We start from the raw sequence: 71,722 nt of genomic DNA, 5'->3' as shown, positions 1-71,722 counted from the left end.
TATCTCAGTAGTTTAGTTCTATATCTCAGTAGTTTGGTTCTATATTTCAGTAGTTTAGTCTATATCTCAGTAGTTTAGTTCTATATCTCAGTAGTTTAGTTCTATATCTCAGTAGTTTAGTCTATATCTCAGTAGTTTAGTTCTATATCTCAGTAGTTTAGTCTATATCTCAGTAGTTTAGTTCTATATCTCAGTAGTTTGGTTCTATATCTCAGTAGTTTAGTCTATATCTCAGTAGTTTAGTTCTATATCTCAGTAGTTTAGTTCTATATCTCAGTAGTTTAGTCTATATCTCAGTAGTTCAGTTCTATATCTCAGTAGTTTGGTTCATATCTCAGTAGTTTAGTTCTATATCTCAGTAGTTCAGTTCTATATCTCAGTAGTTTAGTCCTATATCTCATTTGTTTGGTTCTATATCTCAGTCGTTAAGTTCTATATCTCAGTCGTTAAGTTCTATATCTTAGTCGTTTAGTTCTATATCTGCTTGTTGTGGATCCTGGGGAGGTCATTTGAGGTCAGGGCTTCCTGTCTTTGTTCAAATCTCCTCGAGTGTGAAAACGGGGGCACACCAACCCCCCCCCCCACGCACACACGTACACACACACACACACACACACACACACACACACACACACACACACACACACACATATAATCTCACGTGTCAGTAAACAAACTGCAGACTCTAACCTTTTGGATGATTGATTGTGATGGAGGCTGGTAGAACTGACGGACAGAAAGTGTTTCCAGACGGTCAGTTGGACTCTTTAACGTCTACTGACCACAAGCAGCCTCTCGTCCTGCTGGTCTGCTCCGGGCGAGGAGCGTCTGTGGGCGTCTGTGAACCCAACCTCCCCAACAGACGCTCACAGTGGGAAGAGACCACTGAGCTGCAGGAAGCCACGCGCACACAGCACGGACCGTACGGACTAATTGTTCCCATATCTACGCCCTGTACGACCAGCGCTCCTCCGCCATGTTGAATCACCTTGACCAGAAGGATCGCTCAAAGGGCTCGAACCACAGACGGGTCAGTAGCGTCTGGCGGTAAGACGCAGCGCTGACGGACGTCCAAAGTGGAGGAAAACATCTGAGAGCGGGGCCATCGACCAGCGACAGACAGAGCAGGTTCGGGTTTCACTAGTTAGAGGAAGAGAGATCTGAATGAGACTGAGACTGAATATTGAGTTTGGATTCGGACTCATTTATCAATATTCATATCAACAACCATAAGCCACGACAGCTGCTCAGGGATTCCAAACTCTGTTTTCTCACATTTGGTTTAAAACTAAAACTTTTAGCGTCTGATGTTTGACGCCATGAGAAAAGTTTCCTAAAAAACTGATTTCACAGGTTCCCCGGGAAAGACAGACAGATAGACAGACAGACAGGTGGGATGAGAGTGAGCTTGAGCTGCCATGTGCCTGGCTCTCCACACAAAGAGGTGGAGGATCCTCAATCCTGCAGGCCTGAGGGTGGAGGCTTGAGAGAGCGTGAGTGAGAGAGAGAGAGTGTGTGCGTGTGTGTGTGTGTGTGTGCGTGTGTGTGAGAGAGAGAGAGAGAGAGAGAGAAAGGGAGACATCCGGATCGTGCACGGTCAGTACTTCCAGCCGCGCCCCTCCGCCGCCGCTCAGAGCGCCTCGTCCCCGGGCAGGAGCCGCAGCAGAGAGCCCTGCAGCCGGAGCCGGACCCACCCGGACCGACATGACGCTCCTGTGTCTGGTGTTTCACGCTGTTATAATGTCTCTGTGGTTTTTATTGTACTGTCGCTTTTGGTGGAAAAGAGATGAAATCCCAACCTTACCCGGGTAAATATACAGGTGAGATTAAAAAAAAAATAATAATAATAATAATAAAAAAATACAAATCCCATCCCGTCAGTCCAGCTGAGCGTGCGGCCATTAAAGCAGCTCTTTGTACGTTGGAGTGGAGGTGTGCGGTGGCGGGGTCCGCCAGCGCCGCAGCTGATCAACAATTTACAGGATCAATAACTCTGCACATCCAGGACGTTAATACACAAACATACACATTATACATTACATCCACGTTCACGCTCAACCCACGAGGATGCCGTGCGTGCGTGCGTGCGTGTGCGTGTGTCCATCTGCCCGCATCCTCTACGCACCGCTACCGCTGCCAACGCCGAGAGAGAGAAGCGAGGAAGGTGGAGGAACGGATGGAGGGATGGAGGGATGGAGGGATGGAGGGATGGAGGGATGGAGGGATGGAGGCGCAAACTGACCAGTTGGAGTCGGACGCCTCGTCGATCACCTCCTGGTATCCGGTGAGGAGAACCAGTCTGTTCTTAGCCAGATCCACAGCCATGATCCTGCAAGATCCAGAGAGGAGTGAGGGAGCGAGGGGGGAGGGAGAGAGAGGGGGGGAGAGGGGGGGGAGAGGGGGGGCGAGGGGGAGGACGCTGTCGGTCAACAATGGACGCACGAGTCATTTGGAACGAAACCTTTCGAACGAATCATTCGCGAAGCCGAAACGCATAAGTGCAAAGCCGATAAGTGCAAAAATGAACTTAAAATAATAAAACACGTCGCACGGTTCAAGAGTTAAGGCGGTTTTCCAAGTGATTAAATGGTCAATTCAATCATAGAGGCGCTACATTCGCCACCTTTATTTAGGTCTAAGAACCCCCATCGCTCCGGGAAAGTCGACGCGTTTGGATTTACTGACTCGTAACGGCCGGATCACGCGGGGAGTCGCTCTGCCCACGATGCCCACGACGCACGGGCCTTGACGGCGCAGACAAAGAGGCGCAGCGGCCCCCGGGTCCTAGCGCCGCCGCCCGCCCGGTCCCCCGCAGCGGCCCCCGGGTCCTAGCGCCGCCCTCCGCCCGGTCCCCCGCAGCGGCCCCAGGGTCCTAGCGCCGCCCTCCGCCCGGTCCCCCGCAGCGGCCCCCGGGTCCTAGCGCCGCCGCTCGCCCGGTCCCCCGCAGCGGCCCCCGGGTCCTAGCGCCGCCGCCCGCCCGGTCCCCCGCAGCGGCCCCCGGGTCCTAGCGCCGCCGCCCGCCCGGTCCCCCGCAGCGGCCCCCGGGTCCTAGCGCCGCCGCCCGCCCGGTCCCCCGCAGCGGCCCCCGGGTCCTCGCGCCGCCCGGTGAAAGCACCGGAAATGCAACATTTCATTCGCTTTTTTTAAATCAACGGAACTTTATTGAGTGTAAACACAAGTCGCTGCGGGTCGTTCCTAAAACAACACAGGGATATTCACTGCACAATACAGAAATATCGTTTTCATAATGTTTTAATATAGTGCTTCTCACACTGAAATAGAAAGTGAAATACAACGTAACATATAAATACCTTAGTTGTAAAAAAAGAAGATATGATTAAAAACATATATAATAATGAAGTGTTAAATAAAATGGCTTCTCACTTCAGGGGGAGTCAATATATTATTTACAATTGCCCAAAAATTATTAATTATTTTGTTTTTAGGCTAAATTTGTTCAGAACGGCGAGGGGGGCCGGCGACAAAGGACCGGTGTTTGTTGTGATGTAATTTCCGGTTTCCAGTTGCTTCCATCTGCCCAGCAGCGAAAACTAAAAGATGCTCCGTCCAGAAGAAGCACAAAGGCCCAGTCAGAAGTCTAAGGCTGGTTCTGATCGATCAGAAGTTGTCGAGGTAATTTCTGTAATAAAGGATCGTGAACACATTCTTTGTTGCGAGTATATTTATTTCAGAGGAACAGAGTTTGTCTTTGCAAAGAGAGGAGAGGGAGAGAGCGAATGTCAGGACGCAGCCTGTAGTCGAAATCACCCGTCCTGCTGGTTACAGGATGTACGCATGTATTCATGTGGTGAGACCTGTGCGACCGTTAGGGTGGAGTGATCAGGTTGGATGTGGCGTGATAGGGTCAGCATGCTGCCCTGGAGAGGTGGAAAGGAGGTTTGGGTGGGGTCATGTCTGTTGATGTCCTTGATGTCTTTATAAGGATTTGTCTTCGACTATGTGTTTGGGTGCGTTCTGCTAACGGTTCACAGGTGTTCCCTGTTGTGTAAGTCACGCGTCCTTGCCTAAAGTACATGATGTTCAGACAGTGTTTTGCACGTATGTTATTGTAGAAGCGGACAAGGAGGATTTTGCCTATACAAAGTACAGGGCTGTTTCAGCCTGGTACATACGTCCTGCCTTTCCACCGCCCAAAGAACTTGACCGAGTACTTTGTGGGATTCAACTCCCCACCTGACACCCAGCCAAAATCTTGGAAGATCTCTAGGGATCGGAGCAGGCAAGCATAACTGTCCAGCAGCAGCGTAGAATCATCCGCGTACTGTGACAGCTGCCTCTGCCTGGTACCAGCAAACCCTTCACACCTGTGTTAGCCTGAATGGCTCCCGCCAGGGGCCCCATTTAAAGGAAGTAGAGCGAGGGTGAGAGCGGACACCCCTGTCTTACCCCTGGGTGCAACCCAAAAAGCTCCCCCAGGTGACCGTTAACACAAACCGTGCTCCCCGCATACAACGTAGACAAACCCATTCCCTAGGCCTACTCTCTCCAAGACCTTAAACATAAACCCCCAGTGAACCCTATCAAAGGCTTTGGCCAACAACCATGAGGGGTTGACTTCTATCCTCAACCCAAGCAATAGCGTCCCGGATGAGCGGGAGGTTCCACCTCCCCGAGCGCCCAGGCACACCGCACGTCTGGTCCACATCGACCGCATCTGGGACTGCGCACGGGCAGTCAGCAAGGACCTGTCTGGCTGCCCAGCCTGGACAATGGGCTCAAGGACCTTAACTTGGCGTGCCTCCACAAAGCCATGCCGGTAGAAGATATCATGCACAGCTGTGCAAGATCTCCTGGGTAACGTCGAGTCACCGAGTCGAGGAGACCATCCGTCATGTCATGTGTGACTGTCCATTCCCGGGGGTTGTGTGGATGAGAGACGGAGTCCTGCTTAGAAAAGTAAGTGAGGATTTTGCACTGATCTGGGAAAGGGTAGAGAGGGGGGTTGGTAGCGTGGGCTGTAGGAGGGAGCGTTTCCTGCTCTGGCTGAATGCAAACCTCTTCAAAAAGACCTTGTGGGTGGCCAGGATGGACCTCATAGGGCATGGAAGGGAGTGGGGGGTGGGGGTGGGGGTAGTGAGGAAGGTGGAGGAGGATCTGAGAGGGAGGATCAGGTTGGATGTGGCGTGATAGGGTCAGCATGCTGCCCTGGAGAGGTGGAAAGGAGGTTTGGGGTTGATGTAGGTGTTCAGATTTTTCGACGGGTGGGCAGTTTATGGTTTGTCTGTGTTATGTAACCACCTGTAGGTTTTGACCCGATGTATGGGTTTGTGATGATACGCCCCACGATGTTGTGTATTAACTTGTGTTTGAAATAAAAACCATTAACAATCAAAATAATGTGTTACCATAATAGACAATAAACTTTTTCGCATCAGATTTTGTTTGGTTCCTTTGTTTTTTCTTCCAAGTTTTTTTTAAACCAGAATAACATAGAAACGTCGTCCAGAGATCCAGACTCCTTACTGGCCCGAGGTCTGAACCTTCTTTAACCACGACATTCTGATTGTTGAAAATTACAGGTCTGGTTCTGGGACGGGGAGCACTTTGATCACTAGAGGGAGCTGTTGATTGGATCTAATGGTTCTCTAGATGAAGATCCCCCCTATTGGATGGAGCGGCTGTCTGGTGCTCTAGAGGACCCAGTCCACCTTTGATAGCGGTAGGAGGCTAGAAGACAGTCTCTGAGCTAGGGGACAGACTAGGAGACAGGAGGCAGTCTATGAGCTAGGAGACAGACGAGGGGACAGTAGACAGTCTACTGTAGAAGACAGATCGTTCCTTAATATAGAGATATTCAATTCTATTGTATTCTGAATGGAGCTGGTTTGTCTGGCACAAAAGAGGAACACTGTGCAACGGATCCTTCTGCTTCTAAACTAGTCTACCATCACAGCATGATGGAGCCAGGAGGCTAGGAATAAGGACAGGCTAGGAGCTACCTATCAAGGCTAGGAGCTACCTATACATGCTAGGAGCTACCTATTCAGGCTTGAAGCTACCTGTAGGACATAGGTTAGGGCCTAGGAGACAGGCTAGGGGCTAGGAGACCGCCTAGGAACTAAGTTCGGTCCTAGGAGAAGGGCTAGGAGACAGGCAAGGAGCTACAGTAGGCCATCACAGCATGATGGTGTCCGCATGTCCAGGCCTGCAATCCACTATAAATGTGTTTGAGGAGAGAGAGAGGGGGGGGGGCGTGCAACCCTCTCGAAGCACTGTGTGCGGGGAAGAGGACAGCCAGAGCAACGCTAACCGGACCCTCTCACCAGAAGACATTTTATCGTTTGTGATAAAACTCACTTAACGACTTACCTGTTTAATGACTGTTTGGACTTATGACTAGCTCTCTGACCAGTCTGTAGTATACGTTGCGTACCATACTGTGGCGTCTCAGCATCAAGCACCTTATTTCGCATCACCCTTTATATACTATATATACTATATATACTATATACACTACAGTATATAAACTATATATACTATATACACCACATATACTGTATACACTATATATACTATATATACTATATACACTGTATACATTACAGTATATAAACTATATATACTATATACACTATATACACAGTATACATCTCATCTCATCACCGTTCTCAATTTCAGTCTCATTCCCACAGTCTGTCAGTGTTCACTACAATAGCGTTCACAGTGGCCTTACGACCTGGTTGTAGGAACGGAACTCGGTTATTAAGTGAGGAGTGACTGTATATATATTAAAAAAAAATTCTAGACATGTTCAAGTGCTATGACCATGTGATTTGTGTTACTTGACACCAGGCTATACTGTACGTATCCTTGTTTTGATTGATGTTGACTAGTTTCAAGATGTTGTACTGACACAACGCACATATAAACCTTACCAGGGATCCCAACTACCTCAGAAATCTTCTCCTGTGCATTATTTATTTTAAATTACGTCTCTATAAATGAATAGTGTTACCTCATGAAGTACAAGCGGGAAACTGGCTACCGCAACAATAAAAATATTTTTTCTCCATTTTGGGAACAAAAGTTTTGTAGGAACCAAAATCAAGGTTTTGTTCAGGCTTTATTAGTAGGTGGAGCAGCAAAAATGCATTATTGCGGCATTTTTGCTGTGACGCAGGTCAGAGCTGATTGTCTGGGACTGTTGTCCATCTCAGAGCTCAGCAGTGATGTAACTACACCTTCATTAGTCTGAGGAGGAGTTCTGTGTATGTTGTGTTGAAGCCTAGAGCAGCAGGACAGTCCAGGGGGTCCTCCACCCAGCCGGATATCCGTCAAGTCTCTGAAAAGATGTGATGAGTTTAAAGATGGAGATGAGTCTCCTAAGCAGAGGTGATGATTCATCACATAGATGATGAAATACAACAGACTGCATACATACAACATCCTTAAATCCTATTGTTGTTCTGGTGCATTCAATCAAGAGGGCAGAGGGCCCTCCACCCAGCAGGGTCTCCATCAAGAGTGAACGCGCTATGGAATGTCCGCCTGACCCCGAAGATGGCCGCCTCTCAAGAGAGAAGAGGTAGGAGCATCAAATAGATGATGAAACAGAGATAGTAATCAGACTGAGTACGAACTGTATTCGTTCTTGGCAGTCACCTCAAACTGCGTGTGTTCTCCACAGAGACCAGCAGAGGTCAGAGGTCACCAGTGGTCAGTATGGACGGCAGCATCAGGCAGACATGGACTCAATATTCAAAGTTCTCACTGATGTTCTTCTGTTTCAGCTGCTGGAGGACAACGTGGGTACTTTTGTCAAGGAGGAGGAGCTGAAGAGGCCCAGAAAGGTTCTGAGTCCAGATTACCCACAATGTTTAGAGAGGCAGAGAGAGGAAGAGGATGGTGAGGAAGAGGAGCAGAGAAGAGATGTCCGAGGTGGAGTTGTGAAGATCACACTGCACCTCCTGAGGAGGATGAAGCAGGAGGAGTTGGCTGACTCTGCAGAGCCGTAAGAGCCTGAGCTACAGGGGGTTAGGAGCTAGGAGACAGGCTAGGAGAGAGTCCAGGAGGTAGGATACAGGCTAGGCGCTAGGAGATGACAGGCTAAGATCTAGGAGACAGGGTAGGAGCTTGGAGACAGGCTAGGAGCTAGGAGACAACAGGCTATGATCTAGGAGACAAGCTCGGAGCTAGGAGACAGGGTAGGAGCTTGAGACAGGGTAGGAGCTAGGATACAACAGGCTATGATCTAGGAGACAAGCTAGGAGCTAGGAGACAGGGTAGGAGCTAGGAGACCGATTGTCAGTGTGCTGCTTCAGCAGTGATGAGTGAAATATGAAGTGAAAACCTGGAGTAGGAGCTCTACACATTTAGCAGGACATATTGACATTACTCTCATTGACCTTAACGTCCACTCAGTGATGTCCTCTGTTGTTTCTTCTTTCAGTGTGTGCCCACATAAACTGAAGTCTCATCTGAAGGAGAAGTTCTAATGTTTGTTTGAGGGAATCGCCAAAGCGGAAGTGTGGCAGTTCCACATGCCACACGCCAACCAAGTGGCATATTCAGGGCCCTCCAGCACAGAGACACAGACAATGGGGTTGAGAAAACACAGGTTTATTGTGGAGAAGGGGGTTGATAGAACAAGCCCCGGAGCAGATAGACATGTGTCATGACAAGGGCTCCTCTCCTGAGAGAGTGTGGGGATGGGGGTTTTACCTGTTGCTCGTTAGACCAACCAATGAGCAACAGGCGTACAGCCACACTGATCCTGGGCCCCAATTACCTAGACCCAGGACAGGTGTGGCTGCTCAAACCACACCACAGGGAGTGAAGCTGCTCTGTGCTGGACTGGGGAGTCCACACTGTGCTCTAGATACTCTCAGGTCAGTCTGGCTCCACCTCCCCAACCAACCGGGATCATGAATGGACGGAAAATTGTGACGCATCTGCATGAAACTCATTGCGTCATTAGGATTATGTGTATTGCTCAGCTACTTAAATGAATCATGTTCAGCAACACTAATACCAAGTGAGGTATCTATTTTGTCAATATGTCAATACCGCAAATTCATAAAAAAATAGTAGACCCTTTTAGCAAGTATGGACAGAACATTCTGCTCCAACTCTGTTCTTCGCAGGGCGGAGCACGGTGGAGTGTGGAGACAGAAACCAGGTCTGAGGAAGTGTAACTGTCCATTTCGTTTGATCCATCACAACACACATGTATTCAGATGGAAAGTCCATCCATTGAGATCCTACTGGGGATGAAGATGGACAGTCTAGGAGAAAGGGGACAGGCAGGTTGGAAGCTAGGAGACAGGTTAGGAGATGGTCTAGGATCTAGGAGACAGGATAGGAGATAGGGGACAGGCATGCTAGAAGCTAGGAGACAGGTTAGGAGACGGTCTAGGACCTAGGAGACAGGATAGGAGATAGGGGACAGGCATGCTAGAAGCTAGGAGACAGGTTAGGAGACAGTCTAGGAGCTAGAAGAGAGTGTAGAAGATAGGGGACAGGCAGGCTAGAAGCTAGGAGACAGGTTAGGAGATGGTCTAGGAGCTAGGAGACAGGATAGGAGATAGGGGACAGGGATGCTAGAAGCTAGGAGACAGGTTAGGAGACAGTCTAGGAGCTGGGGGGCAGTCTAGTAGCAAGTAGACAGGCACGGAGACAGTTTAGACGCTTTCGGAAAAAGGCTAGGAGCTAGGGGACAGGCTAGGAGCAAGGGGACAGGCTAGGAGCGAGGAGAAACATTTCAAAGAACATTCCACTCTGGCTGAGTCTGGGCGGTTCAGCTGCCACGGCGATGTTTCCTCGTCTCACCCTGGACCCAAACACAGCAGACGGGAAAGCTCCGTCCGTCTGAGAACAACAGGAAGGTGATGGTGGTTGAAGGAGCGTCCACATCCTGGTCACTCAGAGTGATTCGACCTCCTTCCACAGATGTTTAGTGGAGAAGGTGAGACTGGGCGCTGCTACCGGGAGGTGGAGAGGTTGATAAAGGAGTGACTTCCAGAGGAATCAGACGGAGAGGGTGGGGTGATGACTGCCGGCTTGGAAGGTCCTGGAGTCTGGAACGTCGTGGTGATGGTGACGTTGCCTGGTACAACAACAGTAAAACATTCCCACCTCCACCTCCTGTCATCACAGTGGGGGTGCACTTGGACTGGCTCAGGGAGACTCCTCCACCCCTACCACACCACAGTCACTGAACCGCTTCACCCTGGATTTTGGGTTGTGAATTGCGTTTTCGTTGCCTTAGAATGAACCTTTTATATCGACATAGGGAGCGGGTGCGCTTCACGGAGGCCGCCATGTTCCACCGCCATGTTTCTTCTACAGTAGCCCAGAAGGGACAAACCGAACACTGGTTCTAGAGCAGGACTTTGGCGTTCTTCGCAGCCACCGTCTCTTCCGGAGGCCGCCGTGTTCAGCTGGTTGCGACTGAGCTTCAATCTCGGAAGCCTAAAATTACTACAACCAAAGTTTAAATAACAAACAAAGGGGGAAACATTTTTAAGAAAATCAAACAAAATAAACTTGTATTTTAATACGCTCTACCTCCCTCATAAAACACACCATCTCTAATTCACCATCAGCAGACTCCCAGTGTGTGACCTGCGGGTCCAGGAGACTCCTCCCTGTGCGGGGACACATTTAGGAATCCAGACGTGCTTCATATTAGAGCATTAATAATGAGAATCACTGAGCAGAAACAGGCTTTAAACCGGTTCCACCGGCGGCGCCGCCCCCTCCCAGTTCAACCAGCCGCGGCAGAACATCTCCAATACCCGAACGACAAGGTCCACAGCAAACATTCAGCTGCGATAGAAAAGCCTCCTGACGCAGCAGGTTAGGATCTGGATCGGAGGGAAAAAAATGATTCAATCTCAACAAACCTGTCTTGATGAACCAAACCGGCGGATTGACTCCAGTATCTGCAGATACACTGAAGGGATTTGATCCAGAATTTTGGGGAAATGACCTTCCTGTCCATCTTACCCAGATTCACAGCAGAAGGTTGAACCCGGTTCCATCCCAGGGGGTGCAGTACAGAGGTAGCAGCGCGGGGGCGGGGGCACGCTGGCCGTTCCTATGGAGCGAAGGAGATACACCCTCCCAAGACCGGCTGCGGTGCAGTTGGTCCCTCGCCGCTCGCCGTACAACACACGGCGGTTTAACTCACGACAACAGAGAAAACAAAACCGCCCGGAAGAAAACTCAAGAGAAAACACGTCCGGCTTCATCGTCCATTTAATTATTCATTTGGCCAGATCGCAGGTCCACCTGAAGTCGAATGAGGAACCAACCAAACCGTTCATATTGAGATTACATTTTGTTTGTTTCAAGTCTTGAAAGACGCCAAAGCGCGTTGGAAATCAGAGAAATCATCGCACATCTCGGACATTTCTGAATGGACGACTCAAGATTTAAATATATATATATATATATATATATATATATATATCGCAGGTATATATATTTATATATAACAATAGAAATGACATTATTTCAACAGCTAGATGAACAGCACCAGGTTGATTTGGCCGAGGCGTTAATAAAGTTTAACTAAGTAAAATAGAAAAATAAAATAAAGTGATGATACAACACTACAGTACGTAACGGGGTTGGTGGACGTTTCCGTGGATATAAATATGAAGAGAAATGAGAGGCATTTTGAGGAGCGACAGCTCCATCTTCTGGAGAGAATACAAACTGTGTTGGAGTGAATTCTGGATTATGGAGGAAATGGACATCGTCCTCTGGATAGAAATAATAATAATAATAATAATATTATTAATAATAATATTAATATTAATAATAATAACAATGTTATTCCAAACTCCAGTTGTCCTGTTCGGCAGACATTTCAACGGATGAATAAAACAGCTACAACTTAAAAAATAAAAATAAAAATAAAAACAAAAAACAAACTAATTTTAAAAAGCGTTTAAGGCACGTGTGTGTAAGACAGGATCCGTTTTTAGGTTGTTTTTTTAGGTTCCAACAGCAAACTGCTGCAGTTCATTTCCTGCTCTGATACCGGCTGACGGGGATGAGAGTTCTGGAAAGTCCTGCAGAGACCTGAGCTTCTGAGAATCCAGAGCGTCCCCCTCTACGTTTAGTTCTTTTTTTACAAAAGACAAAAAAAAAAAAAAAAAGCAATCGATTGTCGCGAATACCTTCACTGTCTCGAACACAAACTTTTGAATAGTAATTCAAATTAAAAAACAGCTAAAGTTCAAGTCTATGGTAGGTTCCGGGCGTCAGAGTTCCAGTCCCACCTGGACGCTCCGGCCCTCAGTCCGTCCCCGTCCCGCAGAGCGTCCAGCGGGGACCAAACATCCTTAAGAAACTAGAGTTCAGATGCGGGGGCTCTGCTGCCCCCTGGTGGACACCGCGGCCCATCGCCCAATCAGAGTCCAGGTGGGCTGCCGGGGCTCTGTGGCCCCCTGGTGGAGCGTTGAGGCCCCAGCGGCCCTCAGCTCTGCTGGCTTAGGATGGGGGGGGCCGAGGGAGGAAGGGGGGGGGGGAGGCTTGGACCGACCTGGGCGTTGCACCGCGCTTCCTGTTCGTCCCCAAGCACTTCCTGTCTGTCCGGACTCCCGGGCCGCCCTACCGCCCCCCTCGCATCCAGCTCAGTTTGACCTTCAGCTTTTAGCTCAGGAGCTTTAACCACCTTTGCCGCTGCCTCCTCTTCCCTCATCAGCACTTCCTCCACCACCTCCTCCTTGGTCCTCCTCCCTGACCCCCCCACCCAGGCCATGGGAGCCAGAAGGGGCTGACCCCCCCGGCCGGACTCACTTAGGTCCTCCTGCTCCAGTTTGACCTGGAAGGGGGGCAGGTCCATCAGGAAGGCCCTGATCCGACTGGGGGAGCTGAGGTCTGCCGGCTCCTCCTGGACCTTCTCCTCGTCCTCCTCCATCTCCTCCATCCCCCTCACTCCTCCACCCGAGGTGCTCTGGTCCCCACCCTCCCCCCTGGGCTTCTTGGGTGGGGGCCGGCCCAAGACCCCATTGACCAGTGGGTCTGTGGGCGACGCAGGCCTCTTGGCCACCGGGCGCTGGCTGAGGTTAATGGGTGTGGCCTGCTCTGGTGGGGGGGTGATGGGGGCGCCGGAGGGGAGGGAGGCGGGGCCCTTGGCACCAAGGTCCTGGGTCAGTACCTCAGACAGCCGCCGTGTGAAGGACTGCAGCTGGGCGGAGCCTAAAGGGGTCCTCATCAGCTGGCGGACCTGAACACTGCAGTCCAGGTCCAGGGGGAGGACCCTGAGGGGGGGCAGCGGGGGACGGAGCCTCCCCTCCCTGCCGCTCTCCCGGGGGGCGCCCTCCTCCTCAGCACAGCCCGAGGAGGGCTGCTGCAGCTGGGGGGGCGGGGCCTGGTGGGCACCTGGGCCTGGTGCACTGGGGGGTGGCGGGGGAACAGCCTGTTGCAGCAGCACCAGCTTGGGGGCGGGGCGAGGAGCGGGGCTCTCCAGAACCGGCTGAAGGCCCAGTCGGGTCCGGAAGACATCCAGGGGACAGAGGCCCTTGGTGGGGCTGAAGCCCCCCAGGAGCCCCCCGCCGGTGTGGGGCCGAGGCTGGTCCTGCCCCGGCTTGGAATGGAAGGGGGGGAGGAACAGGGGGGTGGACATGGGGGAGAGGTCCGGGGTGAGGGGCATGTTGGCTGGGGGAGCCAGCTGGGCCTGGAAGACCTGCTGGACCTGGAGGATAGAGGAGCCATAGACTGATCTTTAGACCCAAAAGAAAATAAACACTTTGACCCACGCATGCATCCTAGGGTTAAAAAGAGGAGCTTACTGTGATGGGCCCCCCCACCGTGCACGCTCCTCGGAAGCGGGCCGTCTGCTGCGCCAGCAGCTTGGCCTGAGCAACCAGTGTTGCCTTGTTCCTGCGGCCAGGGGGCCGGCCACGCCGTCGCTTCGCCACCATGCTGCTTGTACCCATCAGCTACACACACACACACACACACACACACACACACACACACACACACACACACACACACACACACACACACACACACACACACACACACACACACACACACACACACAATTGAGTCTGGTTGAGCAGCCTCACCTGACCTGGATCTGGGTGATTGGGTCAGGGTGGCTGCATACCTGTTGCTCATTGGTTGGTCTAACGAGCAGCAGGTAAAACCTCCATCCCCACACTCACTCAGGGTAGAGGAGCCCTGTCATGACATTTGCTATCTACTCCTGTCTAATTCCAGCTGTCCCACTCTCTACAATTAACTGGTGTTTACAACCCCCTGTCTTCTGTCTCTGTGCTGGAGGGCCCTGAAAACACCACTTGGGTTGCAGGCGGCAGGAGAAACTGCCATAATTGCATATTGCCATTTGCCTCTGAATAAATGATCTATCTGTCTTATCTTTCTATCTTGTCCGATCTACCAGGAGGTAAATCGGTACTGCATTGGGATTTCAGATAAGTTCCATTGTGTACCAGTCATAATTTCCTGTTGTTACACTAATGTCTCTGTCGCAATGTACCTTGAATGTTATTCTCCCTTGTAAGTCGCTTTGGATAAAAGCGTCTGATAAATGACTAAATGTAATGTAATGTAATGTTCCTGCTGTTTGTTTCCTAAATATAATACTTTCCATCATCAGTGGTCGTGTATAGACACTTACAGCGGTGGGGGGGGTGAGTGGAGGTATAGAATTTGTCTCCTTCGTCTTGGCACACGGCTTCCTGCCCCGGGCCGGAGGCTTCCTTCCCCGGACGGCCCTGGACCGGGGTGGAGTGGTGCATTCTGGGACCTTGAGGACGGGGCCCCCGGCTCGGACATGTTGCTCATAGGACAACATGAGCCTGAGCAAGAGAGAGAGACAGAGAGAGAGAGAGAGAGAGAGAGATGAAGAAGGGAAAGAGAGATATTGACACATATACCGTTTTCACACCAAAATTAGTGGGTTTTAAACCCAGGTAAATCCCCTAAAAATAGGCGATTGACACCTTTCCCATTGGCGGGAGAAATGCAGTTTTTTTCTGGTGCGTCACGTTCGCCATCAGGACCACGTCGGAAAAGGGGCGTGTCATTGTTCCAGTGTTATTGGGGAGAAAAACAGTAGAGGAGACAGCAACTTCAACAAACAACCACATGAAACCGTAAAACTTGAAAAAAAAGTATTTTGAGCCGTACAAAAAAATCAGATCCTTCATGAGCAACCCAACACTATGGGAGAAGCGGCTTGGAGCGGCTTGGAGCGGCTTGGAGCGGCTTGGAGCGGCTTGGAGCGGCTTGGAGCGGCTTGGAGCGGCTTGGAGCAGGGAGCGGCTTGGAGCAGGGAGCGGCGTGGAGTGGGGAGTGTGGAGTGGCTTGGGGCCGGAGCGGCTTGGAGCAATGCTGGAGTGACTCGGAGCCCGGTGGGGAGCATGGGGGTTCTCCGCCGTGCTCCCCGCGGTGCCTTCCCCCACACTGACAACATTCCCCCCGCAGAAAAATGATTTTGGATTCTAAACGGGATTTGAAATGATGGAATGACACAGGGATATCCCCGTCTATTTATGCGCCAACGTGCGGAACCTCAACATCGCGACTGAGAGCTGGGTTTCTCTTTTCCCGCTGGTGACAAATGTCGGATGTTAGCGGATGTTACCGGGTTTCTGGTGCAGTGGGAAAGGGGTAATACTGACGAGTAGCGGTGGAGTAGATGGAGGTAGAGTAGATGGAGGTAGAGGTAAGATAGAGGTAGAGTAGAGAGGGAGGAACATGTGTGACCTCTGACCTCTCGTAGTGTCTCCTCGTGCAGGTTGCGGCGCTGGTGCTTCCAGGACATCCACCCAACTCGTTATACACCACCTTCCATAGACGCTCCGTGGTGACCTGGAGCGAACAACAGGGAGAGAGCATAGACAGATGGACAGGCAGACAGACAGTTGGAGGGACAAAAGAGAGAAATCATTTGTCATCCTTAGGATTATGACAAGAAAATATATAGATTTTTTCACATCATGTTTTTTTTTCTTTTAACATGTATGTAAAGTGATCTAAACTAAATTAAAAAGAAAAAACGTTAAGGTATAACATTTTGAATTTGTGAATTGAGAATTTCTGGGAATTTAGAGCGATTCACTATTCAGGGCCTTATGACCAACTCCATTTCTGAAGCTTTGCCCGCTGCTTTCAAAAGCAACCTCCCTCCATTTTAAACTGGTGCTTTCTGCCTCCAACCACAGGAACAGTCCATCACTGATCCCAGCTTTCCTTCTGGAAACTAGGCAGAAGAACGATGATGTGGAAATGGATGAGATGAGGTTGAGGAACGCTCACCTTTTCATAGCCTCCGAGCCGCTGGACGACGGAGAACATGAGGAAAAGATCGACTGAAAAGAATGAGAGAAGACTTTTAGAACCTCTGGGTGGTAAGACAGTTTGTCTGGAACCTGTGGATGGTAAGACAGTTTGTCTAGAACAGGGGTCTCAAACTACCGACCCAGGGGCCACATACGGGCGAGACAATTTCATGCGGCCCATTACATGTTTATAATACATTGCAAATTTTTATATCACTATCCTTAATCAATCCAAGCAATCTTACCTCATGTTTTCAGAATATAAAACAGAATAAAATATAAAATAATGATTTATTTTTATTTTTATGATGACATACATGTTATAAGGCCTTAACTATAAAAATAAATAAACTTGTTCAACATGGCCCCCCCATGACAAGACAACCTGGCTTGTGGCCCCCAGGTCATTTCAGTTTGAGACCCCTGGTCTAGAACCTCTGGATGGTAAGACAGTTTGTCTAGACCCTCTGGATGGTAAGACAGTTTGTCTAGAACCTCTGCATGGTAAGACAGTTTGTCTAGAACCTCTGGATGGTAAGACAGTTTGACTTGAACCTCTGAATGGTGAGACAGTTTGTCTAGAACCTCTGCATGGTGAGACAATTTGTCTAGGACCTTTGGATGGTAAGACAGTGGTTCTAGAACCTCTGGATGGTAAGACAGTTTGTCTAGAACCTCTGGATGGTAAGACAGTTTGTCTAGAACCTCTGGATGGTAAGACAGTTTGTCTAGAACCGCTGGATGGTAAGACAGTTTGTCTAGAACCCCTGATTGGTAAGACAGTTTGTCTAGAACATCTGAATGGTAAGACAGTGGCTCTAAAACATCTGGATGGTAAGACAGTTTGTCTAGAACCTCTGGATGGTAAGACAGTGGCTCTAAAACATCTGGATGGTAAGACAGTTTGTCTAGGACCTCTGGATGGTAAGACAGTGGCTCTAAAAAATCTGGATGGTAAGACAGTTTGTCTTGAACCTCTGCATGGTGAGACAGTTTGTCTAGAACCTCTGGATGGTAAGACAGTATGTCTAGAACCTCTGGGTGGTAAGACAGTTTGTCTAGAACCTCTGGGTGGTAAGACAGTTTGTCTAGAACTGCTGGATGGTAAGACAGTTTGTCTAGAACCCCTGATTGGTAAGACAGTTTGTCTAGAACATCTGAATGGTAAGACAGTTTGTCTAGAACCTCTGGATGGTAAGACAGTGGCTCTAAAACATCTGGATGGTAAGACAGTTTGTCTAGGACCTCTGGATGGTAAGACAGTGGCTCTAAAACATCTGGATGGTAAGACAGTTTGTCTTGAACCTTTGCATGGTGAGACAGTTTGTCTAGAACCTCTGGATGGTAAGACAGTTTGTCTTGCACCTCTGCATGGTGAGACAGTTTGTCTAGGACCTTTGGATGGTAAGACAGTGGTTCTAGAACCTCTGGATGGTAAGACAGTTTGTCCAGAACCTCTGGGTGGTAAGACAGTTTGTCTAGAAACGCTGGATGGTAAGACAGTTTGTCTAGAACCTCTGGATGGTAAGACAGTTTGTCTAGAACCTCTGGATGGTAAGACAGTTTGTCTAGAACCTCTGGATGGTATGACAATGGTTCTAAAACCTCTGAATGGTAAGACAGTTTGTCTAGAACCTCTGGATGGTAAGACAGTTTGTCTAGAACCTCTGGATGGTAAGACAGTTTGTCTAGAACCTCTGGATGGTATGACAATGGTTCTAAAACCTCTGAATGGTAAGACAGTTTGTCTAGAACCTCTGGATAGTAAGACAGTTTGTCTAGAACCTCTGGATGGTAAGACAGTTTGTCCAGAACCTCTGGGTGGTAAGACAGTTTGTCTAGAAACGCTGGATGGTAAGACAGTTTGTCTAGAACCTCTGGATGGTAAGACAGTTTGTCTAGAACCTCTGGATGGTAAGACAGTTTGTCTAGAACCTCTGGATGGTATGACAATGGTTCTAAAACCTCTGAATGGTAAGACAGTTTGTCTAGAACCTCTGGATGGTAAGACAGTTTGTCTAGAACCTCTGGATGGTAAGACAGTTTGTCTAGAACCTCTGGATGGTATGACAATGGTTCTAAAACCTCTGAATGGTAAGACAGTTTGTCTAGAACCTCTGGATAGTAAGACAGTTTGTCTAGAACCTCTGGATGGTAAGACAGCTTGTGGCTTCCATAGCTTTATCGCTGCGTCGCCACAGAGGAACCTTCGTCGCTTCTCCTCCATCTGTCGACCTGTCTGCCTGCTGCTTGCCCCTGGGTCCTGGACTCCACTTCCTTCCCCGATAAACCCGGGTGACGCGCAGAGCGACGCGCAGAGCGACGGGCAGAGCGACGGGCAGAGCGACGGGCAGAGCGACGGTCAGAGCGACGGGCAGAGCGACGGGCAGAGCGACGGTCAGAGCGACGCGCAGAGCGACGGGCAGAGCGACGCGCAGAGCGACGCGCAGAGCGGCGCGCAGAGCGGCGCGCAGAGCGACACGCAGAGCGGCCAGGGAGCCGCTGAGCACGGGCGGGGACTCACTCTTCTTGAAGCCCAGGTTGGGCACCTTGTGGATGGGCTGCCCGCGGTGCTCCATGAAGGCCAGCAGCTGGTCCAGGAAGAGCTGCTCCTCGGGGTGAGGGAGCCAGCCGCCGTCAGAGCCCATCTCCACGTAGCCCGTCACGTTCTCCTGCAGGACCACGCCCACACCACCAACAAGCGGCGTTATTATACTACAATGTATTATTTCTTGTTTGTCAATTTGAAGGATTCACAAACTTGACATGATTTGATATTGAAATTGACGCCCGTGCAAATTCCGCGACAAAAACTGCAAAAATAAATACTTAACGTACAGTGGTGCCTTGAGTTACGAGCGCACTAACATACGAGTTTTCCGAGTTACGAGCCGTCGTTCCGTCGATTCTTTTGTATTGATTTGGGAGCAAAAATGTGAGTTTCGAGGAGCCAGCTGCAGGTACGCCGCCGCTAGTCAGCGTGGCGAGCGAATCCGGCGTCTCACTCCTTCACTTCACGTGGTGACCTGACGTGGAGGCATCTCTTTTGTGTTTTGTGCTTTTTGTGCAGTTATTTTGCCAAAAAAAAAATTTCTAACCGTGGGTCCTAAGAAGGTAAGTGCTGAGAAGAAGAAGCAGATGATGTCCATTGAATTAAAGCATGAAATCATAGAAAAAAAACCCAGTTTATTTCTTTACATTCTCTTTTATTATGTTTAATTATGTTTTTATACAATATTTGTTATTTATAAATACATTTTTCTTATTTAAAAACACGTAAAAAAAAATAATTGGGGTGTTGTTTTGGGGGCTGGAACGGATTCATGGCATTTCAATTAATTTCAATGGGGAAAATTGATTTGCTATACGAGCAGATTGCATTACGAGCTCTGTCACGGAACGAATTAAACTCCTAAGTCAAAGTATCACTGTGTGTGTGTGTTATTCACACCGTACAGCGTGAGCCGTCAGACGGTCATCAGTATTCATAGAAATCGGACGAGCTTTGTCGATAACTGCCTTTATTAAAATCTTTGGGAACGGCAAAAAGGTACAAAAAGGTTTCAGCAACAGCAAACCACGCAGTGAATTAAGCTAAAATGAAACGTATGAAGGAAAAAGGGACAACGAGCTTCACTTCAAAACGTTTAACATCCATCAGGAAACTGAAGATTTGTCCACAAACACAATAAACAGGCCGGGGCCTCAGTGACATTTTGAATACCTTCATCTTCTCAATCCAGGACTGGGACTGGCTGGGGGAGGACGCCTCCTTGCCATCCCTCCTCTTGCGAGGACGTCCCTTCAGGCTCAGCGTGCATCCTCGAGGAAAGACGAGAAAAGAAAAGGAAATGTCCTTCACCCATCGGACGGAACCATACTCGACTTTAACTGAAAAACTGATCATGAAAGCGGTGGCCACGCAGATAAAGAGAAAAAACATGAACACCCGTACCAGGAAGCTGGTTGGAAAATGGATTTAACCATCAGTTAGTTGCCTTTACAATAAGCCTGTAACTGTATATTAAATATTTGCTGCTGCGTGATCTGCTGTGCAGGTTCCTGAGCAGCAGGCAGGGGGCGCTGTTCCCTGACGCGTCAATGTGGACAGTGAGCTGGAACCAGCGGACCCCAGGAGCTCAGACCAGATGGTCCTCACAGGAGATCATGCGGGCATAATTATATCATTATTATTATTATTATTATTATTATTATTATTATTATTGTAATTTAGGGGTTCAGACCACAGTTCTACCTTTGGAGCAGGAATTAGTGAAAAAAAGTTCAAAATTTACCGGACGTCACAGAACGTTCGCACTTCGCCGAAACGCCGACGTCCTACAACGACATCCTGCCGGGCGCGGGAGCGAGATGAGCGCGGCGCGGGGCTTGTGGCGCGGGGCGTTGTGTGACATCATCATTCAATTTGTCATCTGTCTGGAGGCTGCGGCCCTGGGGGGCATTGGCGCCGTGCCAGGCGTGTGCTGTAGACTCCTGACTAAACGCTGAGCGTTTCCTTTCAGATTTTTATCTCTTTTGCCCCTTTTGTAAATAAAGGCGTTCTGTTCGCATCTGACCCGGCGGCAGATGCCGTAAAGCGTCTCTCCTCATTTTGGTAGGAGCCGATGATGCGTTCCACGGGACTCTGAAAATTGTACCTCGTGTTCGTGTCGGTGGCAATTCTGTTGTGACCAGGACTACTGGACCAGGAAAACTGTAACCGGCCACCGAGAGGCGCCGCCGCGTCGCCAGGTCACTGCTCCGTGTCTGGAAACTGCCGTGATACAAGCGGCTTGTTAAACTGTCCGAGCAGAGAGGGGAGAACGCGGGGGGGCCAACCCTGCACCGATCACAGGCTGCGTCGCCCACACTCAGACGACAGCTGCCGAATTTGGATTATGACGACGACAAGTCCTACTCTACGGGCAAACGCAGACGGTTGTTTTGAAGGAGTTTCGTCGACATTCAGCTGCTGCAGCTGGTTCAGGACGGCAGAAGATGCGGACGGATGGTGCTTCGATGGAAACTCAGAAAATTGTAACTTGTGTTCGTAGTAATGCTGTTAACCGGGGTCCAGCCCACAGACAATTACAAATAGACAATTTGGTTACACGTCATCTTGAATTGTATATTTTGGTTATACGTCATCTTGAATTGTAGTTAGTTAAAACGTGAATCTTGATATATTCTCGTCAAAGTATTTGTCATTGTGTGGAGTCATAATGACGTCAGCACAATAGCTATAATAAATGACACAGCGAAAGTAACATGCATTTATTGTTTTTGTGTTGTGAAAATATTGTATTGTTTGTGTGTTTTCCTATTTCAGATGCCAAAGAGAAGCCGAAAGTCTAAGAGAATAAAGAAGCAGCGGGCAGAACGTCCACGCTGCATTCCATGTCGACTCATGTGACTCGGAAAATTGGAATTAGTGTCGACAGGAAGTGATGCTGCGTTTCATTCCAACTCTGAAAAACTGTCATTCGTAATAAACACGACTAACAGGACACACACCATTTGTTATTAACACGTCTAACATGTATTGCTGCCTGCAGCTATAGTTAATATTATTGTTGCTGGTAATATTACTATGCAATATTACAATATAATATTACTAAGGCTACAATTATTATTACCATTCATTATTACCATATCAGTTTTATTTATAGGAAGCGGCTGCGAGTCCTGTTACTTCAAAAAAGATATCAACTCAACTTTAAGTTGAAGTCGGTTTGAAGATGAAAGACAGAACGAGATTATTCTCACATGAGGTGAGTAGAGGTACAATACGGGTAGAGTAGAGTAGAGTAGAGTAGAGTAGAGGTGGAGGTAGAGCTGGGAGTAGAGATAGAGCAGAGATAGATTACAAGCGGGGGAGAGGTGAAGAATAGGTGGAGCAGAGGCAGAGTAGAGGTAGAAGTAGAGTCGAGGTAGAGTAGAGGTAGAGGTAGAGTAGAGGTAGAAGTACAGTAGAGGTAGAGTAGAGGTAGAAGTAGAGTAGAGGTAGAGGTAGAGTAGAGGTAGAAGTAGAGTAGAGGTAGAGTAGAGGTAGAAGTAGAGTAGAGGTAGAGTAGAGGTAGAAGTACAGTAGACGTAGAGTAGCGGTAGAGTAGAGGTAGAAGTAGAGTAGAAGTAGAGTAGAGGTAGAGGTAGCGTAAAGGTAGAGTAGAGGTAGAAGTACAATAGAGGTAGAGTAGCGGTAGAGTAGAGGTAGAGTAGAGGTAGAAGTAGAGTAGAAGTAGAGTAGAGGTAGAAGTAGAGTAGAGGTAGGAGTAAAGGTAGAGTAGAGGTAGAAGTACATTAGAGGTAGAGTAGAGGTAGAAGTAGAGGTAGAGCAGACTCTTCTTCCACTCACTGAACTGGGACCAGTAGCTGCTGCAGCTCTCCAGGGTGGGGTGGGTGAAGGTGTCGCGGCAGTACAGCACCCGGGTGCGGGACGGCGCCCCCCGCAGGCCGCCCAGCGCCAGCAGGTGGGGGTCCGGCGGGCCGGCCACGCCCGCCACCGCCTGCAGGCGGCGCTGCAGGGAGCGGAAGCGGCAGTACTGCGGGTAGCTGAGCACCTTGACCGCCGGGGGGAGCACAGCGTCGCCTGCCGGGCACAAGCAGGAGAACGGTTCACACACGGAAATGCACATACTCAGGTAAATAGATGAAACAGGTGATTATAAAGAGAAAAAAAAGCATTAATAATTGTAATGTTCTTCAAAACGCGTGATGTAGAATCCATCCAAACCAAACTGAGATCTGCATCCAGTCGTACTGCACCGTTCTATTCATCCACCTATGATCTATCGATTCTTCTATCTTTTTCTATTGATTCATCCGTCTTTATATTCATCCATCTACAGTATATCCTTCTATTCATCCATCTATCTGTTCATTCATCCTTCCATTCATCCGCCTATTTTTCTATCCCACCACCCTGAGCTAGATTCAGTTTATTGTATTTCTGGTGTTTTCCTCTTTAGAGAAAACAGCAGCTGATATGATGGGAGCCGTCAAAAAAATGAAGAATTTTACATAATAATTGTAATTGAAATAATTCAACAATAATTGTGCACAACATGGGTAAATATCACCGCCCCTGCCTGAGAATCAAAAATTACATTTTAATACGATATCAGACTAAAACTCCCTGTGATGTCGGAGCATAACACCAATACTAATGAATGGGATTGATTCATCTTCATTGATCCATCCTCCCGCTCCGCATGTGCAGACGTTATATTGAGCGTTTCCTCCTTGTTCCTTCACTTTCCTGTTCCCCTATAAATAGCCGTAGCTTCCTAGGTTGCCATGACGACGACCGTGTGCAGCGACCTGGGGAACACGATGGTGTCCCACCCTAATTCGTCACTGAAACAGAAAGTCAACCCTCCCAGGGTTTGTTCAGCACGTTAATTATCTTACAACATCAGTGTGACTGGATGGGTAGTGTTTTTATTTATTCAATCAGGTTTCCTGTTGTTATGGTAATTAGGGGATGGACCCCTACGGACCGTTATCATTATTATCATCATCATAAGAATTATTATGCTCATCATTATTAACATCATACATATCATTATTATTATTATCATCATAATTAATATTACCATCATTTGGGGTCTGACCTATTGTTATTGTTCAGATTTTTTATATTTTCCTTCTCCTTGGCACTTTATGGGGGTAAAAGTGTCCGGAACAGGACAACCGCTGCAGCTAGGGACACGGTTGAGGTGTCTTTAGAACCGGGACGTCACACACATCTCATGGTTCGAGTTTCATCCACACAATCTACATTTGGAGCAGGAATTGGTGAAAAACCGACTACGTTTCGCCGGAAGTAGCCCAACGTTTGTGAACCACAGACACGGCAACGTCCGAAAACTTCCGGTTGGTGGTGAAGCGGGATGCGTTTGGAGTAAGACGCTTTGTGACATCATCATCCAATTTGTTATATGTGCAGGTTGCGGCTACGAACGTCCATTTGCACCATGCAAGATGCGTGGTGTGGACATCGCTCCATTTTGGTTGCAAACTGTGTGTGTGTGTGTGTGTGTGTGTGTATGAGTAAATGTATAGTTTTACTCGCTTGCCGTCGTCGGGGCTTTTCACTTGATATTTTATCTCTTTTGCCCTTTTTGTAAATAGACACATTGTGTTTCATCGAACCTGGTGCCGTGTCCCTGCTTGTGTTGCAGCATTGGAGCCAGTCATAACACAAACTGTAGGACTGGAAAACAGTCCAAAACATATTCCGTGTTTGTGTCCTCACACATGGAGTTTGCTTGCAGCTCCAGAGCAACGGATCCTAATCGTGTCCGTTTTATTTTAGTCCCAAACGTTTAAAAAGTTGATGAAATGTCTCTGAGGGAATGTCTCCATTTGAATGGGAGCGTGTTGTTGGGAACTTCCCAGGGAGTGATTTCCTTCCACAGAGACACCGTGAGGCAGGACTCTGTGGACTACAGGAAGTAGACAGGGACCTGACAGGAAGTAGACAGACACCTTCTCATTTTTAGGATAAAATCAACACACAAAAAAGGTATCCTGGTATTAGTGATTCTGCACGTCGATGCTGCGTTCATTGGAAAAACTATTTTTCTTTCAAAACGCGTGAACTGATGCATCGTTGCATGGGAACTCGAAAAATTTTAATTGGTGTCTATAATGGACCCTGTGAATTGCTGCCTGCAGCTATATTTATTATAATTATTAGCATTATTATTAGCATTAATGATCAATACTATCTATACTATATTATTACTACTTACTGTTACTACTATTATTAATAAACATAATTATTATCATCAATTATCAACTATTATTATTGTGATGATCAATATCATTATTGCTACTAATATTATCATTAGTATAATTATTATCAATATCATAATCACCATCGTTATTGTTATTGCAGGCTGGACAACTAACAATAGATCCCTATTGTTATTGCTCAGGGTTTTTTTGTTTTTTTTGCCGTTTTGTCGGGTTAAAAGTATCTGAAACACGACAACGGCATTGCCACAGACATGGTTGAGGTCCTGTTAGAACTGGGAGGTTTCAGACGTCTTGTTTGAGTTTAATCAATGTCGAGCTCCATTTGGAGCAGAAATCAGTGAAAAACTTTTGTAATTTCCCTAGTTCCAGGAGCGGGCTGCTCTGTGACGTCATCATCCTGGGTTATATAAGTCCATTTTCGTCTTTCGGAAATCATTCCCCTCTAGCCACTTGCGAGTGCGACACTTAGAAAGGCAGCTTGAGCCGATGCTGCGTTTAAAGGAAATTTGGAACTAGTAACTAGTGCTGCGTTTGACAAAACCCTGGAAACTACAAGCCTTCAAAGAAGACGTTACCGCACCGCAGGAAGTAGTAAAAACCACTGGAGGAACCGACATCAACCGAGTCATCCAGGAACGATTTCTTAAAACATCGTTCTTCAAGGACATTTAACCTGAACAGCAACGTAAGTCCATGGTGACTGGTCCAGACGTGAGTCCACGGTGTTTGTAACTTGTGCCGCGTTTCACACAACCTGGAAAACTGTAATACTTAACGAAAACAACTAAAATGGACCCCGTGTAGTGCTCACGGCAGCTATATTTATCACTGTAATTATTATTATTAGTAACATTATTCCCACTATTAGCATTATCAACGTTAATATCATTATTATTATCATTATATTATTATATAAATATCTAAACGACTCTATCTTAGGCCTGGATTGGCAAATCTTTTTTAACATGGTGATTTTCATTTCCGATAAACTACTGTCCACAACTTGGCCACTACTATAATAAGCAGTGAAACTTTAAAACCTCAGCCCTGCCCCTCGTATGACCTGGAGACCTGAAACTTGATGTGTAGGTGTCATGTATCATGGTGAATGTAAAGTCCATCTTGATAGTTTTAACGCCGCTTGGAAATTATGGAAAAATATTTGAAAAGCTTCTTCTCATAAAAGAAGAAGCATAACATAACTCCAAATAACACCATTTTTGGTATTCATGTTCAAGCCTGAACAAAGGTAGCATAACGCTATGGGATTGGGTAAAGAACTTCTGAGGTATCAGCCAATTAAATACTCCTACTAATATTAAATTTTGCAATATCTAATCTAGTCCATGTCACAGTGGTATAGGACCTTGAAACTGGGTGGGTCCACCCAGGCCAGGACCTTGATGGACTGTACCGAGTTGGACATTGCTAGGTTAAAAACTTCCAACGGTTAACTACTTTATTTATTATATTTATGTTGTTGTATGTTTTGTAGCTGATCAGAACTTACCGTCAGTTTGGACTTTCAGGGGTTCTGTGGTTCTGAGGGGGTTCTGGTTAGTTCCGTGGGGGCTCTGAAGGCAGTTGGGGGGGTTCTTGACAGAGCCAGGGGGGCTCTGGATGCCTCCAGCGGGGTTTGGCAAGCTGAGTGGGGAGGTCTGGGTGCAGTTAGGTGGGTTCTGGATGCAACCGGGGGGTTCCTGGGTGGTTCCAGGGGAGTTCGGCATGTAGCCGGGGGGTTCCTGGGTGGTTCCAGGGGAGTTCGGCATGTAGCCGGGGGGTTCCTGGGTGGTTCCAGGGGAGTTCGGCATGTAGCCGGGGGGTTCCTGGGTGGTTCCAGAGAGGTTCTGGATGCAGCCAGGGGAGTTCTGGGTGCAGTTGGGTGAGTCCTGACTGGTTCCAGGGGAGTCCTGTGCGGTTTCATTGGGAATCTGGACGCAGCCGGGGGCATTCTGGATGCAGTTGGTTGGGTCCTGGCGGGTTCCAGGGGGGTCCTGTGCGGTTTCATTGGGAATCTGGACGCAGCCGGGGGCATTTTGGATGCAGTTGGGTGGGTCCTGGATGGTTTCAGGGGGCTTCTGGATGCAGACAGGGGAGTTCTGGATGCAGTTGGGTGGATCCTGGCTGGTTCCAGGGGGGTCCTGGGTGGTTTCATTCGGACTCTGGACACAGCTGGGGGCATTCTGGATGCAGTTGGGTGAGTTTTGGGTGGTTCCTGAGGGGTCCTTGGTGGTTTCAGGTGGCTTCTGGATGCAGCCAGGGGCGTCCTGGAAGCAGTTGGGTGGGTCCTGGCTGGTTCCAGGGTTGTTCTGGAGGCAGCCAGGGACATTCTGGATAGTGTTTGGTGGGTCCTGGGTGGTTCCAGGGGGGTTCTGGAGGCAGCCGGGGCTGTTCTGGATGCAGCTGAGTGTGTCCTCGGTAGTTCCAGAGTTGTCCTGGGTGGTTCCAGGGGGGTCCCGGACACAGCCAGGGGCGTTCTGTATGCAGCTGGGTGCGTCCTCAGTAGCTCCCGGGTAGTTCTGGACACAGCTGGGTGGGACCTGGGTAGTTCCTGGGGGGTTGTGGACCTCCTTCCAGCCCGCAGGCTCAGGACAGGACCACCTCATCAGGTCTTCGATCCGAACCACGACCTTCTTGGACACGGCAAGAACCTCGTCCTACACACACACACACACACACACACACACATACACACACACACACACACACACCTTGATATTTTAGTGATTTAGTGAAGGACTATTTCTGCATCATTTTACTGTATATAAATATTGTCCGTCTCTCTATTAATGATGCAGGACTCTTGTGTAAGAGTTTCAGTGAGTGGGCGAGCGAGAGAGAGAGAGAGAGAGAGAGAGAGAGAGAGAGAGAGGATCTCAGATGTCAGCGGAGGCAAAATATAAAAACATACATTTTTATATTGTTGTTGTTTAATGGCCTCCTGGAGGTCCCAATAGGTATAGTATAAATCAGGTATCTAATAGAGGTGGCCCTCACCTCCCCGTGCTCGCCCGTGCGTCCTGTGGGTGTGTCCTCTGGCAGGAAGTAGAGTCTGGAGCTGGCCAGCAGGTGGCGCTCTACCTGGTCCTCCCACAGCAGGATCACCTGACAGCGCCAGCCAATCACAGATCAATGACGCAGGGAAACAAAGGAGACTGGATCTGATCAGCTGTTACTTATGGTAATAAAGTATTTAAATGCCGACCCCGGACAAGACCATTACATAATCAATCAATCCATTTTTTCCTCCCATCTATATACACACAGCGTGTACACAGTGTGTACACAGCGTGTAGCGGAAATTATTAAGTCATAAATCATTGGTGCAGGTCACATTAAAGTGGAAATTCGTGAAATTATTTGGTAAAAATATATCCCATATCTGATACTGTATTTATCTGGTACTTCGTTAGAAACAGTCGTTCAGTGTATTTGCGTTCTGCACGTCTCCCTATATGCCGTTTCTACTTCTGGTGGCGGGGTCCACCACAGCCACGGAAAATTAGCTGAAGCAGCGGAGCTGGTTGTGGTCAGTGAACTGTCGATATGGATGAACTTTCACAAAAAGGAGCAAAAAAGTATCCCAACCACCTCAAGTGACCGAGAAAATGGACAAACAGCTCAATGACCAGAAGAGGAAAAGAAAGTAAAGTCAATGAACAAAAGGAATTAAGACAACCTCCCTCATGACGCCATCCCACCGTCTCCAAGCGATTGGAGAGGTATCAATGTGAATTCCAAACAAGTGTCCGTTAAAAGCAGCTCATCGTCATGAGCACGGGGCCACAAACGCCTGCAGACACTGACAGGAGGAGGTGGAATGGACGCATTCAACACGGAAAAACATTAAATACTCTTAGAACAGGGGAGCTGGGGGGACATTTCATGCTTTTTGAAGATACAGTTCTACTATTGGTATCATTATATATATACTGTATATATATATATATATATATATATATATATATATATATATATATATATATATATATATATATATATATATATATATTTATTTATCTCTGTCTCGAATTGCACCTTTCTGCTTAGAATGATTTTTAATAGAGCCGGTTATCGATCAGGATTCGATTTAATATCGATCCCACATTGACTCATGATTATTATCCATCTATTTTCTTTTGTAAATGCGTCTGTGGTGGTGTTGTTGTATTTAAGTGGAAAACAACTGTATAACTTTCAATCAAAGAAGCTATATTAAAAGTGGCAAATTGATCCAGAAATCTAGCGTCAATTTCGACGGCCAGACAGACAGAACATCTGGAACATGGTGGTAGCTCCCAAGTACAAACAGTTTTATTTTTATAAATGCATGAAATGTATGACTATTTAATGACTTTTAAGACCTCACATTTAAGGCCATTCAATGACTAAAACCCATGAAAAACTAGGAAAACCCACCTTTTCAGCGCTTGTGCACATACATTTGGGTCCCTGACGGGTCGACTCACACACAAACTGTGAAACAACACAACCCAGTCGGTCTTTAGTGAGCTGTCTGTTTCAGAAAACAGGCGATTCAAACAAGCTGTTCAGATTTGTCGCCCAACCCCGCATCACGTTGGGCCTCAGCGGAACCTGAACCGCGCCCCATCCAAGTAACTCCACCCACGGCTGGAGTGCGACTGGACGTCATGAGAAGTCCTACTTTTCATTCAACCTTTATTTAATCCTCAAAGATCATCGGAGACACGCACTCATTTACAATGATGACGACGGTGCATCTGAATAAATGGTAAAATACACACAAAAAAAAAAAAAACAACCAATGAGAGCACAAAGACAGCGTGTCGGCAGAGACCAGCACAAATCTTTTAAAAGAAAGAGGAATTAACACCAACTGTCGGTGAAGAAACTGGAGCAGTTGAGGGAAATGTAAGTGTTTGGAAAAAATAATTCTGCTGCGTGATTCTTCCTAAAAAATAAAAAGAAACGAAGAAAAAAAGAAAGGTCTGCGGCTGCCGGTCGGTATGTTTTTAATTCTGGATTCAATCGTTTCATTTATTTTTATTTTCCGACGTCTCCCGAATGCAACAAAAAAAAGGGCCCGTGCGGAGCAACCTGCGGTGCAGCGGAGCCCTTACCACACAAAAGTTGGAACAAACTTTTAAATGAGGCCTCGTAGATCTAATAGGGGGGAAGATTCAGCAACTGCATTGACTATTTCTCTTTTGGTGATTTTGGTGCCCGATGAGGTGAAATCAGTCAAAGTTGACATCGGTCGTACAACAGGCGAACAGAACTGGGGCCAACGGTTGTGGAGCGGGTTTGGGGAGCAGCAGCATCTTCATTTAAAGCGACACACATCGACCTAATGAGGTGAAATGCAAGGCTTTTCAATGACTTTCAAGGCCTAATGATCGGAGGTGGAGGTGGAGGTGTCGCCCGGAAGGCAGACAGACGGTCAGAGCGACTGATCGGCGCCGTGGTTACCTCGGCGATGCAGACGGGCTCCTTGGGGCCGCAGCGCACAAAGTAGAACTCGCCGAGGCTCCACACCTGGGGCGGGGCCCCGGGGTCCCGCCTGCAGCTCACTGACCTGTAGAAGGAGTAAGATCCTCTCTGACAGGAGGGCGAGCCGCACCACTGCGGGAGGGGGGAGAGGGAGGGAGAGGGGGAGGGAGATAGAGAGGCAGAGAGAGAGGGGGAGGGAGAGAGAGGGTTGATTCATAATAAAACAGAGCCGAGGGTTTGGAGATTTCACTTGTACACACGTTTTAGGAAGCACAGGCGAGTTCTTGCACAAACAACATACTGACATAGTATTTTAGCATTTTCCACTGAAACTAAATGGGTTTCTCTCAGTTTGTTTTGTAGCTCGCAGCGTCCTCTAGTTTGGATAAGGATCTTTATTCAAATGGTCTCCTGAATAAATACTCGTAAGATGTTTCATCATGATGTGACGCCTCCTGAAGAACGACAGGAAACGAAAGATCCAGGGCAGGAAATGTACCAGGAAGGAAAAGAGCAAATACCAGACATACACTACATTAATTACACACACACACATATATACATACATACACACACACACACATATATATATATATAAATATATATATATATACAAACACACACGCACACAAAAGTTTATAAGTACCATGCTGTTCAGGATTTGGCCACAAGGGGCGCTAGTGGCTCCAAGAGGAAATAGATAGTGTATATCAATAGTTTATTGTTTATACAGACGCTATTTGTTCGTTATTGTAGTTATTTTGTATATTGTCGTTTTGATGTAATTTTTAGGTTTATTGTATGCTGCCATTTTCCAATTTAATAGTTAGATGTTATGTCATTGTTTATTGACATCTTTATCTTTCATTTTCTAGTTAGATTTTGGGTTTATTGTATACTGCCATTTTTTCTTATTTTATAACTTTTTCTGTCTACAGTTTTGCTGTGAGCCGCTGTAGACACCGTAATTTCCCTCTTGGAATGAATAAAGTATCTATCGATCTATCTACTATTGTGTACCAAAATTATACAACATTTTATACCTTACATAGCCATAATATATATACTGAACATTCTCTTCTGTGCTCAGCAGCAGTAGCTGCCAGTAGCAGCCTAAAATGGGTCCTGAGCCGCAGCTTTAGCACTCGGCGCTATATTAATCTGATAAGCTGCCAACTTTACTCATGAGGACCACGAGTGCAAGGCCACTCATACTTCTGGATACTTCAATAAAATAATACACTGTATAAGAGATAATACAATACACGTACACTATCTATATATATATATATATATATAAATATATATATATATATATATATATATATATATATATATATATATATATATATATATATATATATATATATATATATATATATATATATATATACATACATACTGTACCTACATACATATATAAACACACACACACACACGAACACACATATACATATAGTGTGTGTTTACACACACACACACACTTTTTTTTCCCCCAAAAGACTGAAAAGGAATTAGTCAAGCAGAACCCAGAGGGCACAGGAAGGACACAACCCTCAAATAGAAAAAAATATTAATAAGCCTAATAATAATAATAACATAAATATACACATACATAGATACACAGGGTGTGGTCAGCTGAACTGCTTCTCACTTAGTGATGATATAGAGTATGACGTATGGAATAAATATATTTATATAAACCGCCTCGACCCAGAATACATTGCTCTTAATAACCATTTACCTTAGATAAGATAAGAGGTAGAGCATTTATTTTATTTTTTATAAAATAAGTATTCTAGGTGCATAGCAGCACAGTTGTACTGCGTGTACTTTTCTAATGAGGCACTATGTATTCATGATTATCTCTACATCTATCCATATGTAAACAGAATATAACACTCAAATGTGTATTATACTGTATTCTACTATATACAGTGTATAATGTACTGAATGTATTAAATACCACTATATATAGTATAGAAGTATGTAGTATACAATATACAGTTGCTTTTATCATATATATTTATATATTGTCGTATAATACTACAGTGTAATAGATATCCTGCACATATAGAGGCATATATTATAGAGAACACATTATATTATTTACCATATTATATTACGATATTACTATATTACTGTATGTAATATATAATAAGTATATTATACAACAGAATACTATATGTACAGTATAAAGTGCAATATGCAGTACTGATTATTAAATATATATTATACAACAGTACAAAACGCAGTGTTTTCTATTATACAATATATATATATGTGTGTGTGTATTTATTATCTAGGATATGTTCTCTATTCCTGAACATTTGGTCATTTTATCATTTTCATCTTCTGTCCTTTTCATTGTTGTGCGAGGGAAAAATGTATAAACAAAATCCCTCTGCAGCCCAGCCTCCCCCATGCAGAGAGGGAGGCTAATGCCTAAATGCGGACAGCCCCCACCGCCGTCCCCCCCGGTTCCCTCCCCCACCCCGCGGAGCCCCAGCTCCAGCCCCAGCCCCAGCTCCAGCCCCAGCCCCAGCTCCAGCTCCAGCCCCAGCCCCAGCTCCAGCCCCAGCTCCAGCTCCAGCCCTGGAGGCTGCAACATGGAGCCTCGTCCGAGCGCAGAGCCGCCACATTAAACACCGATCTGCACTAATATTCCTACGTTGACACCCAGTGACCTTGGCGGACCAGTCACCACTGAATCTTCATATCATTATTATTATTATTATTATTATAACTACTACTACTATTAGCTGCATGTAACGAGCCGCCGCTGACGTCATGGAGCAGCACTGTGACCGCACCGCCTGGATCCTCCACCGAGGCGCGCGCACAACACGCACCACGAGACAAACATCAAAGGGATTTGATCCCAAACGTGATACTTTGTGTCGAGGCTGTGACGTCATCGGCGATACCGCCGCGTGCTCCGGCGACTTATCAGATTTATTAAAAAATAATAATAATCACCACACACACACACACACACACACACACACACACACACACACACACACACACACACACACACACACACACACACACACACACACACACACACACACAGGACGCCAACAACAACTGAAACAGTGAAATGGAACAAGCGCCGGACGAGCCTCCGCGACGTCGCTCCAAGTTGCTGGAGCAGACAAGATGTCGGAGCTTTGCGTGTGACATCGATCTGTTCGACGTGGGTCCGCAGCAGCAACTCGGTGGATTATACTGAATATTCATCTTGTTTCGGTGGATGTTTCTCCTCCGCCGGCTCCTTTGTGCGGAGGGAGGATGAAAGTTTCCACGTCGGGGGGGGGGGGGGGGGGGGGCGTCTATTTATTCGCCTGGAGAGGGGGGGGGGGGCCTGGGGGGGGGGTCGAGGCCAGTCCTGCCGCACGACACAAAGAAATGAATCATTTACGTCAGTTCGCAGGAAAGAAAATATGAAAGCGACGCTGACGCCGCGTCCGTTCTGTTGTTGTTTTCTTTTATTTTTGTTTTATTTTTTAATTTTTTTATTACGGAAACTCGGGGCCGCCGAGCTGCTTTTTAGGAGTTGGGTTTTTCTTTTTTTTTCCCCTTCTCCTCCTCCTCCTCCTCCTCCTCCTCCTCCTTCTCCTCCGCCGCCGCCGCGAGTGGAAAAAGTTGCGGCCGCTTGAATAAAAGTTGTAAATGCGGCGGCGGCAGAAGTGAGCCGAACCCGGCGGGTCGAGCGGAAAGCAACATGGAGGACACTCCACATCAACAGGTTCAGGCTGAGCCTCGCGGGGCGCACACGCGAGAGCGAGAAAAAAAATCACATTTATTTATGATATGAACGTGTTTTATTACCTGCACTGCATTGTGCTCCATGGCTCTGCATTCCCTCTGCTCTGCCGCACAAAGCTGCTTTCTCACATAGGATCTAGGTGTGGCCAAAGTTTGCCCCAGCGCGAACTTATATCTTAATAACAAATGTTTAAAAAAAAAAAAAAAAAATTATAATAAAAAAATAAATAATAACGAGACGATATCGAAATGTTAGAAAAAAAAAATGGTGATAATAATAATCAACGATCGACTCGAGCCGCGACCCCGCGATCCGCGCCGACGCGGAGGGGGAATAATCCCGGAGAATAAATAAAAATCGGCGGCGGTTCCGGATCGCAGCCCCTTTTCCTTCACATTCAGATTTTGGAAATTTGTTGGGAAGTGAGCGGAGCTGCGCGCGCACTGCGCATGCGCGGGACCAACGCGTGGCGCTGCCGATTCACAGCAGAAAAAAAAAAAAAAAAAAAAAGCCTCTAAAATACACAGGTTCCCAATGTCAGGTCCGCGGCCGCCGGGTGGTCCGCGGGGAATTGTCCGCAGAGGGCTTGCTTCGGTTCTTTGTGGGTTTTTTTGTGATATATATTTAGGTATTCATATTTTAATATCGTTTTGTGATAATATTTTAATATTGTCATATATATATATACATACATATATATATAGCAGCAGGACACGGTGAGGCGCTGTAGATCAGGACCGGAAGCTGAAGTTGTTTGTCATTGAAAGAAAAAAAAAGATTATATATATATATATATATATATATATATATTCCTCACTAAAACGTTAAGTTAAAAATAACAATATTGACAATAACAAAATAAAATACATCATACGATTAAAAATAAATAAATAATAATAATAATAAATCTTATATATATATATATATATATATATAAAAAGAGAGAGGGGGTCGGTGGGGGGTGAAATTGATCTTTGTCAAACCCAACACACCTTCAAGATATTAGTCGTGGTGTAAGTCGCCAATCTCGTCCGTTAATCCCCCTTCAGGTGTTTTAAGAATAAGAGGAATATAATATTTCAAGTATATACACCGGGAGTCTGAGGACTGAAGTTTCTCGCAGCCAGTTTAAAGGGCTGCAGTTACAGTGTGTCTCCAGCAGGCGGAGCCCGCACGCGGCTCCGGTGCTCCACCACCACATGATCCGCAGCTCCACCAGCGGCTTGCAGCTCCACCGCCGCCGGCCGCAGCTCCACCTCCAAACAAAGGTTTAATGGAGGATTTATTCAAAGGAATCCGATGACATTTAAATAACTTATCCTGCTGCTCCGCTGATGAGATTTTTCTAATGGGATTTTGACCGTGATCTGTGTTTTATCTGCGTATAATTTGATGTAACGTTGAGAAAATTGGAGGGGAAAAAAAAATCCATAATTTATTATACGCATTCCTCCCGGTGGGGGAGGGAGGGCACCGTCAGGGAAAACAACACATACACACTAACCCTCCACAAGCACCACGGATTTGAGAATTCTATTTATATATGAAGCATTTCAACATATAAAAGATGATTTGGTATTGAAGGTTAAAATGAGATAAACATTTTTTTTCAAATATAGGAAATAAAGGGAGATAGATCATGGTGGTTTACAGCGGATGTGTTGCTGAAAACACGTTGAGGCAAAGAGCTTCATTCTGTATGATGCATATTTAGTAGAGATAATAAAAAGATCCCTTGGGGGTCGCTGGGGGTCAAATCTTACATATATAAATATATGTATATATAAATGTATATTTCAGGTACTGTGTGTGAGAAATAAATTCTGATTTATCCCAACAGCTCTGTATCACCGATTACCAGAGTTAAGGGCCAGACACATGGAGAAGCAAGACATTTTTTTAGAATTATTTATTCGTTTTTAATGTTCGATTATATTCACTCTCTCTCTCTCTCTCTATACATATCTGTACATACACAATTGCCTATTCCATATACATAAGCATATTCCCTTTATCTCTTCCATTTTATTTTATTCTATTTTATTTTATTCTATAAGTATTCGACTTACTGTATTATGTTTTTAGGAGTCAGTTAGTTGGTCTATTAGAGAGAATTTTTTCCTAGGACATATTGTGTGTTATCACCGGGTGCATATATGTATTAAAGTATGTATATGTATGTGACGAATAAACCTCTTGAATCTTGAATCTATCTCTCTCTCTCTCTCTCTCTCTCTCTGTGTGTGTGTGTGTGTGTGTTTGTGTGTGTTTGTGTGTGTGTGTGTGTTTCTTTAACATCTTTGTTTAACGCTTCTCATTTCACTGATCTGTACATTTTTTTTCACTGCAACATTTAGGTTTTCTGCCTTAATTCTAGTGTTTGTATTCTTCACTTTTTGTTTTCCCATTTGCTTTGCCAGTACAAGTCATTGAAATGGAAATGAGGAAGGGGCAGAGGAAGGTGTGGAGCCCCCCCCCCCCCCACACCTGCTGCCCTTCTTTCCACGCGTCCGCCCATGCTGCGTTCCGCCGGGTTCGGACCTCGGAAAAATCCGCCCTTACGCTCGGATACGCGAAAAAAAAAAACCAAAACAACCAAAACGAGCCACTCCAACGCGTGGTTAAGCGTTTGAAAAAAAAAAACCCTCGCCACGGCAATTTGGCGGCACACGCCGTTGACGCGGAACAAAGTTCCATTATCAGGGTTCGTGTGAGAAAACTCTCACTTGCATCTCAACGAATATGTTCGGTTCGTAAATTCCCGAGCGGCCAACAGAGAACGGAACATTTAGCCGGAAGTGGGAACGGGCCAATCGGAGTCACCGGTTTCCGAGATTCCAGGAACGCAGCGTTAAAGCGCATGACCGAACGGTGAAGCCACTTCCGGGGGGCGGGACCAAGACAGGAAGTGGCTCCAGCTCTGATCCGTTTCGTTGGCGTCAGTGGAGAAATGTTTGATTCCTTTCGTCTTCGACTGAGTCCGTGTCCACTTCTCTGCTCTCCCGACACCCAGTCGAGCTAACGTCCACCCTCCCCTGTCATGTTTGGAGTTTTCTCTCTTTTATTTTTTATTTTCGCACCAGATAGAAAACTGTTAAAACCACGTTCGTTTAAAGCCCCTCACGTGCTAACCGGCTAACGCGACAAAGTCGCACCGTGTGACGTCACCGAGCTCCGAGGAGTGAATCCACAGAAATATATTTATGTCTCGATTCTTTAATCAATGAGAAGCAATAATAATAAAAATAAAAAACCACACGTTGAACAACCTAAAATGTCTTCAGTATCCGAGAGACGTCGAACTTCCTCTGCGGTGGAAACGGGTCTCCATTTAAAGAGCTGCATCTGAGAAAGAACTGAATGAGTCAGTGATGCGGGGAAAACGACAAACCACCCCGTCGTTATCATTTGATGCGATTTAAAATAAATTTCAAACCCCACAGAGATGCAAAGGAATACGAGTATAACTGTGAAAATACATTCAGCTGCTTTATGCTTTTAATAGTAACTTGAATAGCGACGGCATGTGCTTTAAATATAGATGCAATATGTGTAAGTATAGATGAACCATGAATATATTTATCACCCTGAGCCATTAAACCCAGTCCCCGGGGAACCAAGAGTTTCAACGACCAGTAAATTCTGATAAAACCGCACACACTCCACACCAAAAAACCTGACCGCTGTATTTTAAGCGTTCAAATCTGACATAATATCCAGTTTTTGTTTAAAGGCTGTTTCAGCCACACAGTGGTGGTTGGTGTTTTACAGCAACTTTTTTTTCAGTCTCAGAAAACCTGTTTTACACAACACTGCCGTGGCCCTCGGGGGGCCAAATTTGCATCGCCTCCCTATCTTTCATCTGAAAATGCAGAATTGTTCTATTCAACGGCCCCTATCCACGATCCAAATCTATGCGTTTGCCAAAGAAGTGCATTCTGGGAATGTTCCTCTTTCTGGGACATTATCAGGAAAATTATGCTTGTTTTGTTGAAATGCATGCTGGGAAATCAGGCTCAGTCCAGTTTGCAGAGGTGGAAAAATCCGGCTTTAGAAAGTTAAAATTCCACTCCAGCATTTAGAGCCAATCATGCTATTTAGCACCAGCCCAGAGGTCAATGCAGCTGGAGCTAAAAACCTGGAAGCAGGGATTTTACTTCGCGGCTCTGGAATGTTCCACCTCTGCAAAGTCACCAGCCTCCTCCATTTTTAGGATACACCCTCCATATTAAGGGTGTACCCTCCATATTTAGGATGCACCCTCCATATTTAGGATGCACCCTCTATTTTAGGATGCAACAAGGCCGGCGGTAGGGGTTGGTCTCAGGCCACCCATACATTGTGTGTGTGTTTAATTGAAGATGTATATATTTTGCTCTGTTTCCTAATTGAATAAAACAAAAAAGGCACCAACATGTCAATAAGCGACTGATCAATATTTGTTACTGCCCCCCCCCCAATCAGAGCAGCCTAGAACTGGGCCTGGGATGCACCCTCCATATTTAGGATGCAGTGAGAACATCTGGGTATTTTATGAGTTTTGAGCTTCAGGCAAATTTCAGTTTGGAACAGAACACAGTCTGTACTGACAGTACTGTCAGTACAGGCTGTGTACTGTCAGTGCAGTGTGTTTATTGATCCTCGTCGTCCTCCTCGTCCTCCTCGTCGTCCTCCAGCAGCCGGAGCTGGCGGGCGATGCGCTGGGCGACGGCCGTTATCATGGCAGCGCCCTTCCCGCTGCCGTCCTTGGACACCAGGTAGGTGACGCTGCAGGAGGGAGCCAGGAGGCGCACGGTGGCCTGGAGCTCCTCGCTGAAGCTGGGGGAGGGGTGGGGTTTAGAGGACAGGGGGCGGGGTCAGACAGGCAGGGAGGGAGAGGGGTTAACGGCAACGGAAGGAGAGGGGGAAGGAAGGGAGGAAGGAGGGGGGGAAGGAAGGGAGGAAGGAGGGGGGGAAGGAAGGGAGGAAGGAGGGGGGGGGGATAACCAAGTCAAGTCATGTGTTCTGAGCATTTTAAAGAAAATTCACGTTTGTACAAGAACTGGTTCTAACACACACACACACATTTTATATCAAAATCTATTCAAGCTGTTATAATTAACGGCTGAACAGATCAATGATTGTGATCAGCACAGGATCCTTCCGTTTACAGTGAAGTGTTTAAAAATCAGTTTTAATTAAATGTTTCATTATCATCATGCCATATAAACTGTGAACCTCTGTGAACACATCCTGATTATTCTATATATTGTATAACATCCCATGCCCCACTGGAAACCCCCACTGTTGCTATCTATCTACATCCATCCATCCAGTTAATTACTGTAAGTATATTTATATAAAAATGTATAATATAATCTTAAATATTTCATAAAATGACCGTGTTAACATTATGTAAAATCTATTATATTTTAATATTTTTATTGGACATGTTAAAAAAAAAATACATATATATATATAGTGAAAAATAATACATATTTAATATTATATGACATGCTAAATATTAATATATTTATATATATATGATATATTACATTTAATATTATATTTCTGAATACATCTACATGACAGTAAATATATTAGAAAACAATGCTTTTAAAATATTATTACTTGGGGTGTTTCGTGTAGACGGTGCCATCCACCCCTACGGCGGTCTCCAGGTGGCGCAGTCCGCGGTTGGTACGGATGCGCTCGGCGAGGGTCGCCAGGCCGGCGCCGCAGAGCCGGGCGGAGCGGGTGGAGATGGTGCTACAAACCAAACGCACTACGAGGACATCCACCGGGGAGAAGGAGAGACCGAGGGAGGAGAGGATGAGGTGAGCGTTCTGAAGACCTGCATCCACCCTGGGGGAGGCGGGCATCGAGCAAAACATTCTTAGACTCCAGGTCTACATGAAGAACCACAAGTGTACATTATGTAGTATTATAGTATATATAAAACAACACAAACAAAACAACAGAAAGCAAAACAATAAACTGAGCAACAGACCACCATCAGTGCAAAGAGTGTGTTTTTGGGACTCACTCCTCGATCTGCGACAGGAAGCGCGTCTCGAACGTCTCCCTGGTCCCCAGGGGCCCCGCGCCTCCTCCAAACAGGAGCTGCTCCTCCGTCAGCCTCAGCAGCACCAGCCGCACCAACTCCCCCAGGTACATCCCGCTGATCATCTTCTCAAACCTGTGGGCGCACAGGACACACCAGACCTGGGCTTTTAACCCTGCTGACGAAAAGTGCAAATGTCACAATAAAATACAATCTCATCATCATCATGAGGGACGTATGTGCTCCTGTGTGCATCAAATGCAAGACGACAATTTGAAATGTATAAGAACAATGATCGTGCCACTGCACTCCCATTGAGGACCCCTGGAGGGCAGTGGAGGCCAGTTTGAAATGACATGCAGACCATAATGTTGAACTCAAAAAGGAACATTTAATGTAAACTGATGAAAAAACAACTCACGATTGTTAGTGGAGTTGAGTATATACGTGTGTTTGTGTGTTTGTGTTTGTGTGTGTGTGTGTGTGTGTGTGTGTGTGTGTGTTTGGGCTTTGATGGCTGTGTTAATATATTTAGTATTGCATGTAAATATATATTGTGGAAAATTGTAATAAAACACAATATAAATAAACATATAAAGTACTAATTTCGCTGCAAACCCCCTGAAATTCCTTCAATGACGACTAGGAGGATTAAATAAATGATATAAATAAACCTAACTCGCCTGCCTCAGGTTCCCAACGGGAAAAAAAAGTTACTTCTCTTCGATTCTAACTTCTCTAATTCTCGGCCAATATTTCCATTTCATTTTCAACCTATGGGTTAGGGTCACATGGTGGTCCACAGGGATACTGCAAGAGGCCCGCCAAATCATTGGCAAAAGAAAAAATGGAAGGATTTTTTTATAAATAGAAAATTAAAAAACTAATTTCATGGTACTTTTAGAAATGTTTTGAAACTCATTGCATTTTATTTTCCTTTAAAACTTGAAAAGTTATTTAATGCATCACTGCTTTGATAAACCAATGCATCATATTGCAGTGATTTTCACCTGTGGGTCGTGGCCCCCTGGTGTTCCAGGATAGTACTGCAAGTGGGTTTATTAAAATTATTTATTTTCAATAAAAATTGTAAAAAAACATTTTATGTCTTTTTTTTTTAACTTGAAAATGCATGGTGAATGCCCGCTGTCAACCGCTGTGTCTGCAGAAATTAACATTTATATTCTGTTGAGATATGTTCATTATTTTCACAATGTTTAAAGGGTTTTTCTGAAAAATGAGAAATAAAATAACTGGAAATCCAGAAAAAGACCTTGTTGATATATTATCCTTTTCCCTACGTGTGCGCTCACGTACGTGTGCACTCCAGGGTTGATGGACTGGCGGTCCAGCTCGCGGTCGAACTCGGTGAGCAGGTCGTCCAGCGCCCCGTCGTCCCCAAGGCCCCCCCACTCTGTGTTGATGCACATGACACCGTCGTTGCCGTGCACGCGATGTACGTTACGCATCTCCTCCATGTAGCAGGCGTTGGTGCCGGTGCCTGAGGAGCAGCAGGAATTATACCTTATCAGATTATATCCAAATGATACCAGGTTGTACCAGATTAGATCAGATTATACCTCATTATATCGGATTGTATCGTATTATATCAATTTATACCAGATTAGATCCAATTACATCAGGGGATGTCCCAAACTGGGACTAGACTAGGACCCCCATCCCCGAAAAAAGTTAATACACACATAAAACAATAATAAAAAAAATGATCTTGCTGTGGAGGCACTGCAATCCTCTAAAGACCCCTAGAAAATTGCAAATCTCACATCATTCTCCAACGCACCCATCATGAATGACGTTTAGTATATTTATATATAATATGATATATACATATATATGTATATATATATATTACAATTATATACAAGTATTTAAAATGTTATTTATTATATATATATATATATATATATATATATATATACACACACAAACAATTCAATAAAATACTTATTAAATCAATGCAATTTCTATGATGACTATGTCATCCGTGGCCTGTGCTGTGTGTGTGTGTGTGTGTGTGTGTGTGTGTGTGTGTGTGTGTGTGTGTGTGTGTGTGTGTGTGTGTGTGTGTGTGTGTGTGTGTGTGTGTGTGTGTCTTACCGATGATCATCCCGATCTCACAGTTCTGTTTCCCGAAGCCGCAGCTCATCATGGTGCCAACTGTGTCGTTCACCATGGCAATGGATCCAATGTCATAGTCCTGAGGAATGCGAGAGAGAGAGAGAGGGAGAGGGAGTGTGGGTAATATACTGTTTATTCCTCCTTCTTGAGACGGGTGACACAGGGTGAGGAGGGTGAGGTTGAGTGACGCATGATGAGGGGGGTGAGGGGGTTGAAGGGGTGAGGGGGGTGAGAAGGGTGAGGGGGGTGAGGAGGGTGAGGGGGGTGAGAAGGGTGAGGGGGTAAGGGGGGTGAGAAGGGTGAGGGGGTGAGAAGGGTGAGGAGGGTGAGGGGGGTGAGGAGGGTGAGGGGGTGAGGAGGGTGAGGGTTGTGAGGAGGGTGAACGGGTTGAGGGGGTGAGGCAGGGTGTGGGGGTGAGGGAGTCTCACCCCTCGGCGGTGTATGGCGTCCCTCAGCAGCTTCACCACGTCCTTCCCTTCCACTCCAGAGCATCTGAAGCCCTTAGTCCAGCGAATCAGGAAGCACTGTGTAGGAAACAGGAAATACAACATGACAACAGGAAGGACAGTATCACTCACAACAGGAAGCCCGGCATCACAACAGGAAGTACAGAATCACAACACAATGCATAGCATCATTAGGAAATATACCATCAAGGCAGGAAGGACAGCACCACAGCAGGAAGTACAACACCACAACAGGGAGTATAGCATCACAACAGGAAGTACAGAACCACACCAAGAAATACAGTGTCACAACAGGAAGTACAGCATCACTCACAACAGGATGACAGTGTCACAAAAGAAAGTACAGCATCACAACAGGAAGTACAGCATCACTCACAACAGGAAAGACAGTATCAGAACAGGAAGTACAGCATCACAACAGGAAGTAGAGCATCACTCACAACAGGAAAGACAGTGTCACAACAGGAAGTACAGTGTCACTCACACCAGGAAAGACAGCGTCACAACAGGAAGTACAGCATCACAACAGGAAGTACAGCATCACTCACAACAGAAAAGACAGCGTCACAACAGGAAGTACAGCGTCACTCACAAAAGGAAAGACAGCATCACAACAGCAAGTACAGCATCACAGCAGGAGGTACAGTGTCACTCACAATAGGAAGTACATCGTAACAACCAGAAGAACAGCATCACTCACAACAGGAAGTACAGCGTCACAACAGGAAGTACAGAGTCACAAAAGGAAGTACAGTGTCACTCACAACAGGAATGATAGCATCACAACAGGAAGTACAGCATCACAACAGGAAGTACAGTGTCGCTCATAACAGAAAAGACAGCGTCACAATAGGAAGTACAGCGTCACAACAGGAAGTACAGTGTCACTCACAACAGGAAAGACAGCGTCACAACAGCAAATAGTGTTTCACAGCAGGATGTACAGCGTCACTCACAATAGGAAGTACATCGTCACAACCGGAAGTATGTCACTCACAACAGGAAGTACAGTGTCACAACAGGAAGTACAGCATCACTTTTAACAGGAAGTACAGCATCACAACAGGAAGTACAGCATCACAACAGGAAGTACAGCGTCACTCAACAGGAAAGACAGTGTCACAACAGGAAGTACAGAGTCACCCAGTGGACGAGTTAAAGTGGTATTTCACTCATGGTCTGTTCTCTATTAGTAGAAAAGTTGTTGTGTGTGTGTGACCTTGTCGATCTCCTTCTGCTCACAGGCGAAGGAGAAGGTGAATCCTAGCGGCAGCGTCTGAGACCCAAGCTGCGGCTTAGAGTCCAGGAAGTGAGACACACACTCTGCAATGTGGTCAAAGAGCTGCGAGACAGACAGATAGGGTGAGACAGGGAGGGAGAGACAGGAAGGCAGGGAGAGAGAGAGAGAGAGAAACAGACAGGGAGAGAGGGAGGGAGACAGACATGGAGGGTAAGAGAGTCAAAGAGAGAGGGAGAAGAGAAAGGCAGATTCAACTTCATTGATTAATTGAAATAATTCATTTTTAAATATGTTTATCGTTCCAGGAGAATACTGCATTTTGATTGGTCAGCATTGGCAACCAGTACTCTGTAGCTCCACATCACTCCGCCTCCATGCTAATGCTACCGCTAGCTAGTGGCGGCACCTGGCAGTGCTACATAGAAACAACAATGGCGGATTACAAAAACATTTTTCAATCAATAACCCGTCTCAATGTTTTAATTAATTTCCTAAGCTGTTAAAACCCTGTCGGGGTTATTTAGCACCTGCGCTCGCACGCACACACACATACACACCTGAGTGCCCGTGCCCTCCATGATCTCCTGTGGGATCTCGCAGATCTCGCAGTCCATGGTGGCCACGCCCACACCCCCTGCCTGGATGCTGACGTGGAGGACACGGAAGTTGGTCCCTCCAAGGTCCAGCGCCAGGAAGTCGCCTTTCTCTGGGAAATCAATCAATCAATCAACCAATCAATTACTGATCAATCAATCACTGATCAATTAATCAGTCAATTCCTTTCTCTCTGACTCCTAGCTCCTAGACGGTCTCCTACCCTGCCTCATAGCTCCTAGGTGGTCTCCTAGCTCCTAAACTGTCTCTTGACTTCTAGCTTCTAGACTGTCTCCTAATCTGTCTCCTAGCTCCTAACCTGTCACATAGCTCCTACCTGTCTCCTAGGCCCTAGACTGTCTCCTGGCTCCAACCTGTCTCCTAGCCCCTTGACTGTTTCCTGTCTCCTAGTCGGTCTCCTAGCTCCTCGCCTGTCTCCTAGCGCTGTCTGCTGGGTCCTACCAGTGCCGTCGGGCGTGGCCTGCACGAAGGTGGGCAGCATCTTGACGGGGGCGAGGCGGTGCGAGTGCTTCCCCAGACCCCTGTGCATGTCCATCATCAGCCGTGACGAGACCGTGACCAGCTGGGAGTGGGACAGAAGGAACGGCTGCAGGACCCGGTTCACCTTGGGGGGAGGGTTATTTGGAGAGAATTCTTATTATTGGTATTACGAGCGCCCGCCCGTTCCAAATTTTAGACTTTTCTCGCGCATCCACCCCCGCTTGGCACGGCTGCATTTCGGCGTAGCTGTGATATCGCGCTCACTGCTGTCCACTTTCCACAGCGGAAGATGAAAAGAGCCCTGAAGCCCCGCCCCCCTGCTGGCTCGCTGTACGCTGGTTATTCAAAGTTTATTATTATACACGTGGTGCGTGTCAAAAATTCACACCAAATTGGACACCGCACGTCCTTGGGTCCCCAGCGACACACCCGACAGGTGAGAAGTAGATCTGATGAACGGTTGTTGAGATAATCCAAGGACCGACAGACAGACAGACAGACAGACAGACAGACAGACAGACAGACGGACTGAGATTCCTTCCTTTAGAGCCAGAAGATAATAATTTCATTTCTAACAAAATATATTTGTATAGAATCACATGAATAATAGGAAATCATATAATAGTAAAGAGTTTGTGCTTGCGCCGCTGTGAAAAAGTCAAAAGGTCAACACTGAGACACTACGGCCACAGATCTGATACTGAGACCGGTTCTGTGCCTTTAAGGGTTCAGTCAGGGTCCGCGGCCCCCAGGTGTGAGTATATGTCTGCTGGTCCCATAAATGGCCACCAGCGACCTGCGTCTCCGTCACCTCGCGGGTGGGTCCTCTAAGCCACCCGCCCCCTTTTGATGATGTCACCGAGCCGCGTGCTGTTTGCTTACATGTCACCGTTGCTGTTAGCGGCCTTTACCCCGCATTGACGACTACAGCCACAGCCTGCCGTTAAATATGCACGCACGCACACACACACACACACACGCACATGCACACACACACACACACACGCACATGCACACGCACACACACACACACACCCTATCCCAATCACCTGTCCCGTACAGAAAAATAAACACATCTTAAAGGGGACCTATAATGAAAAACCACCTTTTCAGTGCTTTGTGCACATACATTTGGGTCTCTGATGGGTCGACAATCCAGTTGGTCTTTTGTGAGCTGTCTGTTTCAGAAAACAGGTGATTCAACAAGCCGTTCAGATTTGTCGCCCAACCCCACGTCACGTCGGGCCTCAGTGGAATTACAACACCGCGCCCCATCGGAGTAACTCCGCCCACGGCTTGAGCGCCGCTGCTAGCGTTCCGGTGGCTCGGAGATAAGCTAAGAGCTAAGCATGGGAAGTGCTCTGTTGTTGGCTGCACAGACCAGCACAAATCTTTTAAAAGAAATTGGAATTAATACCAGTTGTCCACGACAAAACTGCAGAAGAAAGTGAAACTAACTGAAAATGTAAGTATTTGAAATAACTGTGTATTGTCAGTAACATTGATCCGCTGCGGGGGGAATGCGCAAAGCCAGAACAAACTTTTAAATGAGTCGGATCTATGAGATCTAATATGAGTAAAGATTCAACAACTGGATTGCTTATTTCTCACCTCAAATTTGTTCAGAGATTTTGGTGGACCGATGAGGGGAAATCAGGGAACGTTTAAGGACTCGGGGCTTCAGGAAGGAGGCTCCTCCCACTTAAACGGAGCGTCAGGAACACGATGGATTTACAGGAATGTTAGGATGGCTCTAGTGCATCATCTGAGTGGAATTTTCAGCTAAAAACTTCTAAAACTTGTTTTGGGGGCCTCAGAGACCTGTATTAACTTGTAAAGGAGCATCGTAGGTCCCCTTTAAATTGTATTCACCTCTCTGCCCGATTCACTTCAGTCATCTGACTGTGACAGCCTGTGTACAGGTACAGAGCTGCTCTACAGTTTAAAGATATATTTTTGGGGGCATTTGTGATGGTGACAGCGCGGGGAAAGGGGAGGGCAGGGGACGACATGCGGCAAAAGGCCTCGTGCGGGAATCGAACCCGGGCTGCTGCGGTAAAGACTGAGCCTTGTACGCGGTATGCTCCACCAGGTGGGGCACTGGGGGGCGACCCCACCCTCTACAGCTTAAACAGGCGGTTTGTTGCTTCATTCTTCCTGTTGCTTCAAGCTGTGGACCTCCGCTCTTCGTCTTGTTAAACCTTCAACGACAAGTTACAACGTGTTTGTGTATGTGTGTGTGTGTGTGTGTGGGGGCGGGGGTGGGGGGGGTGGGTGGAGGTACGGCATAGTGTTGAAATAATCTGGCCAAGTTTCAACATACTTACTTCGCTTTTCATGATAACTGATAGAGGACTGCAAGCTACTGTGTTGTTGTTGATGTTATCTATCTATCTATCTATCTATCTATCTATCTATCTATCTGTCTATCTATCTATCTATCTATCTATCTATCTATCTATCTATCTATCTATCTGTCTATCTATCTATCTATCTATCTATCTATCTATCTATCTATCTATCTATCTATCTATCTATCTATCTGGGGGGGTGGGGTGGGTAGAGGCACGGTATTGTGTTGCAATAATTTGGCCAAGTTTCAATATTCTTACTTCGCTTTTCTTGATAACTGCAGGCTACTGTGTTGTTGTTGATGTTATCTATCTATCCGTCTATCCGTCTATCCGTCTATCTATCTATCTATCTATCTATCTATCTATCTATCTATCTATCTGTCTGTCTGTCTGTCTGTCTGTCTGTCTGTCTGTCTGTCTGTCTGTCTGTCTGTCTGTCTCACTCTCTAACTCTCTATCTCTCTCGCTCTCTCTCTATCTCCACCCTCATCCCGTCTCTCAGTTTGTGGAGGTAGAACCACATACTTCAGACTTCAATCCCTGAGAAGAGTTTCACACAGGGCGTGTCTCCCCAAGGGATACATTCAAAGGGGTTATTATTATGGGCTGCTATTATCATTGTCCACAACATTTAGTAGCAATGCTGCGATACTCTCACTTTTACTTGCTGTAGACTAACTGATACCTGCCATGTTGGGCCACGTGTTCCCACATTGCTGCTTCATGTTAACTTGTGGAGACAGGCGTGTACATGTGTTGTTTCTTTTTTCATTTTGATTTGTATCTCTCATCTAACACCAGAATTTCTCTCCAGGGATGAATTAAGTTTCCCAATCATATTGTATTATCCATTGTACCAATACTATAATGATTATTTAATATATTGATAATGGTAAGAGAAAATACATGCTAAGGAATGTCAGGGCTAAAAGGCTAAGGAATCAGTCAGTCAGAATAAACCTAATTTGAAAAATAAAATCATTTTAAAGGGATAAGATCTGTACAGGGATTAGGTTTCCATTCGAAGTGTAGAAAGACCAAAAACAACACACACATGCTTTCTGTTATTTCACAAAGGAGATCTAAATGGCATAAAACAAAACACCTTCTGGACAGCGAGTCACATCGAAACTGGAACGTATATCTTCAAAAAGACAAACTTAGGAAGCATCGCAAAGATGAAACCAGGGAGAGGAAGTTTGCTGTGTACAAAACTGGTCAAGGTCCCATGAGAATCACAATATTAATGTAATTTACTGTAATATTAATGTAACATACTGTTATTTACTGTAATATTACTGTGATATATGGTCATATTAATGTAATATACTGTGAGATACTGTAATATTACTGTAATATAGTGTAATTTTAATATAATATACTGTGATATACTGTAATATCATTGTGATATACTGTAATATTACTGTAATATACTGTAATATCACCCAGACTGGAAAGCACCAAAAACCCGTCATGATTAATCCATTAGAACATTAGTGTTTCTTAAACGGGGGTACTTTGGGGCACTGCAGGGGACACTCCGAAAATAAAATAAAAAATGTGCTTAAAAATATTAGTTATATATACTGTTTAAAAAACACACACACAATGCACATACAGTACATGATTTATGTTAATTTTATTTTTTTTCTCTCCCAATGTCAGTGAAGGGGGTCAGACCAGGCAACAGACAATTATCCAGTTGCTAAACTTTGAGGTTGCAGCATGTGAAGATGCAAAACAAAGAACACCCTCTGAAGAACAGGCATAGACACCTGCATTCCTAGAACCACACAGAGCCGACAGAACAGATAGAAACTGGTTGGTTCTACTGGTTCTGTTGGATTTGATCAGTTCTGGTTCTATGTGTGTGTGTGTGGGGGCCGGGGGGTCCCTACCTTGGTGAGGATGTCTGCTGGGATCCTGTCTTCCTGCACCGGGTCCAGGGCGCTGTCGACCATCTTGCTCTTCTTCTGCCTGGGATGGTCCGTCACCCTGTTGGCCTCTGTGGAGCTCATCGGCTGGGAGAGGGGATCGAGTCAGCTGGGGAACAACCTGGAAATTTGGAGAACCAGCAGAACCAGCAGAACCAGCACCTGAGATAACGGAGAAGATCCAGAGGAAAGTAGAGGCATAGTAGAAACAGTAGACACCTAGTACAAACGCTGTACAAACACAGTAGAAAAAGTAGAAACACCAGACCAGAACGAGAACAAGAAAACTATCTGAATGACTTGCTATTTGAAAGATCAACAGCCTGAAAGGTTGGGACTCTTAACTTCCTGAAAAGTTCTAAAACTTTCTTTTACAGTAAAGTCCCAGGTCTGCACCGATCTAAAAGATTTAATTTAGAAGGAAGAAGTTTAAACAAACCTCAGATCCTGTTGCAGTGTCTCTTCTTTCAAACTCAAAGCAGTTTGTACAGAGGCCACACCCACACGCTGGTTGGTTTGTGACCAAGACCAGGACTAGGACCAGGACCAGGACCAGACAGGCACTAAACTGGGACCAGATCCAGAATGGGACCAGGACCAGAGTAGGACCACAACCACAGTGTGACCAGGACCAGGCCGGAACCAGGACCAGACTGGGACAAAACTGGGACCCTCTCCAGTTCCAGGTGCCTGTTATGCACAGCAGGAGCTTAAGAGAACAGTCTCTCACCTGAGACTCTGGAGGAAAAAGTTCTCTAGCTTCATTTCCGCTGAAGGATGAGGGGGCGGGCACCAGAAGGGCGTGCCCGTGCTCCGACTGCAGGTATGAGGACTGTTCTGATCCGAGGAATAATGACACTATAAATTAATAAATAAATAGATAAATAGATAAATAAATAAGTTCATAAAAAGACAAATAAATAAACTGATAAACAGATAAATTAACACGTAAATAGACAAATAAATAGATAAATGAATAACATAAATACAAATACATACTACTGATAATACTACTACCAATAATATAGTATGAATAATTACAATGATAATGATATTATTACCAGCATCAATAGCACTTTACTAATAATAGTAATAATCATGCTCAAAGCGTAAAATTATGTGTATAGTGATGCGTACATTTAAAATCACATGAAATAAACCAACAGTAATTATCTAGTATGAACAACTTCAGGACTGTGTTTTTAAACTCGTCGTCAAAGTCACACTTTCATTCTCATGACATCACTGATCACTCGCTTCTCCCCAAAGAGACTTCCAATAAGTACATCTGTCATGGTCAAACCAACTGTCCTCACATGGAGCTCCGTTTCATCCATTTGAATTAATGTGGTTCAAACTGATTTAACCAGAGCTGTTCCACCACCTGCTCTATTTTTTTTTTCTTATTCATTTCAGGTATTACATTAATTCAACCACAATGGTATGTCATGATAGTGTTCATTTTACAGGCTGCGGTTTTCTTTGCTAATTTTTCATTCTAGAGTGATGTGAGGTGTGGTGTGAGATTTGGCCCCCAAGGCTGCAGAATGACCTGCCATGAACTAATGCCCCTGAATGTGGTTGTTAAACCAGAAAAACAACCTTTTATTTACATTGATTTCCGTAGTTAACTTGTTCCTTCACCAGTGTGAATATCCTGAAAACTCCTGGAGCCTTTCAAGGATTATTTTAAGGTTTACATTTAAGGAATTGAACATTTTCAGAGACAATGACCAGAAAGAAACTAACCAAACTAATAAAAGCCAAACTTCCAAAACGTGTGTGTGTGTTTATACACACAAATAAAGTTCAGTTAGAGAGGGCATTATTTATTTTAATTATTAATTATATATAATCTACATAGATTTGTTTCACCAATTAGTTTTACATGGAATCAATGAGAAAACGAGGCAAACAGCACCACCTAGGTCAGAAGCTTGAAGTGCAGCAAATAGACAGCCCGACCGCTGAGACTGGTGAAAAAAAGAATAATTAAATTTAAAAATAAAAAACGTAACCAGCCATTCATGTACTTGTTTTTTGGGCACGTGCCGCTTCCATCGCTGTGGCGGGGTCCGCCGCCGCGCACGGGCGTAACACCGTTTCTCCCTGTGTGGCTTCACATTGATCACATTTTAGTGAATTGCAACGAGGCGTCAGTGCTTTATTGTTCAGAGTGAAAGATGTTGCTGACCAATGAGCAGCTCATAACAGTAGAAAATACAAAGTAATACAACGTAAAATAATGATTATATAATAATATATAATAATATCATAAAAAATAATAATATTCTTAATGTTATTAAATATTATTAGTGCTATTAATAAAATTATTATTATAACAATATTGTGAACAATTATGTTATGATATGAGTAATATCTTTATTCTTCTTCTTCTTATTATTATTATCATCATCTGAGCTCCTCCAGATCCAGGTGCTGTCATCTCCTGTGCCTCCTCTTGCCTGCGTGACAAACCCTGCCACGGCCGCGCGGCGCGCCCTGCTGCCGGAAGTCCACCAGGGAGTCTGAGGCCTGGGAGATGGTCCTGAAGGCCCTGATCGGGGAGTCGCTGACCTGGAAGGGGGGAGGCTCAGGCCCTCCTCTAGGGGGGGAGTCCTCCTCGAAGCACAGGTCGATCACCTCACTGCCAGGGAGACACGGTCCTTAGAGCAAGGCACGAGCACTGCAAGGTTGGGGGATTCTATTTCCCAGAGCAAGGCACTAACAGGGTTGGGGGTTTGATTCTGTAACTCACCCAGGAGGAACGCTGGTTGACGTGGACGATCCAGCTTCTGGAAAAATAAAGACATTTTTTAAAATAAAAAATAATAATAATTTTAAACAATTAACGTATTAATACGTATTATTACTACTATAATTATAATTATTATTATCATCATCGTCATCTCTTTTATGATGCAGAGTCACTTTTATGGTACCTGAGTGTCTGCTCTCCGTCTGGTCCAGAGCTGACAGCAAGTCTCCTTTCTGAGAGAAAACCAGTTTGAAATCAGAAACAGTGAACCATCATCCAAGCACCATTAACGCTATGATATACCGAACAGAATATTCAATTACAGAATTTTTCGCACTCATTTCTGTCATTTTCTGGAGGCAAAAATTGTAAGTGGAAACTGAAAATGTTTTTTGCTTTTTTTTCCTAAATCAACAATGTTCTGCCTTTAAAGTAAATTCCGTCAGAACTACAAAACCCATATTTCTTTATTGATGTGGTTTTCAGCTCCTCTCTATCTTCTATCTCTGATTCTCCCACGTTTCCCCTCAGTCCAGTAGCAGTGATGAAAAGTTTGTCTCTCTTTGGGGATTCGGCTCTTCACGAATCAGTCAAAGGGTTTGTTCAGTTTCCCGACTCTTTGTCCGTTTGATTCAAACGTGAACGAGTCAGAGGAGTCGGTCGGGCTCTGAGTTGTGAATCAAATTCTACAACAATAATTCCTTCTGTCAAAATGATTTATTTTTGTGGAATGCAAAGAGCGAATCATTCACATTCAATATGGATGATGTCAAATACCTTTCACAATAATTTGATTCCTAGTAATTATTTTCTGTCCTCGAGTAGAGATTTGCTGCTCGACTCTCGGCCTCTTTTCGTTCCAGAGTCAAGACCCGGTTCAGCCTGCGTCACAGAGTCGCGAACAAACAACTCTTTTGTCGGAGTGATTCCCGACTCTATAGTCATTTCAAAGTTTGTTGGCTGTTAAAAAACTAAACAATTTGCGAGTCTTGCATCACTATTCATTTGGGAGACGTACCAGAACACCCCTGTTGCCATGGTGCTGCGCTGGGTTGCCACGGCGCTGGAGGCAGCCCTCGGTGTGCCGGCTGTAGTCGCTCAGAGGAACGCTGCTCTGGCAGAGGAAACACTTCTCCGTCTTCTCCTTCTGCTCCGACGCTCTGTGGAGAACGCTGCGTTTAAAAGAGCGTTTCCCAACCAGTCGTAGGCCACCAGGCGGCGCCGTGAGAAGGTTTCAAATTCCACTTAAAATAAATCAATAAATAATAGAAACTAGCCTTCGTTGCAAGATCAGAATTGCAATGCTGCATTAATTTATCAAATTCATCAGTTCCATCTGAATGGCGACCAGTTTCACTCTGTGAGGAATATACTCCTCAGATTTAAAAAAAGAGTCGTACAGTTTGGTTCGGTGGGTATGACACACGATGAGTGAGGAAGGATTTCCTAACCGACGAACAAGAGGAGGAAGAGTCTGAGTTGTAGAAGGAATTCTCATAAGAATCATCAAATTAAATCTGAAGTGCAAAGCAGGACTTCAGACTGCGACGGTTTAGTCACATTTTGCAATGATTTTTGGAGGCAGTGCTACTAAATTTTATAACTAGGAGCACTAGCGCTACTTGCGAATATGCCAACGGTATTTTGTTTTTTTAAGTCATCATCATATATCAGTAGGAGTCACAGAGAAAGTGTCCCCCTGAGGCACGGTGCTTGTTTTGTTCAATGATGATACAAAATAAAATAAAATTAAATATCCTACATCTAAAATACACGTATGCACATTGTCGGTACCGTTGGAGAGGGAGACAGGTGCGCAACTGCGCCCCGATCGCCCCTCGGGGCCGTCCCCCGAGGGACGGCGCCCTAGGCACCCGCCTACATCGCCTACAGGAAGAGCCTGCACCTGCTCAGCTGGCGGATGAAAAAATAGAAAAACAGAGCGCACAGAGCAGTGCACAGACAAAGCTCATTGACCTGCGTGCACAAAGAGGACGTATGTGGACATCCGCGCGCAACATTAAAAAAAATAATAATACATTTCTGCTGAAACAGGACGTGAAAATTTTTTTTTTGGAAAGTTAATTTTCACATTCTGACGTCATTTGTTTTTTAAAATTCAAATAGCATTCAAATTTCGAACAATGGTTTGAGACAGCCTGTGTGTGTTGGTGTGAGAGTGAGACAGAGAGAGATGGAGAGCTGAGGCTGTCATCATGGTTGTTAATGACAGTAATGTACTGACCACATACCTTATGTCTACATTTGTTCATTTATTAGGTGTCTATGTTTAAAAAAAAGGTACAATTTAGCGAAATGATTTTTTCTGTTCAAGGACGACTTCACTTACTTCAACTTTCCTTTCAAGTAAAAAAGCACATTTTTATTTCTGAAAAATTGTCTATTCATTTCCAAAGAATTTATCAGGAATACAGTTAAGATATAAAATATATGAATGTGTTGTATGTGGATTTCAATGAGGCTCCTAAAATTGTGCTTTTAGTGGAAAAAGTTAGTCTGGAGCCCTGCAAAGTGCGAATCAAGTTACATTCTTTATGAATTCTGCCAAATGCATTGGTTATTTTTAACCTTGAATTTAATTGAATCCTCAAGAATTATTTTCCATTTGTGACTCTTTAACGGAGTTTCTCTTGATTCTTATTTCCTTAAAAAGACGACGTTCGATGCAAACAAATCGTTCGTCAGTCTTCACTAGCTATTGGTAGACAATAATAAAACTATAAAGAATAATAATACTACACAGCTAATAATGCACCAGTCTACATGATGTTTTAGTGGTTAACAGGATATTGGTGTCGCAGTGGGATTTTTTTCCATAGATTGGCTCAAAAAATTGCGATGTTTACAACAAATAACTAATTTTAGCACCAAAATTTAGTTTTAAGTTTGATTCTGATTACGCTCTGTGTTATGAAGCTTGTTGGCATTGGTGAGAATCACTGGTCGCCATGGTTATCTAATTAAAGACCACGCCGCCAATTTTCAGAGGAACCAGGAAGTTGAAACCACCGGAGGCGGAGCTTAAACACCCAAACTCACTGGCTGCCGTTTTGTTCTTCTGCCGCCGCGTCGGCTTTTCTGCCTCTCCTCTGGCGAGGTTTAAGAGAAGCTGAAACACAAAATGAAGTATTCAAAACACAAGCCAAAAGGACAAAGCAAAATGTGATATTTCTGAGTTTAGATTTATTGAGATGTTTTTGTAATCTGTACTTTGATAATATTGTTCAAAATTGATAACGAAATCGTAAAGGTCTTGGGATCTCCCAAATAAAACTATTAATTTAAATATTTATTGAAAATATTTATTTTAAGTATTGAATATTGAAAATGTTTGTTGACACATTATTTATGTGACATTTTTGAAGCTGGCTAACCACTTAACCAGGTTGAACTGGTTAACCAGCCCTCCCTCTCATTGTGCACGCTCTCACTCTGGGGGGCTCCCCTCCCTCGGTGCTGCTGCCTGGCCTCCGTCAGGTCCTCGTCTCCGTTGCAAAACGCAGCGTGCTCCTCGATGCGAGTGGCCCCGAAGCGTTTCAGGCAGAGTGGACACTCCACCTCCGTCTGCATTCTGTCCGTCCTCTCCACCTCCGTCTGCATTCTGTCCGTCCTCTCCACCTCCATCTGCATTCTGTCCATCCTCTCCACCTCTGTCTGCATTCTGTCCATCCTCTCCTCCTCCTCCAGCTGCAGCACTCTGTCCATCATCTGCTCTGCATCAAGACTCTGCCCCCTCTCCACCTCCTCCTTTTCATCCCGCCCTCTGTCAGGAGAGCACTGCTCCACCTCTCCACCTTCTGCTAAGGCAGCAGGAAGCACACATTCAACACTGTGTTCCAAATCTGTTACATTCTAGATGCTACATGACACGTGCTACGTACGATGTGCTACACACTATACATTACATACTACATGCATCATCATCATCTGAAGCCGCACAGCGTATTTCCATCACATTGTCTTGACAACGCTGGATAGAAACTTTTACTGGCATCTTGTCCTGACAATGCATTGTGGGATATGCTGATAACGTTTATCGCTAGTTAGGGGTCCAGCCTGAAAGGCAGGAACCCTATTGTTTTTGTTCCGATTTTTATTAGATCGATTTTTTATCCAGGCCGAAGGGAGGAAGCCCTATTATTTTTCTTTATTTTTATTATTATTCTCCGAGCCATTCTCTGGCTGAAAGTGGCTGGTGCTGAGAAACCAGGAAACCCACAGACATAAAACCAAAGAATTGTATTGGGGGAGTCCAGACATGCTGGGGTCCAAGTTTGATTCACAACGGACCATATCTGTCGGAGGAGGTAGTTAAAACACGCTACGAGAGCAAAAGAAACCGGAAGTACTGTGGTGTGGTGGAGGCACCGGAAGTAGCAAGCGGAGGGACCTGAAGAACTGGAGCAGAGCAGAGCTTCTGTTATCCGGTATTTGCCGGTTTTTGACCGGGAAAATCTGTTGAAGTCTGACATATTAAATCTCTCCGGTCATAATGACTGGTGAAACTAATTCCCTCTAAGCACAATTTGAATGAGTGCTGGGCGATAAAACAACAATGATAATGATCACCATGTTTTTTCCTCAATGTTGAAAAAAAATAGCCTTGATCATTTTGATAAAGAATTCCGCAGATCTGTTCATTTCCGCGTTCGGCAAGTTGCAACGGAAAGCAAATCAGTTTGGACAATCTAAAGGTGACCTTTTAACTCGAACCAATCACGGTTGTTGATATAGAAATAAGCTTTGTTCGTAGGTTGCGCTTGTAAACATCTTTATAAACAATGCCATGATAAACATTACTTTTCTGAAGAAGGCCTTGTTTTTACCCCCTGGGGCGCTGTTGGCACCGTGCTCTGGTGGGTTATCTCCTGATCAGGGGCCTTTCTGTGTGGAGTGTGCATGTTCTCCCAATGCTCACAGGGGGTTTCCTCCATGTTACATCAGTAAGGAACCCGCCAAAAACATACAGTACGTTGTCGTCTGACCAATGATGGACATTTATAACTGGTCCCCGGGCGTCACTGTGCGCTGGCTCCCCCCCGGAGGAAGGACAAGCCAGGATGGGTCAAGAGCAGAGATCTAATTTCACCGGCCACCATTTGAAGCAGGCCGTGAGTGCATGTGTTGTGGTGTGTGACAAATAAAGATTCCTCTTTTTCTAGTTATCGAACTTTTCATCACTAGCAATTGTGCTGTTTATCACTAGTCACTTACTAACCACACCCCCATTTTCTGATTGGTGAAAACTAAAGGAAGTAAAAGCTGCTGGAGGCAGAGCTTGAACTCTCTGTTTTACACTCACCCTCTGTCTCCATCTTCATCTCCTCCTCCTCAACCAACTGGGAGGGGGGAACACTCTGGCTCTGGTGCAAGGAGGGGCCACCAGACACAGCCTGCATGTTATGTCATTACCATTATTGTAAGTTATTATCATGTTATTAACAGTCCAACACACAAATTCTCATATTCGACAAAACTTTGCATCTTCCAATAATATTTTCTTGGTATTGAAGGTATTAAACTTTTTTTAAGTTCAAACACACAAAGAAAACAAACCAGAGGAACCCATTTAGACTTTATTATTCTCTCCAACCTAAAGAAGGAGAGCAGATCAAATCCAATTTAAGTTCAATTCTAGAGAGCAGCTTTTATGATTGTATTTATTGAGCTTTTCATCAGAATCTGGTAAAGATAAAGAGTGTCCCTTTGATTGAGAAAATAGACTGTTTGGAAGACCTTATAATTATATTGGCCAAATATCATGTTCACAAATCAAGATTTACTCTTTTGAAACCCTCAATTTCAAACTTCACAACAAAATCAAACAATTAATCGAAACAATTTCCTTCAAAAGCATAAGAAATCAACTAAAAAAATAGATTTATGATTAATATCTAAGGTTTTCATTTGTCGTTTTCCCTAAATGGCTAATTCTCTTATAATTATATTATATCATTAATCAATAATTGTATTATTCTAATATAATTAAAGTGATATGATGCTTAATATAGACACACCCTGCTCTCCCGTGCCGCAGTGCAGGCGTTCAGCTCCTCTCCACTAGGGGGGGTCTCTGCAGAAACACAGTGCAAGTTGTTAAAGTTTAAACCAGTTTGATTGTGAAACCCAGTGTTTTCCCTAAATGCACCAAGCAGTGGCGGTAGACTGCTGATGAAATTTGATTTTTTTTTTAATTTTAATTGTATTTTTTTTAATGAGAAATAGGAGAGGATGGGGCTCCATCTTATCTCTTTCGAAACTAACGTTTTATTACTTTGTGCTATGGACGCTCCATATCCAGGTCAATTCACACACTTTTGAGTAAAGCATACAAAGGAGAAACTTTGTGCTTACCTGATAATGTCAGCACAATTATTATAACAACAAGCACTGGGGAGTACGCTTGGCCGATCGTGTAAAAATTCCAATCGCCGATCGCTCGGGGAGCAGCGATCAATGATATCCGACTATATTGGGGGAGTGCACGCCCGCATAGAACGTTATGTAATGTGGCAAATGTGTTCTACCCGTTCCAGGGGTGCAGGATTTATTAGTTACAAGTTTAGCAATTACACAAAAACATCCCATTTTTTACCAAATAGGGGAGCTGTGCATCCCCATTGTTGGATTGTCTGGGCAAGATATATACTGTATCTCTGTGCTGCTCCGTTTGCCCAGAGCGACAAAATGCCGAGAACTGGAGCTCGCTCTCTCTCTCTCTCTCGCGCGCTCTCTCTCGTTTAAAAGGGGGAAAAATAAAAAATAAAAAATCAGCTATTATCAATGGCAATCGCGGTCGATGGAGTCGACCTCCAATCAAGCCTACTGGGTAGATGTCAACAATGCTGATCTTGGATGCTGTTGCTCGTCTGTAGTTCGGCATTACGTCTAGAACGAGTTTCCACTGAACGCAGCACCGGCTGACGTAATGACGCTAGATTTCTGAGTCCTGGTGAGTCATAGTGTGTCCTACCTGGACAAACATCACAGTCTCCAACGTCCAGCTGCTCTTCACCTCCCTCCTCTTCCTCTGCACCTCCTTCCTCCTCTCGCCTCTTCTCCTCTCCTTCTTCCTCCTCCTCCTCCTCTTCGTCTCTGTTCTTCTCCTCCTCCTCCTCTTCTTCTTCTTCCTCCTCAGCAACACGTTTCTTCCTCGTCCTGAGGTTTCGTCTGTTGAAGGGTTTGGAGGATAAGGGCTCTATCAGAAAGACCCTAGAAAGCTTCAGAGTTTGATCATTTGCTGCTAAAATCAGTTTCGTCCAAACTTTACAACAGAAAAAAATATAAAGAGCCCAAACATGGGGGAGCTTCCTGTGAGCCGCCATGTTGGATCAGTGTCTTTACCTGCGAGTGGGGGGAGCTTCAGCTGAGTCGCCAGGCTCTTCCTGTGGTGATCATCGGAACAAAGTTCAGTCTGTGGTTTTTCTTCAGGAGAAATGACCTCTGACCACAATGCGCCACTCCACCCCCTCACCCCAGGTGTGGTGCAGTTACCTGTGGCCTGGGGGTGATGCCGCCCCCCCACTCAGCCTTCCTCAGCAGGGCCCTCTGAGCCCCTTTCAGGCTCTTCTCCAACACCTCCATCTGGGCCACGATCACCTCCACATGGCAACAACATCAAACCTCAATCACATGCACAGACGCCATCTTGGTTTTTGGACTGAGTACAAGTACCACTGGTAGAGAGGTCAAATACTCAGTTACAATATCAGGACCTGACGCTGACTTCTAGGAACGGTAGTTGCCAACCATGCCTTGGTTGCTGTTAGTTTCTAACATATAGAGGTTTACTGCACTATTTTTATTTTTTAAATTTAACACACAAAATGTGGCTGACAACATGGTTGATATGGTTGGCCCAAATCTGGTTGCCCGCAGCAACTGAGCAATCGCTATTGTCAGACCCTGGATAACAGGGACATCACTGATTACATCAATGAAGACAGAATACTAATCAGATAGAAAAGTAAAGAAAACTCAATGATATAGAAAATAGTGAGATTTAATCTAATATCACATCTCATTTTCTATCAGAATCATTGAAAACAGTTAAAAACAAAACAACCTGAGTGTAGGCATCTGGGTCCAGACCCCTGGGACAGAAGGGAACGCCCCAGTAGTAGTGCACCGCTGGGGGCCCTGTGGGGCCCTCGCTTCGGGGTCCCTGGAGGTCGTGGCGATCCTGTAGGCCGGAGGATCCATCCAAGCCGTGGGTCTGCTGCGAGGACGTGCTGGGAGCCTGTGTGGCCCAAGAACCACCGCTTGGATTGCATCTGCGTCGCTTTGGGCTGAGAGTGCGTGGTCACCAAACACGTTGATATTTATCATTACCATGGAAACATGTTAGAAGTGTCGTGTGGCGCTGTGATACCACTAGGTGTCTCTGTTTCTACCTGTGGTTCGGTCTAGGATTTCCTGGAGAGGCTGGCGCCGCCTGGTGGTCTTCCCACCGATGGAACCTCTCTTCTGGGAAGACGGGACTCGGAGAGACCTCCACCTGCAGTCCAACCAGGAGTGGAGCCGTGGTAGCAACAATATTTAGGATTTCTTTTTGTGGTTGTTGCGACCCAAAGTGCTCGATCTTGCAGCAGCTCGTCTCAAAACTCACGATGCAATTTTCAAACGTATATGTACTTTTTGCAGTAAAATTGCAGGAATTGAGAAAGAAAAAAAATTCACATTTTCTTAACTACTACAACTGAAGAAAGAGTCTAATTTGATCATCACTTCCTATGGTCCAGAAACATCTGGAAATATTTTACTACTAATCTTTTTTTAATTTCTAATGAAAGTTTCGAGCAAGTATGTAAGTAAATTTATAAAATACATTTTCAATTTAGGCACCAAATAAAATAAGCCTCTGTCTTATCAGGGAAGGAGGGGAAAGTTTAAGGTCTATTGACGCAGACATTGAGAGTTGAAAAGTTGCGTCAATTTTCCTAAATGACCAGTTCTTGCAAATATAGCAGATTTTTGCATTAATTATTACTGCGGGAGATTAAACTAAACTTATATCCATTTTACCAGATTGTAAAATGCCCCATAACGCCTTCACACTGGTATACATGTGATTTGAAACGTCAAGGGTCTTCAGAGTCAGTACTCTGTATTGGAAAGTAAAAGTACTCAGTAGTCTAGTATCTGTGCCTCCCTGCTCTTTACCGTTCGTTCTTCTCCATCTGAACAGCGTAAGGTCATGTCGCTGGTCAGTTTGCTCCGGTCCAGCATCAAGTCTTCCTCAACATCATTCCCCTCCCCTGAAGGCAGCATGAAACAGCACATCGTCAGCCAAGAGGTTTAACCACAAATAGACGAGTACAACGAGCTAGGAGGTGGTTTACCTGCAGTTGGAGATCCATTAACAGAGGTTCCTCCAGACTCGTCCTGTGGTTTGTTGGCCTGCATTCAAACACAAAACAAAGTCTGTGTCAGTAGCACTGCCTGTAGTTTAACGTCATTTAGACCGAGTTTAAATATTGTAACACAACCCCTGGGTGGTTTGGAAGTGGTTTGTAACTGTTGGAGGGGATTTTTCAGTACAGACTTTCCACTGCTTTAGAAGCCGAGATATCAGCTCTCAGTAAACAACGTCTGTAGCTACTTTAGAAGCCGAGATTATCCAACCAAGTATTCTATGCAGCAAAGTGTCCAAAAGCAAGTACTGGAGGGTGTTTGTCCCCAGAGAAGGGGCTTCATTCTGGGCTACTACCTCCACCTCAGGCTCAACTCACCTTTTCAAGGCCCCGTGATGGACGTCTAGGCTTCTGGTCCCCATCCTCCATCGCAACAGGAGCCACACAACCGCCCCCTCCACCCCCGATGGTCCTCTGGTGCTGGATGGTCCTGCTGCCATATACTGGTCTTACAGAGCAGCCAGGCTGCAACTCCACCCCTCCATCCTCTTCTTGGTATTTGTCCGACACTACAGGACTCTTTGGAAACGTTGGACTTTGTGATGGTTTCGTGGTCCGGGAGGTTCCTGGGCTGAAAGGGAATGTTGGGCTCCTGGGACGACCAGACTGAGAATACTGGAGGAAAGATGAACTTTCCTGTGAGGATGAGGCTTCGCCATTGGTTGCTACCTTCTGACCCATCTCTGAGAGAGGGATCTGGGCTTTGGAGTCCCAGGGTGGCGTCTGAGCCTGGCTTTCTCTGCCAAATACTGGGCTGCTTCTGTAATCGAATTGGCTGCTTCTGCCAAATACTGGGCTTTTAGCCCCTTGATTCTCTCCCGGGTCGGTCTCTAGTAGATCTGGAGTTTGGGGGAAGGTATGGGTCTCATTATGAGCCCAGTCTTGCAGTCGGGCGGGGCTCCCAGGGACCGTCAGGCTCTTGGGCAGAGGCACCTGGAGATTCTGAGTTTGGGAGTGGAGGACGAAGCCTGATGCCACGCAGGAGTCCAGCACCTCCTGGGTCAGTCTGGGGAGGAAAACCCCCAGTTTGCTGTGCGTTCGGGGGGTGCCCAGGGGGGTTTCAGGGTGCGGAGAGTGCGCCGTGTGGATAGAGGCCTGAGGGCCGCGGTTAAATTAATACACACATTAGAGAAAAAATGTATTTACCTGGATAGTAGTCACTGCTTAGACAGATCACTGAGCAGCCGACAAAGTGTCCTATTTTTAGAGAGTGTTGGCATATTTGACATTCCTCAAAGTCCGGTAGGACACATGCTCCTAGTTTTGGGTTTTTCTTGATACTGATTCTTGTTAAAACCTGTTAAACTTCATGTTCTGAACACAGATAATAACAAGCCCTGTGAGCCCTCGCTGCTTCCTGCTTTAGAGTTTAAACAACTTACCTGAGCAGAGTCCAGCTGACCTAGCGAGTCGGGCTGCAAATCCTGGGAGAAGATCCTCTGAGTCTGCGACAGGTCGGGCATCTCAAGCAGAGGGCTGCTCTTCCTCCTCTTCCTCTTCCTCCCCTCTGCGTCAAGGACGGACCCCTCTGCTGTGCCCAGAGGGGGGCGGGACTGCGTCTGGCCCAGCATCTGGGAGGGAAACACAAAGGCACGTTGCCATGACTATGATGATACCTGTACCAGATGTTTTGTGTCTGGAGTCGAGAGAAAGATGCTGAAATGAACGAACGAATGAATAAAACAAAATTTAATTAATAAAAAAAATAAAATGCTCAAAGTTGTTTTCTTCCTTGTGTGGTCCTAGATATGTCAGATCCTAGGATGGGCAAATGTAGTGAACCAATGCCCCTCAGAGGGATTAATTAAGTATACTAAATATAAAAATCACATCAGAATCTTTGGAACTGATCTTTTGTCCCCATTTTGAGGAGAATTTAGTCAACTTATATTTTTGAAGTTTTGGCCCTTACGCTCTGTGTGACGGCAGCCATCACCGCCTCGTCCTCCTCCTGCTGCAGCCGCAGCGCCTCCTGGTGACTGAGACGCATTGCCAGAGCCAGCATCTCTTGCTCTGTCATCTCTGCACAGACACACACACAGACACAGAGACACACACACACACAGACACAGACACACACTTTAAACCATTTGTCAGAAATGTTGTCGTGAATTAGATGTGTTTCTATCAGTCAGGTCGAGGTAAATTCTGATTTCCAAACTTTCTGAACCTTGGGACTCGGTTCGCATTTCCCGCTCTCTGCATCGCTTCTCCCTAGTAGATGTGGCGGCCAGCAGGGGACGCTCCTCCTACATAGAGAATACACCCGGTACAACAGAACTTCACTGATTATTTCTAACTGATATCAAGATGGGCAGTACCGGTGAACCATAAAATCAGATGTTTCAACAGAACAATGAATAACTTCAACTGAAACCAACTGGAAATTTGTATGATTTAAAATAAAATCCGAAAATATATGAATAAAAAATAACACTTTCAAAAATCTTGAATTAAACAAAACATCAACTGATCTTCATCGTTGATTTACTTCTGTAAAAAATAATACTAATTGTAATAACAGAGCGGGCTGGACCCCTTATAATAACAGTCGTAACAATAACTTTAACAACAACAGTAATAACAATAATAATATTTTCAATCTATAAGTGTCTTTCCAGTAACCCAGGGAGTTCACAGAAAAAAAAGGTTTGTCTGTGTCATCGAAAACAATGGTTCATTGATTATTTCAGATGAAAAATGCATTATATATGCATTATAATGATATGAACACTATATACACACATAAACTTCTAATCTATACATTAGTAATTTAAATATAACTTCTTTACCGCTTCGTCCGCCCCCTCGCTCTCCTCTGGGCTGAAGTCATGACTCCTGCTGAGCTGCCTCCTCACTGACATCCTCACCCGATCACAACTGGGGGAGGGAGAGAGAGACACACAGAGAGAGAGACAGCAGCTCACATCAGAATAGACACTAATAATAAAGTAATGATAATAAAAATAGAAAAACTAAAACGGCCATATGCAATAAAGATAAGAATTAACAAACAATACATATGCATCTAAAATGTAACAAGATAACATACAATAAACGTAAAAAAATAAAAAATACACAAGAGAAGCGTAGCAATGCATGCAATACACTTAAAAAACAATAACTAGAAGACGGAAGAATAGGAGAATACCCGACGAATATACAATAAACCTAAAAATGCACAATAAACAATTAAATAAACCTCAAATAAATCAGCACTCAAACAACCAATACAAGCACTATACACAACGACGTGCTTCAACCGCGGTGTAGGACCCGGGAATCGGCTTTAAACGCTTTAGTCTCGTTCCAGGGACCAGGAACTCTGAGTCTGATGAAACGTAATAACATGTTGAAGAGACTTTAGAGACACGGTGCGAACAGCTGCATGAGAACACACGGCCCCGCGGTTTACAGCATGATTACAACGTGCATGGGCTCAGCGGTACCGCCATGCTCCTGTCGCGGGGCTAACTCGCCCGGTCTCCGCTCCGCGCTGTCCTTTTATTCCGCTTTTAAATGCAAAGTTCAGTCCCAGTCCCCTCCGCTGCCTGGCTCCCCCTGCGCCGCCATGTTGCTTCTGCTCGGAGTCACGTGACTTGCTACGTAACAACGCGCACCGCGAGGACACGCTGCTCCCGCCTTTTTGTGAGGAAGAAGAATGATGAAGAATGAAGAAGAATGAAGAAGAATGAAGAAGAATGATGAAGAAGAATGATGAAGAATGAAGAAGAATGATGAAGAATGAAGAAGAATGAAGAAGAATGAAGAAGAATGAAGAAGAATGATGAAGAATGAAGAAGAATGATGAAGAATGATGAAGAATGAAGAAGAATGATGAAGAATGAAGAAGAATGAAGAAGAATGAAGAAGAATGATGAAGAATGATGAAGAAGAATGATGAAGAATGAAGAAGAATGAAGAAGAATGAAGAAGAATGATGAAGAATGAAGAAGAATGAAGAAGAATGAAGAAGAATGATGAAGAATGAAGAAGAATGATGAAGAATGAAGAAGAATGAAGAAGAATGATGAAGAATGATGAAGAATGAAGAAGAATGATGAAGAATGAAGAAGAATGAAGAAGAATGATGAAGAATGATGAAGAATGAAGAAGAATGATGAAGAATGAAGAAGAATGAAGAAGAATGATGAAGAATGAAGAAGAATGATGAAGAATGATGAAGAATAAGGAAGAATGAAGAAGAATGAAGAAGAATGATGAAGAATGAAGAAGAATGAAGAAGAATGAAGAAGAATGAAGAAGAATGATGAAGAATGAAGAAGAATGAAGAAGAATGAAGAAGAATGATGAAGAATGATGAAGAATGAAGAAGAATGATGAAGAATGAAGAAGAATGAAGAAGAATGATGAAGAATGAAGAAGAATGAAGAAGAATGATGAAGAATGATGAAGAATGAAGAAGAATGAAGAAGAATGATGAAGAATGATGAAGAATGAAGAAGAATGAAGAAGAATGAAGAAGAATGAAGAAGAATGAAGAAGAATGATGAAGAATGATGAAGAATGAAGAAGAATGATGAAGAATGATGAAGAATGAAGAAGAATGAAGAAGAATGAAGAAGAATGAAGAAGAATGATGAAGAATGAAGAAGAATGATGAAGAATGATGAAGAATGATGAAGAATGAAGAAGAATGATGAAGAATGAAGAAGAATGAAGAAGAATGAAGAAGAATGATGAAGAATGATGAAGAATGAAGAAGAATGAAGAAGAATGATGAAGAATGATGAAGAATGATGAAGAATGAAGAAGAATGAAGAAGAATGAAGAAGAATGATGAAGAATGAAGAAGAATGAAGAAGAATGAAGAAGAATGAAGAAGAATGATGAAGAATGAAGAAGAATGAAGAAGAATGAAGAAGAATGAAGAAGAATGATGAAGAATGAAGAAGAATGATGAAGAATGATGAAGAATGAAGAAGAATGATGAAGAATGAAGAAGAATGAAGAAGAATGAAGAAGAATGATGAAGAATGATGAAGAAGAATGATGAAGAATGAAGAAGAATGAAGAAGAATGAAGAAGAATGATGAAGAATGAAGAAGAATGAAGAAGAATGAAGAAGAATGATGAAGAATGAAGAAGAATGATGAAGAATGAAGAAGAATGAAGAAGAATGATGAAGAATGATGAAGAATGAAGAAGAATGATGAAGAATGAAGAAGAATGAAGAAGAATGATGAAGAATGATGAAGAATGAAGAAGAATGATGAAGAATGAAGAAGAATGAAGAAGAATGATGAAGAATGAAGAAGAATGATGAAGAATGATGAAGAATGAAGAAGAATGAAGAAGAATGAAGAAGAATGATGAAGAATGAAGAAGAATGAAGAAGAATGAAGAAGAATGAAGAAGAATGATGAAGAATGAAGAAGAATGAAGAAGAATGAAGAAGAATGATGAAGAATGATGAAGAATGAAGAAGAATGATGAAGAATGAAGAAGAATGAAGAAGAATGATGAAGAATGAAGAAGAATGAAGAAGAATGATGAAGAATGATGAAGAATGAAGAAGAATGAAGAAGAATGATGAAGAATGATGAAGAATGAAGAAGAATGAAGAAGAATGAAGAAGAATGAAGAAGAATGAAGAAGAATGATGAAGAATGATGAAGAATGAAGAAGAATGATGAAGAATGATGAAGAATGAAGAAGAATGAAGAAGAATGAAGAAGAATGAAGAAGAATGATGAAGAATGAAGAAGAATGATGAAGAATGATGAAGAATGATGAAGAATGAAGAAGAATGATGAAGAATGAAGAAGAATGAAGAAGAATGAAGAAGAATGATGAAGAATGATGAAGAATGAAGAAGAATGAAGAAGAATGATGAAGAATGATGAAGAATGATGAAGAATGAAGAAGAATGAAGAAGAATGAAGAAGAATGATGAAGAATGAAGAAGAATGAAGAAGAATGAAGAAGAATGAAGAAGAATGATGAAGAATGAAGAAGAATGAAGAAGAATGAAGAAGAATGATGAAGAATGATGAAGAATGAAGAAGAATGAAGAAGAATGATGAAGAATGAAGAAGAATGAAGAAGAATGATGAAGAATGAAGAAGAATGATGAAGAATGAAGAAGAATGAAGAAGAATGATGAAGAATGAAGAAGAATGAAGAAGAATGATGAAGAATGAAGAAGAATGAAGAAGAATGAAGAAGAATGATGAAGAATGAAGAAGAATGATGAAGAATGATGAAGAATGAAGAAGAATGAAGAAGAATGATGAAGAATGAAGAAGAATGAAGAAGAATGATGAAGAATGAAGAAGAATGAAGAAGAATGATGAAGAATGATGAAGAATGATGAAGAATGATGAAGAATGAAGAAGAATGAAGAAGAATGATGAAGAATGAAGAAGAATGATGAAGAATGATGAAGTATGAAGAAGAATGATGAAGAATGATGAAGAATGAAGAATGATGAAGAATGAAAAAGAATGAAGAAGAATGATGAAGAATGAAGAAGAATGATGAAGAATGAAGAAGAATGATGAAGAATGAAGAAGAATGAAGAAGAATGATGAAGAATGAAGAAGAATGAAGAAGAATGATGAAGAATGATGAAGAATGATGAAGAATGATGAAGAATGAAGAAGAATGAAGAAGAATGATGAAGAATGATGAAGAATGAAGAAGAATGAAGAAGAATGAAGAAGAATGATGAAGAATGAAGAAGAATGATGAAGAATGATGAAGAATGAAGAAGAATGATGAAGAATGAAGAAGAATGAAGAAGAATGATGAAGAATGAAGAAGAATGAAGAAGAATGATGAAGAATGATGAAGAATGAAGAAGAATGATGAAGAATGAAGAAGAATGATGAAGAATGAAGAAGAATGATGAAGAATGAAGAAGAATGAAGAAGAATGATGAAGAATGATGAAGAATGAAGAAGAATGATGAAGAATGATGAAGAATGATGAAGAATGATGAAGAATGATGAAGAATGAAGAAGAATGATGAAGAATGAAGAAGAATGAAGAAGAATGATGAAGAATGAAGAAGAATGAAGAAGAATGAAGAAGAATGATGAAGAATGATGAAGAATGAAGAAGAATGATGAAGAATGAAGAAGAATGAAGAAGAATGATGAAGAATGATGAAGAATGAAGAAGAATGATGAAGAATGATGAAGAATGAAGAAGAATGAAGAAGAATGAAGAAGAATGATGAAGAATGATGAAGAATGAAGAAGAATGAAGAAGAATGAAGAAGAATGATGAAGAATGATGAAGAATGAAGAAGAATGAAGAAGAATGGTGCACTCTGCGAAACAACATTATTATTATTAGTATTATTATTATTATAAGGTACATTAATAAGGTACATATTATTATTATTATTATTATTAGTAGTAGTAGTAGTATTAGTATTATTATTATTTTTATTATTATTATTAGTATTAGTATTATTATTATTATTATTATTATTATTATTAGTAGTAGTAGTAGTAGTAGTAGTAGTATTAGTATTAGTATCATTATTATTGTTGTTCAAGCTCAAGTTCAAGAGGTTATTTGTCACATACATATACATACGGTCATACATATATGCAGTGAAATGTCATGACACCCGGTGATTACGCACAATAAGCTTTATAAGCTGTAAAAATACTGAAATGTGCGTAATCGACACAAGGTGCTCACGCAGGCAGCCGCAAGGGCCGGCGCCACAATCGCGATTCTGGTTCTATAATTATATCATAGAATTAATTGACTGTGTTGTATGAAATATACATTTAAATCCTCCTAAATGGAAACTTACCTGAACTTACGTACCTCCAGCACTTACCTCACAGAGTAGAAGTCCTGGCTATTATATCTGCTGTTACAATACAGGTCTTCTCAGATGGGGGCCAGGAGACAAAATCGTATTGTATCAAAATGGAATACATATTTAATTGAGGGTCCTTGGTGTGGAAAAGGTTGGGAATCAATGACCTAGATGACAAGGGCCTCATGTTGCCACTCAAAACTGCATTCTGAGAAATTGTATGTGGATGAAATGAAGTTGGAATGTGTAATGAAGGAATATCATAATAACACCTTTTTCAAGTTGAAAATTCAGAAAGTAACTCCCTGCTCCCATAATACCATTCTACTGCATGGTCGGGGAGGGGACAAGGTGGGAAAAGAAGAATTAAAAAGCCATCGGGAGGCTCAGTCCCGCCCCTGCCGGGGGAACTTAAAAACGGGCCGATTCTGTTGCTGTTGTTATTATTATTCATAATAATAACAATAATAATAATAACAATAAGGTACATATTATTACCATTGTTGATTATTATTATTATCATTATTATTATTATTATTAATAACTATAATAATAATAATAATAATAATAAGGTACATATTATGCCCATTGTTGATTATTATTATTGTTGTCATTATTATTATTGATAATAAAAATAACAATAACAATAATAATAATAAGGTACATATTATGACCATTGTTGATTCTTTTCCTTTGGGCTGCTCCTGTAAGGGGTCACCACAGCGGATCATCTGCCAATTGCGGATCAATACCGTGTGTTGTGTGCATCTTCCTCCCTTACACCAACCGCCTGCATGTCCTCCCTCAGCACGTCCATAAAGCTTCTCTTTGGCTTCCTCTTTTCCTCTTGCCTGGCAGCTCCATCCTCAGCCTCCTTCTCCCAACGTCTTCTACCAATGAAAATGGATTAATGGATATTATTAATAATAATAATAATTGTTATTATTATTAGTTATTAATTATAGTATTTTTTTATTCTGATCATCTTAATTACCCATATTATTCATTCTATTCTAATTGTACTTTTAATTGTGATTGTTATTATTATGGTTAAATTAACTGGATATACCGGTTCATATTATTTTGCGATAAAATAATGCGACTCCCTCAGTTTTGTTGTATAAAGAACTTTATTCAAATCCACGATCATATACAGTACTGTGTGATATAAAACATTACAGCAGAGAAACCGTAGCTATAGTGCTCCAATTCCTTCAGAAATAGGACAATTTTTTAATTATGCATTTGATTTTGTCAATGTGGAATTTAATTAAATTTGTAAGGAAAATAGATTTTTATTATTTAGAATCATACTCATAGCAATCGAATATAATATTCTGGAAAAGGATGGAAATTCTTGCACACTCTCCCCACTCGTCCAGTCGGTGAATTCTTGAGGGGACGATGCAAACAGTACAACAGCAGCATTTACTTTGGAAGAAATAAAGACAGCAACAGTAGGATCTGGACTAACATCTCCTGGGAAGGGTGAAATCTGTTAGGTAATGTTAAAGCATTTAGGTGTTTGAGCATCTATGAAGCTGCCAGGTTTTTATTATTAAGTACGGCAATTGGGAAAATTGGCAATTGGTTGGAAAGAGGCAGTGATTACTCACTCAGACTTGATGGAAGGACCATTCAAGTCCAATGAACTACAGGCCAACAGCACGGACGTCGCATATAGGAAAAGAATAATGGAAAGAATGAGTACAGAAAGATTAACATTTTATATGGAAAGCAGATAAATTCTATCATCTCATCTCATCTCATCTCATCTCATCTCATCTCGCGTGGATTTAGGAGGGGTAGGGGAACCATGGACCCTGTTATTTTTCTGGAAACAGAGATTAAGTAAGCACAAGGTAATAATCAATAATGGCAACTTGTTTCCCCCCCTTTTTTATGTAGGAAAGGCATATGATATGGTTTGATTAATGATCCAATGAAATATGATAGGAATAACAGGTCGAGCATAAAGTTGGATCAAAGGCTGTTTATTTTGATAGTTATTCAAGCCATGGGACAGCCTTAACAAGAAGATACATGGTAGATAATGATATCTATAAATGACTTTTTTTTCTCAGGTTCCTGGCTATATTGGACAGTCATTGTTTGCCGACGATGAAGCCTTGTGGAACAGGGGAAAGAATATGAATCA

General features: G+C 44.3%; 3 protein-coding genes across 6 annotated transcripts; all 3 read right to left on the bottom strand.

The window, feature by feature from the left end:
* Positions 1-12,329: 12,329 nt before the first annotated feature.
* LOC307240015 (uncharacterized protein) lies at positions 12,330-34,737 on the bottom strand (the record flags this gene model as incomplete). The annotated part of the gene is made up of 13 exons (XM_080013590.1): positions 34,359-34,737; positions 30,504-30,656; positions 28,050-28,157; positions 26,563-27,709; positions 22,645-22,878; positions 20,014-20,111; positions 18,814-18,961; positions 16,267-16,319; positions 15,722-15,819; positions 14,624-14,804; positions 13,767-13,916; positions 12,515-13,669; positions 12,330-12,461 (listed from the first exon to the last, which is right to left on the bottom strand). Exons 1-13 carry the CDS (start codon positions 34,377-34,379, stop codon positions 12,330-12,332), a joined length of 3,678 nt encoding a protein of 1,225 aa, XP_079869716.1. The 5' UTR covers positions 34,380-34,737.
* A 2,765-nt stretch (positions 34,738-37,502) lies between these two features.
* On the bottom strand, positions 37,503-50,247 carry LOC307240467 (hexokinase-4-like). 2 transcript variants are annotated; one of them, XM_080014256.1, is made up of 11 exons: positions 50,008-50,247; positions 49,533-49,730; positions 45,242-45,404; positions 44,743-44,891; positions 44,165-44,287; positions 42,907-43,002; positions 42,458-42,557; positions 41,657-41,840; positions 40,322-40,474; positions 39,907-40,140; positions 37,503-39,114 (listed from the first exon to the last, which is right to left on the bottom strand). In XM_080014256.1, exons 2-11 carry the CDS (start codon positions 49,650-49,652, stop codon positions 38,928-38,930), a joined length of 1,509 nt encoding a protein of 502 aa, XP_079870382.1. In that variant the 5' UTR covers positions 49,653-49,730; positions 50,008-50,247; the 3' UTR covers positions 37,503-38,927. The 2 variants fall into 2 exon arrangements, with proteins under 2 accessions (XP_079870382.1, XP_079870383.1); XM_080014257.1 differs by having other exon boundaries at positions 49,533-49,689.
* A 1,474-nt stretch (positions 50,248-51,721) lies between these two features.
* On the bottom strand, positions 51,722-65,338 carry uimc1 (ubiquitin interaction motif containing 1). 3 transcript variants are annotated; one of them, XM_080014125.1, is made up of 21 exons: positions 65,210-65,338; positions 64,553-64,640; positions 63,931-64,009; positions 63,673-63,782; positions 63,143-63,331; positions 62,079-62,855; positions 61,689-61,746; positions 61,510-61,604; positions 60,741-60,844; positions 60,413-60,635; positions 59,842-59,946; positions 59,692-59,732; positions 59,321-59,517; positions 58,365-58,420; positions 57,650-57,740; positions 55,779-56,147; positions 55,387-55,456; positions 53,345-53,486; positions 52,511-52,559; positions 52,327-52,363; positions 51,722-52,215 (listed from the first exon to the last, which is right to left on the bottom strand). In XM_080014125.1, exons 2-21 carry the CDS (start codon positions 64,622-64,624, stop codon positions 52,011-52,013), a joined length of 3,069 nt encoding a protein of 1,022 aa, XP_079870251.1. In that variant the 5' UTR covers positions 64,625-64,640; positions 65,210-65,338; the 3' UTR covers positions 51,722-52,010. The 3 variants fall into 3 exon arrangements, with proteins under 3 accessions (XP_079870251.1, XP_079870252.1, XP_079870253.1); XM_080014126.1 differs by having other exon boundaries at positions 55,779-56,144; XM_080014127.1 differs by lacking the exon at positions 62,079-62,855.
* Positions 65,339-71,722: the final 6,384 nt, after the last annotated feature.

The sequence above is a fragment of the Zeus faber genome (assembly GCF_960531495.2).
Source record: "Zeus faber genome assembly, chromosome: 14".
Lineage (NCBI taxonomy): Eukaryota > Metazoa > Chordata > Actinopteri > Zeiformes > Zeidae > Zeus > Zeus faber.
The sequence above is the reverse complement of the archived record's forward strand: the minus strand, read 5'-3'. Positions and strand labels throughout refer to the sequence as shown.

Excerpts from the sequence above, each read along its gene's own strand:
- LOC307240467 (XM_080014256.1), bottom strand. The coding sequence starts at position 49,652 with ATGAGCTCCACAGAGGCCAACAGGGTGACGGACCATCCCAGGCAGAAG. Across the intron at positions 44,892-45,241 it reads GGCCACGCCCGACGGCACTG|AGAAAGGCGACTTCCTGGCG; the intron begins GTAGGACCCAGC and ends TTGATTTCCCAG. Across the intron at positions 43,003-44,164 it reads AGCAGAAGGAGATCGACAAG|TGCTTCCTGATTCGCTGGAC; the intron begins GTCACACACACA and ends TTTCCTACACAG.
- uimc1 (XM_080014125.1), bottom strand. The coding sequence starts at position 64,624 with ATGTCAGTGAGGAGGCAGCTCAGCAGGAGTCATGACTTCAGCCCAGAG. Across the intron at positions 61,747-62,078 it reads CATCACGGGGCCTTGAAAAG|GCCAACAAACCACAGGACGA; the intron begins GTGAGTTGAGCC and ends GTTTGAATGCAG. Across the intron at positions 59,733-59,841 it reads GCATCACCCCCAGGCCACAG|GAAGAGCCTGGCGACTCAGC; the intron begins GTAACTGCACCA and ends TGATCACCACAG.